The 70,964-nt window shown below is 36.6% G+C and overlaps 7 protein-coding genes and 2 long non-coding RNA genes across 12 annotated transcripts in view; all 9 read left to right on the top strand.

Annotated features, from left to right (window-relative positions):
• The window catches only part of LOC116325124 (sialic acid-binding Ig-like lectin 11), a 6,735-nt gene extending 6,482 nt beyond the window's left edge, over positions 1–253 (top strand). The window contains exon 11 of the mRNA XM_039619128.1: positions 1–253. This exon is cut by the window's left edge and continues 609 nt beyond it. The gene's annotated coding sequence lies outside the window, so the exon portion shown is untranslated.
• A 10,427-nt stretch (positions 254–10,680) lies between these two features.
• Positions 10,681–11,327, top strand: LOC120442530. Its single transcript, XR_005614755.1, has 3 exons — positions 10,681–10,754; positions 10,848–11,129; positions 11,264–11,327. It is a non-coding gene; the product is annotated as an uncharacterized LOC120442530 (long non-coding RNA).
• Positions 11,328–16,505: 5,178 nt separating this feature from the next.
• On the top strand, positions 16,506–22,002 carry LOC120442529 (sialic acid-binding Ig-like lectin 10). The gene is made up of 10 exons (XM_039619129.1): positions 16,506–16,550; positions 16,826–16,928; positions 17,347–17,757; positions 18,038–18,358; positions 18,482–18,739; positions 19,342–19,599; positions 19,687–19,971; positions 20,184–20,289; positions 20,388–20,457; positions 20,969–22,002. The coding sequence occupies exons 2-10, from the start codon at positions 16,868–16,870 to the stop codon at positions 21,275–21,277; spliced, it is 2,079 nt and encodes a 692-aa protein (XP_039475063.1). The 5' UTR covers positions 16,506–16,550; positions 16,826–16,867; the 3' UTR covers positions 21,278–22,002.
• Positions 22,003–24,069: 2,067 nt separating this feature from the next.
• Positions 24,070–27,361, top strand: LOC120442840. 2 transcript variants are annotated; one of them, XR_005614972.1, is made up of 4 exons: positions 24,070–25,181; positions 25,458–25,560; positions 25,976–26,389; positions 26,960–27,361. It is a non-coding gene; the product is annotated as an uncharacterized LOC120442840 (long non-coding RNA). The 2 variants fall into 2 exon arrangements; XR_005614971.1 differs by having other exon boundaries at positions 24,070–25,560.
• Positions 27,362–41,205: 13,844 nt separating this feature from the next.
• LOC120442594 (sialic acid-binding Ig-like lectin 14) lies at positions 41,206–43,086 on the top strand. Its single transcript, XM_039619324.1, has 4 exons — positions 41,206–41,262; positions 41,670–41,866; positions 42,265–42,684; positions 42,954–43,086. Exons 2-4 carry the CDS (start codon positions 41,806–41,808, stop codon positions 43,070–43,072), a joined length of 600 nt encoding a protein of 199 aa, XP_039475258.1. The 5' UTR covers positions 41,206–41,262; positions 41,670–41,805; the 3' UTR covers positions 43,073–43,086.
• On the top strand, positions 43,073–46,327 carry LOC120442729 (sialic acid-binding Ig-like lectin 11; the record flags this gene model as incomplete). The annotated part of the gene is made up of 6 exons (XM_039619875.1): positions 43,073–43,274; positions 43,392–43,649; positions 43,739–44,023; positions 44,424–44,454; positions 44,554–44,623; positions 45,467–46,327. Coding segments are annotated over 6 exons (1,146 nt in total), but the record flags the coding sequence as incomplete, so codon positions are not given.
• Positions 46,328–47,917: 1,590 nt separating this feature from the next.
• On the top strand, positions 47,918–51,121 carry LOC120442728 (sialic acid-binding Ig-like lectin 12). Its single transcript, XM_039619874.1, has 6 exons — positions 47,918–47,932; positions 48,287–48,409; positions 48,650–49,057; positions 49,152–49,472; positions 50,193–50,468; positions 51,009–51,121. The coding sequence occupies exons 2-6, from the start codon at positions 48,349–48,351 to the stop codon at positions 51,119–51,121; spliced, it is 1,179 nt and encodes a 392-aa protein (XP_039475808.1). The 5' UTR covers positions 47,918–47,932; positions 48,287–48,348.
• An 8,217-nt stretch (positions 51,122–59,338) lies between these two features.
• Positions 59,339–65,613, top strand: LOC120442727 (immunoglobulin superfamily member 10-like). Its single transcript, XM_039619872.1, has 9 exons — positions 59,339–59,370; positions 59,605–59,765; positions 61,157–61,438; positions 62,242–62,523; positions 63,096–63,377; positions 63,471–63,752; positions 63,886–63,991; positions 64,081–64,150; positions 65,033–65,613. Exons 1-9 carry the CDS (start codon positions 59,339–59,341, stop codon positions 65,126–65,128), a joined length of 1,593 nt encoding a protein of 530 aa, XP_039475806.1. The 3' UTR covers positions 65,129–65,613.
• A 1,493-nt stretch (positions 65,614–67,106) lies between these two features.
• Positions 67,107–70,627, top strand: LOC120442572 (sialic acid-binding Ig-like lectin 14). 3 transcript variants are annotated; one of them, XM_039619254.1, is made up of 7 exons: positions 67,107–67,203; positions 67,619–67,730; positions 67,980–68,372; positions 68,607–68,927; positions 69,061–69,318; positions 70,201–70,278; positions 70,377–70,627. In XM_039619254.1, exons 2-6 carry the CDS (start codon positions 67,670–67,672, stop codon positions 70,242–70,244), a joined length of 1,077 nt encoding a protein of 358 aa, XP_039475188.1. In that variant the 5' UTR covers positions 67,107–67,203; positions 67,619–67,669; the 3' UTR covers positions 70,245–70,278; positions 70,377–70,627. The 3 variants fall into 3 exon arrangements, with proteins under 3 accessions (XP_039475188.1, XP_039475186.1, XP_039475187.1); XM_039619252.1 differs by having other exon boundaries at positions 70,170–70,278; XM_039619253.1 differs by having other exon boundaries at positions 67,168–67,203; positions 67,624–67,730; positions 70,170–70,278.
• The last annotated feature ends 337 nt before the right edge of the window (positions 70,628–70,964 follow it).

Genomic DNA, 70,964 nt, shown 5'->3' with positions numbered 1-70,964 from the left:
ATATAGTCGCTTATCTTTTTCTTGACTTTATTCTTGATGTATTTTGGAGATTTTTAACGGTTTAAGTTTCCAGGTGGCAGATGGCCAACACTGACATTGTCTGGTCAAATATATTTGAAAGTGTGCAGCCAAAGTGTGCCAAATTACCTTTGGAGTTTCCTTTTAGTGCTTTCACAAAATGCCCTTTTACACCATGTTTTGTGCTTTGTATTCTTGCTGCAAAATGTATGTCTTTTTGCTTAGTAAATGTATTTTTTCCCTGTCTTGCAGTCTTGTCTTTTTCAGTTTTTATCCGACATGTTCATCAAGTCAGAATGTTTATTTTGACCAAATCATTTGTTCTATACCACACAATCCATTTCAAGCTAATGATATAACTACCTTCAGTGGTTCTAATGCTAATGTCAAAAGTCCCCAAACACTTCTTAAGTACACAATAACAATGCACGTGTAAGGGTTCCTAAAAACAACATAAAAAGTCAGCTTAAAATTACAAGCATGCTCACTTTCAGCAAGCACACTACAGTTCACATATTATTTGGGGCTGTTTTTGAGTTGCTTGCTCAGGCAACAGTTTTCTCATTCCAGCAGTCAAAATCAGGTTATGACAGTAACGATGAAATTTCCTTTTTTCAGTATGATAATGTATTTCCCTACAAAACAAAGCGTGCAAAGATTTTCTTCAGGAAAGGCATATCAACTCTAAGACATGGCCAACAAGTGCTTAAAGTGCAAAGAATATAAACAAATTTTGATTTTATGGCTACAAAATATCAACACTGTTTATATATTCATATACTATTTATTTTCATTTACTTGCCTCTAACAAGGTTTTGCATTCATCCTGAGCAGTATGCGCCATCTAGTGGCATCTTTGAGTAACATAAGTCAAGTACAACTGAACCCAGCATCTGCACTTAAAGACACAACAAAATTTAAAAAAGTCATCCCGCTTTTAACTTAATGATCTTGTACAAAATTATCTGTGATTTTTACATGATCATAACCATACCTTTTTTTTTTTAGCTATGTTTTTAATGTATCCGTCTTGTACACACATTTTTCAACCCTTAACACACTCTGTATGCATGTTTTTAACCCTTAGCATTGTATTCCTGGTGTGTCATGCCTCTTTTATACTTTGCAGATAAGGGGACCACCTCTGCATCCTCACAAAGGCTGGCTCTTTTATGCTTGTTTCAGTGTTCAGGTCCTGAAGTTGCTGCTTAATCTTTGCTTATAGCTCCTTCTGCAAAGGTCCTCATTCCCATCTCCTTCAGATGTATTTTAGGAACTGGGAATTCCTTTAAGGTGACACACTGAGATAAATTTCCAAATTACAGGCAGAAGGATGGAGAGCAAAGAAATGGAAGCATAAAATGTGAGAGAAATGAGAAAAGCCCACACTCTCAGTAACATCCATCTCCAGAGTTAAATGTCATGAAAATGTTATTCATGCTTTTGTTTTCTCTAAGCTACTGTAGATTACTTCAGCTCTGTTCAGCAGCACATTTTCTCATTGGTATTAGCAAATAGACCTACATACTGCAATCCTGGCTACTGACTTGGAATTGTCATTCTTTTTAAAGCATGTGGTGTCTTGGCTCCAAGTCAAAAGCAGCACACATGTTAACCCTATAGCAATCTTACATTCTCCCCTCAAGCGTTGTTTTTAGGGCTATTCCAAAATAAAGGCCTAAACAATGTTTTTGCCGTTAGGGCTCCTAACTTTGGAATAACCTGGACATAACATTGTGTCGCTACCCCAGTTTTCCCCTTATTAGTCCTTCTGTTTAGTTTTATTCTTTTTTTATTGTTTTATTTCTGTTTTACTTATCTTATTTTAATTGTACTTGTCAGTCAAAGCACTTTGACTAACAAGTAGCAATAACAATCTTCTGCATCAAACAAATATGACCCAGTTTCTGTAAAGTAGCTAACATTTATGAAAATTTACACTGCACACATCACTTTAAAAACAACAACAACATGTTGATTAATTTCCAAGTAGCAGTAGCACAACGCTGACATTTTTGTGCCCAAGCTAATAATATGCTGTTCCAGTAATTTTGTATTTTCTTCTTGTTCCTTTCTTACTTGCAGTTGTTAACATGATAACTGTGTATCATAAAGAGAATGCCTACTTTGTCAGTTTGAACTGCAGGTTATCATCGGACAAATACTGTCATTGTCTTGACCTACGACAGATGCAGGAAGACAGATACAAAAACTGTGCTATCTGTCCTGAACTGAATATAATCTTCATAATCTCCATTGTGTTTCTTTGGTGAGATATTACATCTTCATTTATTATTTTAAAGGCTCTTTTTCATGCAAGTGATATCATCCACTTTTCTACTTTCTTATACAAGAACTCAAGAAAAAAGTTAAACTCAATCAAGGAAAGGAAGGAAACGCTGGCCTTTCTGTTCCAGAAGGAGAGTTCATTTAAACCCTGAGTCAGTCACTGGGGTACTTTAGATCATCTGAAATTGTCCAATGATTCACATAAATTTCATCTGAGATTTTAGATGCTGCCTTCTGGAAAGAAGTACCAGAGCCCTCACTATGAGACTATGGACAAGTTTCTTCCCCCAAGCCGTCAGACTCCTGAACACTCAGGGACTGGAATGACATACACACACACACACACACACACACACCTTCATACAAGTCACTACCAAGCACTTATTTGCAGAATCTCACACACACACACACTCAAATTGTTACATTATTCTTACAATGTTGCACCTCAGGCTTAACAAGAGGTTTCCATAGATACAGCGAGCACATCAGTGCCTTATATGGTGTTAAAATACACAGTACAGCAGTTACAATACAAATACATTAAAAACAATCCAAAAATTGCTGAAGTATTTGCAGAGATGTTGTACGCAGCTGAAATGGGGAAATGCTGAGTGGTATTCTTTATTTTATTTTGGGCATTTTAGTCCATTTAATCTGACTCGGGGATTTTAATATGACCATTTTAATACATGCAGATGTTAGTTTTTGACAAAGCCCATCAATGACAATATAGTTGTTCTATTTGTGGGTTACTCTGTTGAAGTCATGTAAAAAAAAAAAAATTAATTAATTAAAAAAAAAAAAATCTCAATGATATGGTTTTACTGGTATTTAAATTCCTCAAAGAATATTTTTCCTACTCAACACTAATTATTCAATCAATGAAATGAAACATATGTATATCATACAGAGTGTGATATAATAATAACTTTGTGAAAGCCAGTCTGTAAAGTTCAGAGTTATGCTGATAAACATGTGGAAATCCTGTTGCAAAACGTAGGAAGAAATAGAAAAAAGTGAGGAACAGAAACTTTGAATTAAAACGCCAGCACAGATCAGTTCGGACAGAAGAGAACAAGACAAAAAGAGGTAAAGATGGGTTTCAAGTACATACTTTAAAACTGAAGATGAACCATACTTTGTTATATTATTTAACCTGTTTTTATCTTATTTATTTTATACTAAAATATTATAGATCTCACTGCTGTAATAACTATGAGTTAACTGTGTATAATACATTGATACAGATAACATAAAACTGTCCTGTTAAGTGCTTAACTATATAAAGATTAAGTCTTTGGAGCAGCTGTAGTCCTCCGTAAAGGATGTACACATCATAATTACAACATAAATAAGCATGTGACATGAGATGTGACTTTCATGAGATGTGTGACTGTAGCTGGAGTCTTTCCTTTGATGTAATTTCTGAATGTTTATTTTTAGCATTAATACAAGTTTGTCCAGTGGAGGAAGAGACTCAACGTGTCGAGCATCGAATATCAAGCATGTCTGTTTTCATCTGGGCAGCTCTGCTTTCCTCTGTGACATGTAGCAGTGCTGACATAAGTTTGTATCTTCTTCTAAGTAACCTCCTAATTCAGCTGATATTCAATAATCTTTTAACATTTGCATATAAAACTGTTTCATAACATGTATCCAGATTATAAATTATCTATTATCACCCAGAATTTATCATAATTTAGTATTACTACTGTCTCAAGTAGTAATTTATCAAGGATCAGACACGATCTTTTACTGTTTGAAACTAAAAACTGTCTATTTTTTATATTTCCCTTGCATTAATAGGTGCCTCAGCCTGGGGACGACAACACTGTGTCAGTGGATACTGTGTCACTCTCAATGAGGGAGAAGTAACAGTAGAGGCTGGACTCTGTGTTGTGATCCCATGTTCTTTTAGGACTGGTGATGGCTTTACACCTAAACATTTAGCTTGGTATAAATGTGAAGTATCTGAACCAAGATGTGGTAATCCTATCATGATATTTCACACCAACAACAGCATTAAAGTTCAGTCTGGGTTTAAAGGGCGAGTGTCCTTTTTGGAGCATGATCTGAGCCAAAACAACTGCAGCATCTTCATTAATAAGCTAAAACAGTCTGATTCTGGATCATATCACCTCAGAGTTATTGGTGAACTGAATGGAAAACCTGATGGATTTTCATTCTCTCCCAGAGTGACTGTTTATGTAAAAGGTATGAAAATGTAGACTAAAACACAAACATACTTGAAGTCTTAAACACCCAAAATGTTTAACCAAAAATGTCAAAGGAATTTGCAAAGAAAAGCATCTGGACTTCTTTGAGTTGCTTGAAGACGTTTCACCTCTCATCCGAGAAGCTTCTTCAGTTCTAAGGTCAAATGGCCGAGAGTCCCAGATTTAAACCCAGTGGGAGTATCCCCCCAAAGAGGGACAAAGGACCCCCTGGTGATCCTCTAATCACATGAGCCAAGGTGTGAAAGCGGGTGTGGTACCTAATCAGCCAGGGTTTCGGGTGAGCTCATTGTGAAACCTGGCCCCATCTTGTCATGTGAATTCCTGAGGTCAGATGGCCCAGGATGTGAGTGGGCGTTAAGGCGTCTGGGGAGGGAACTCAAAACTGGATTATAGATGGCAGACAGTTGGTGTCGTAAACCACCGCCTCTGTTCAAAGATGGTCGCTCACAGTGGACATAGATGGCCTCTTTCACTCCTCTTTCAAACCATCTGTCCTCTCTGTCCAAAATGTGAACATTGGCATCCTCGAAAGAGTGTCTCGGCCATTTGACCTTAGAACTGAAGAAGCTTCTCGGATGAGAGGTGAAACGTCTTCAAGCAACTCAAAGAAGTCCAGACGCTTTTCTTTGCAAATTCCTTTGACTACGATGACCTGGATGACTGAGAACCTTCACAGACATTTAACCAAAAATCAAAAATGTATTGTTTTCCCATTAGGTCTTAAGCTGAAGCCCACAGTAATGATTCCCACACTGACAGAGGGACAGCAGGCCACACTGACCTGCACTGCTCCTGGTCTCTGCTCTGGATCTGTTCCTCAAATCACCTGGACATGGAGAGGAGCAGGAGGGACTGAATCTTACATTACAGGAAACAGCACTGATTTCAAGACAGAGAATCTGACTGCTTTCACACAGAGACACATCTCAACTTTGACCTTTAACCCATCAGCTAAACACCACAACACGAACGTCACCTGTATGATCAGTTTTACAGGTGAAACAATTACAGAAGAGACTTCAACCTTAAATGTGAACTGTGAGTACTTTGCTATAAACACAAAATATTGTGAACCTTGTTGACTTGTACAACTTTGGGGGGAAATGTAAGGAAGTTATTTTTTGGTTTTTTTTGACTCATAGACTTGAAGGAAGTTAAAATAAGTGGTGTTACAAGGGTGAAGGAGCATGAATCACTGAATCTGACCTGCAGTGTTGAAAGTTTCCCTCCAGCTTTTATTGTTTGGAAATCATTGACTACCAATATAAATCCTGACAATGGAACTAACACTGATCTGTACAATGACACTGGATCAGCTACACTTGTTATCCAGAATGTGGCAGCAGAACATTCTGGACAATATGTCTGTGAAGCAAAACATCTGGATACATTTCTAACTGTAAATGTCAACGTAACTGTGACTTGTAAGTAGACGGTAATAATCTTCTCAAATCTGCAGTTCACTAATGCACATAAGTGTATAAACCTGACAGGTAGTCAGCTTCAGTATTGTTTCTGAGAGATGAAAGACCATTCTTCCAAAACATATTACCTCTTTTTGGTGTTTCAGTGACTATAGTGGAGAGCACTATAAGAGAAAAATAAAGCCAAAACATAACAAACAGAAAAATTCCCATAGTGTGAAAAATATTGGATACCATCACTGTATGGATCAAAGATTATTTTTTTTATGTTGTTTTAGTAATACATTCATTGTTTCATCCCACTTTACTTGTGTGTCCCACAGATAAAAGGAATCTTCAGATCACTGGCAATACAACTGTAGAAGAAGAACATGTTCTGAATCTAACCTGCAGTGTTGAAAGTTTCCCTCCAGCTCTTATTGTGTGGAAAAAATTGAGTACAAACCCAAACCTTCATAGTGGAACTTGCCTGTACACTGGATCAGCTACACTCAACATTCCAAATGTGACAGCACAGCATTCTGGACAGTACATCTGTTCAGCAGAACATCTGAATACCACCGTGACTTCTTATGTCAGTGTAACTGTGACTTGTAAGTAGACAGTACTAATCTTCTAGTAAAGTTTAGAATTGCACACAATTGTATAAATATGATAGGAAGCCTAAAACCTTGATCTGTATTGTTACAATAAACCTTTTTTAAATGTCATGACATAAAGATAAAGGTGGGTAAGAAAATAGAAATACATTTTCAAAAATAAAATAATAGTTATCAGGCCACAGTGCACTGCCAGAGCAGCTACTGTACAATTTGGCATTGTTTCTCTGGAAAACTACTGGACCAATGGAACAGGTTTTAAAAGACATTCCTCTTTTGTGTTTTGATGATGATGGTGGGAAAAAACTTAAACCATACCAACAAAATGGAGCCCAAAGTATAACAAGGACACTAGTGTCCCTCACTGCATCATCAAGGCAATAATAAACTCGAAACATCCATCCATCCATATTGTATAAAATCACTGTCTGGGTCAAAGGTTTTGTCATGCGTTAGAATATTAAAATATTTTTGTTTTAGCCATTTCATCCTTCCTTATCTTAAATAAATTACTAAAATCTGTTCCACAGATTTAAGGCAACCTCTGATCATTGGGAATACAACTGTTAAAGAGGGAGATGTTCTGAATTTGACCTGCAGTGTGGACAGTATCCTCCAGCTCTTATTGTGTGGAAAAACCTAGCTCCAACACAAACCTTCATCATATTGGAACTGACACTGATCTGCACAATGACACTGGATCAGCTACACTTGTCATCCAGAATGTGACAGCAGAACATTCTGGACGGTACATCTGTGCTGCAAAACATCTGGACACAACTCTGACTTCTTACGTCAATGTGACTGTGACTTGTAAGTAGACAGCACTAATATTTCAATATAATATATTGGAAAAGTAGCCATAATTTTGTTTAAAGGTATAATAAAGTGTTCCAAAATTTAGAGTGTGATTTCCCTTCAACTTTTGAATTGTTAAAAGAGAAATAGAGGTGAATTGGTAAATTGAAAGAGAGATAACATAGATTATCTTATTATGACCCTTCATCAATACAAAATGTCATATCATCAAAAGTCCACATTAATTAAAACACTTCCTAAAATCTTTAGACCAAATTATGACTACCTTACCAGTATATAAGTACTAAACACTACCCCAAGGAAACTTGTTATTGATTGATTTGCCACTGTATTAAAAAATGGATTTCAGTTGCATTAATGTTATTAATGCCATTACTAACTATTATTCCCAAGGATATTCCCTCTTTTAGTGTTTTGATGTGAATGATACTGAGCAGTATGAGGAACAAGGAAACTTAAACCATGCCAACAAAAACGTGTTCCCTATTATACTTGAGAATGGTCAGACATCATCTTATCAAAAGATATTCCCGCTTTCTGTGTTTAAGTTATCTTGAATAATTATTTTGTTTCCCTCCATACTGTAAATAACGGGGACACTGGTGTCCCTCACTGCATCATCAAGGCAAAACTAAACCCGAAACATGCTAGCCAAAATGCCCCCTACATGCAAAAAGTATTGTATAAAATCACTGTCTGGGTCAAAGGTTTTTGTCATCCATTAGAATATTAAAATGTTTTTGTTTCAGCTATTTCATCCTTCCTTATCTTGAATAAATTACTAAAATCTATTCCTCAGATTCAAGGCAACCTCTGATCATTGGGAATACAACTGTTAAAGAGGGAGATGTTCTGAATCTGACCTGCAGTGTTGAAAGTTTCCCACTATCTCTGATTAGGTGGTCCAGACTTAGTTCAGACACAAACCTGCACAGCAATTCGAGATCAGCAACATTTATCATCCTAAATGCAACAGCAAAACATGCTGGACAGTATGTTTGTACGGCTCAATATATGAACAATACTGTGAAGGAGAAAGTCACTGTAAGGGTGATGTGTAAGTTCACAACTTTGTGCTTTTAAAGAAAAATAGTTTTTTTTTTGAAGACTGTCTTCTGAAAGACAGACACCACTGCTTGACATCAGTGCTTGGCGTCATGGAAATGGAATTGGAAGCATTGTAAATATTGTGTGTATATTCAAGAGAAAACCTCCAGTGAGATTCAACAATGATCAAATTGTCCTTTAAATGCTGATTAGAAGAAAATAACTGTGCACAAGTAAAAGACACAGTTTAGTTTGTTGTTAACATTAGCATCTACAATTTAGAGCAAAAACTCATTGCATATTTTCATAGTAAACGGTTATATGTTATTGTCTCCTTCCTTAAATAAACCAAGTAAATGTGCTGCACAGATTACAGGAAACCTCAGATCACTGGGAGAACGGTCGTTAAAGAGGGAGATGTTCTGAATCTAACCTGCAGTGTTGAAAGTTTCCCTCCAGCTCTTATTGTGTGGAAAAAATTGAGTACAAACCCAAACCTTCATAGTGGAACTTACCTGTATAATGACACTGGATCAGCTACACTCACCATTCCAAATGTGACAGCACAGCATTCTGGACAGTACATCTGTACAGCAAAACATCTGAATACCACCGTGACTTCTTATGTCAGTGTAACTGTGACTTGTAAGTAGACAGTACTAATCTTCTAGTAAAGTTTAGAATTGCACACAATTGTATAAATATGATAGGTAGCCTAAAACCTTGATCTGTATTGTTACAATAAACCTTTTTTAAATGTCATGACATAAAGATAAAGGTGGGTAAGAAAATAGAAATACATTTTCAAAAATAAAATAATAGTTATCAGTCCACAGTGCACCGCCAGAGCAGCTACTGTACAATTTGGCATTGTTTCTCTGGAAAACTACTGGACCAATGGAACAGGTTTTTAAAAGACATTCCCTCTTTTTGTGTTTTGATGATGATGGTGGGAAAAAAACTTAAACCATACCAACAAAATGGAGCCCAAAGTATAACAAGGACACTGGTGTCCCTCACTGCATCATCAAGGCAATAATAAACCCGAAACATCCATCCATCCATATTGTATAAAATCACTGTCTGGGTCAAAGGTTTTATCATCCATTAGAATATTAAAATATTTTTGTTTTAGCTATTTCATTCTTCCTTATCTTAAATAAATTACTAAAATCTGTTCCACAGATTTAAGGCAGCCTCTGATCATTGGGAATACAACTGTTAAAGAGGGAGATGTTCTGAATTTGACCTGCAGTGTGGACAGTATCCCTCCAGCTCTTATTGTGTGGAAAAAACCTAGCTCCAACACAAACCTTCATATTGGAACTGACACTGATCTGCACAATGACACTGGATCAGCTACACTTGTCATCCAGAATGTGACAGCAGAACATTCTGGACGGTACATCTGTGCTGCAAAACATCTGGACACAACTCTGACCCTATATGTTGATGTGACTGTGACTTGTAAGTAGACAATACTAATCTTCTGCTATAATGATATATATTTAGTTCAGCTGTGTTCTCACCGGTTTCCATTCATCGTCAGTAACCAGTGTATTTAAGCCCTCAGTTTCCCTCAGTTTCTTGTCTTGTCATTGCCTTTTCATTATGTGTGTTTTCAGTTCAGTCCACTTAATCAGTTTAGTTCAACCTTTCATGTTCTGTTCATCCCGTCTTTATAATAAACACCATGCTCATAGTCAGTCAGTATGTGCATCCTGCATTTGGGTACTCTCTTTCCATTCCCAAACACCTGACCGTCAAAAAAGCCTTCCATAGCACAGAGTGTGGTTTGCCTTCAATGTTTGAATTGGGAAAAGAGAAATACAAGTGAATTGAAGGAAAATCTAATTATGGATGAGATACCAATATTTCTTCTATTCCCAAGGATATTCCCTCCTTTAGTGTTTGGATGTGAATCACAGAGAGCAGTATGAGGAATGAGGAAACTTAGTCTTTTATGATTCTTTAAAGGTTATCTTGAATAAATCTTTTTTCGCCCTCCATATTATAAATTGCTGAATTCTGTTCCACAGATAAAAGGAGACCACTGATAGCTGGGAATACAACTCTTAATGAGGGAAATGTTCTGAATTTGACCTGCAGTGTGGACAGTATCCCTCCAGCTCTTATTGTGTGGAAGAAAGTTAGTGACAACACAAATCTTCAGAGTGAAATTCACACTGATTTGCACAATGACACTGGATCAGCAACACTTTTCATCTCAAATGTGACAGCAAAAGATTCTGGACAGTACATCTGTGCTGCAAAACATCTGGACACAATTGTGACCATAAATGTCAGTGTGACTGTGACTTGTGAGTAGACAGCACTAATCTTGAATCTGAAATTCATATTCATACCAAACTCACAGTTTACTTTGTTTTATGATCTGGCATTTCTTTTTACAGGGCTATCAAATATTCAAAATGGTTCAGGATGTGTGCTTCAGTCACAGATCTTGACCTGTGTGTGTATCATTGAAGGGTTTCCTTTACCTACCATCCAGTGGTTGCCCCTCAAGAACAACACTGAGTACTCTGTCATTACTGCTGTGTCAAATGACACAGTCAACAGCACTTTCAGCCTAAATGTAGAAAACCATGGCAACATCACTTTTGAATGTGTCAGCAACAATGGAAATGAAGAAGCTAAAGAAAAATTCACAATCCACAACAACTCTAAAAAATATGGTATATGTTTTCAAATAAACACTTTTTGACCACTACAATTAGTTTTTTAGTAACACATAAGAAAACATTTAACTTGTGCAAAATATAATAAAGTAAAAATATGCTTTTTTTCCATGTTGTTCCTTTGAGTGCAGAGCAACCATTAGATTTAAGCAAGGGATACCTAAAAGTCATCATTGCCTTTTTGATTGGGACACTTCTTACAGCAGTTGTTTGCTTTTTGGCCAAAAAGTATTACAGGTACAGCATTTACTTTTCTAATTATTATTAGGTTTTCTCTGTAAATAAGGTTGAACATGAATTTGGTTCTGAAAAAATATAATTCTCAGAAAAAACAGAAGAGCTCTGGAAACCTTCATGAGACTTTGGAGATGGACAGACGTCAAGATGATCCACAGGTAGTAATGTCCATCTGGCATTTTTTTTTTTTATATAACTGGTAAAATATGATTTTTTGCTCACATGTCTAGAATGCTGAAGTGGCCATATTTACACTTTATTAATTAATATTTCGTAATGGTTTTTTGTACTACTAAAAGTCTGCAAAGTTGCAAAGATCCAAAGCTTTTGAAATTAAAAGATTAAAACCAACTATTTTTAAGCATTGAAAGAAGTTTCATTTAAACTGTAAAACAGGTTCTACAGTTTGAATGAAAATGGGTCATTTTCATTCCACAATTAACTGATTTCTTTTACATACCCACCATTTGTCTGTCCACCAAGTTTAGTTCAAATTGAGAAAGTTGTGCATAATTTCAGTAACAGATAAACTGAAAACATATGTGTTAGAAGAGAAACAACTGCTCATAATGCCAGTTATTTTGCAAGTGTTAAACCCTGCAAACATTTTTATGAATTGTGTTGGGATTCAGTTTGAAATGTGTATGGTCAAACTATAACGTTTTGTTACCCATACTCATAGAGTCATGACTACAGATACAGTACAATCAAGATTGTGTGCCAACCAAACAAATTCACTAATCATAGCAGACTGGACTTGCAGACTGAGCAGGAAAAGAGATGCTTTATAGCATTGAAACCTGCAGACTTATTCTGGTGAACCAAAATCTAATCATGAACCTATAAATATTGCAAATGGTGAAAGCCAAAGCAAACCTTAACCTGATGTTTGGAGCAAATTGCTTCTTTCAGTTTGAACCCAAATATTGCCTTTAAATCACAAATTAAGGTGAACAGTGTACTGTGTACATTACAGTGTACAATAGTGGGAATTGTTGACATACAAATATTTAAGTCTGTGACCGGTTACAACATGGTTTTGCTGTTGTGTCATTAGTAAACATGCAGGCTGGCAGTGATAGTCTGACCTTTATGTTAGAAGAGGAAGTACTTAGTAAGTACAGTGATGCCATATAAGGTTATGTTTAAGTGATCAGAGTGATAGAGGGAACAAGTATTTAAAGCAGGTTCATGTTTATAAAAGGCAACATGTTTTCTCTCTGTGGTATGTTTTCTCCTTGAATTACCATAAAAACATTTATTCATATATATGTACATTGCCGAATCACAACAACAGTTTTCTCAAGGCACTGTATATTGTAAGGTAAAACCCTACAGTATTACATAGAAAGCCCCAATGATCAGATGAGCCCCTGTGAGGAAGTACTTGGAGACAGTGGGATGGAAAAAAATCCTGTTTAACATCAAAAAATTCTCAGAATCTTTTTATTATTGTCATCATCATCATCACCATCATCACCTTTGTTTATAAAACAACCAAACAGGCCAGCACAGAGGTTATATGGTCTCTTTTACAAGTTCCCTTTAGCAGTTGTGCAGCGGTATTTTGAACCAGCTGAAATTGTGAGAGCAGCAACTGAATGACCCTCACATAAAGTTACAGTAGTCCAGATGGGAAGAAATAAAAGCATGGATCACTATTTCGAGGTACTGCCCAGAAAGAAAAGATTTCACTCTTGCCAGTCGCCTTAAATGATAAAAACTGGACTTCACCACAGCTCTAATTTGGCTGTCCAATTTAAAACCAAGGTCAGTAATAACAGGTTTAAAATAAACTTCCAAGGATCCCATATCAATAAAGGAGGACTCACAGGGACCACTGAGTCCAAACACTAACACCTCTGTTTTCGATTCATTAAAATTGAAAAGGTTTAAAGCCAACCATGCTTTAATGTCGTCTAGAGCAGCGGTCCCCAACCTTTTTTGCGCCACGGACCGGTTTATGACGGACAATATTTTCACGGACCGGCCTTTAAGGTGTCGCGGATAAATACAACAAAATAAAACTAGTACCGGTACCGAAAAAAAGACGATTTATTCATAACACACATGAAAAGACCCAGGAAAACCGAGTTAACGATAAAAACGATAACAAAATAACGCTGAAAACCGATAAAAACCCTGAAAACCATACATTTCACACCTGAGCCTCAACTCTCGCGGCCCGGTACCAAACAACTCACGGACCGGTACCGGTCCAAGGCCCGGGGGTTGGGGACCGCTGGTCTAGAGGTTTTATGGTGATGACATCCTTCAGGATGGGTGGAATCTCTTGTGATCTCCTCAGCTCTGAGGCAGTGGGATGTATAGATGTGAAAGAGGGAAGGGGGCAGTAGATCTTCTGCGCTGTGTTGACCGCTGTGGAGTCTCTTCTGCTGAGTCTGGGTACAGCGTGTGTGTGTGAACCATGCCTAAGTAAATTAATCAATGGTATTTAAATACTTTATCAGCTCCCTTTTATCTCAGGGCACACTAAAGCAGATTGATCAGTATATTTGGTGCAGCCTCCTCCATATATATGAGCTCAGAACAAGGCTGTGCATGTGATCTGGGAAACTTGCATACAAAGATGTATTAATAAGTGTTCCTGAAAAGGATTGGTATAAAATGTTTACATGAAGTATAAGCTTCTGAACAGCAGTTGATCAATGTGATAAAACTACTTGAAACTGACCACAAAGACAGAGGAAGTACATTAGAGGTACTTAAGAAAGAGGAAGTGTTAGTTGAAAGCAGAGACACTCTATAACAAGACACAAGGATGCCCACACAAACACGCATTAACACGGACACACTGAGAGGGAAGCAGAGGACAGAGACACAAGCGAACCTAATAAACAAGAAACTAAACAGGGAATAGAAGAAACTCAAAACCTACTAACTTTAAACTACTAAACCATTATACAAAATATCACTAAAACTCAAAAAGCTGGGTCAAAAGGATCCAGAACCATGACACATATATTATCACCCATGAACTAACTTCCCAGCTGGTCAGAGGTTTGCTTTTTGAGTCAGAATAAGTTGTTTGGCCTTGGTGGAGAAGATTTGGCAAGTTTTTCATAGATACAATCTATACACTCAATTCTACTGCTCAGCATACAAATGTGTGGGGAACAAAACAAAACAGGCTTTCTGACTGTATAAAATTTCCCGCCAAAAAGGATTGTTACAACAAAGAAATAACCGACCAAACACAATATATGAAAAGCTATTCCAACGACAATCATGTAGAAAAAAAGACATTCGGTCATGTACAATAACATATTTAGTATTTTCATGGTCTTAATGGAGTATTCATTCTATAAGGGGATTGTTGACTGCTAAGGTAGCTGGTAGGATCTGCAGAAGTTTCTGATAAAACTTGTGTTTGCTGTTTACCATTTTCATCATATATCTTATTATTTGACAAAAAAGAAAGAGAGAGAAACCTCTGGTCCATAAAAAAGATGGTATGTGCTTCTCATCTAAATACTTTCCACTTCAACATTTTCAGATTTTTAGGAATGTACTTTTAGCACAACTCCTGCCATTGCATGTAGTACTTATAATTCAGAAACTATGGATATTAACTTTTTTCTTTTTCCTTTCCATTTTATTTCCCTCGAGTGCAGAGCAACCATCTAGTTTTAGGCTGAAATTCCTGAAAGTCATCATTGGTCAGAAATTGCTATAGGTGCAGCATTAACTTTACTAATAATTATCAGGTGTTCTCCATAGATAAATTTTAATATATATTTTTAAACATATTCTGTAAAAATGACCTTTTCTCCAGAAAAAACAGCTCCAGAAATCCTGATGAGACTTTAGAGATGTATTCTTTTGTTTGTATTTGTATAGCGCTTTTTACTAGTTCCTGAGGACCCCAAAGTGCTTTACACATTCAGTCATCCACCCATTCACACACACATTCACACACTAATATATAAAATATAACTTAATGGCTTACTTATATGTTATTTAAATACAATTACAGTTGCAATAAATCAAATGAAATACTAAATTATTATTCAATTAATAACAAAAACTATCAGGAGCATTTATTTCATGTACAGGGTGGGTCATTTATATGGATACACCGTAATAACATGGGAATGGTTGGTGATATTAAAGTCCTGTTTGTGGCACATTAGTATATGTGAGGGGGCAAACTCCTCAAGATGGGTGGTGACCATGGTGGCCATTTAGAAGTCGGCCATCTTGGATACAACTTTTGTTTTTTCAATAGGAAGAGGGCCATGTGACACATCAAACTTATTGGTAATGTCACAAGAAAAACAATGGTGTGGTTGAAGAAAAAGACTGATTTTTTTATGACATATATAATGTTGGTTATCACAATCCTCTGGGTCCAGCTATGTAGACTCACACATACAACAAACTGCTGCACTGATCTTATTTGAAATGGTTAAAAATAATTTTCACAAATACAAGTGCAGAGCAGTGCATTGCTATAACAATGTTTAAATGAGTTACATAGCAATACTAAGAGCAGTAGAGATGGTGCAGAATATAAATGAATACATAAGAAGGCTAAATATGCAGAAGTGTTTGCAGAGAGGCAGCAAACACTTCTGCATATTTGGGCATGAAATATGACTAAATATGCAGAAATGGGGGAAATGAGAGAGGGTAAGTTTATTTTAAAGTCTTAAGTTGTTTAATGCACTCAATCTGTCTCAAGGAACTTTTTTTTAATGAGTACATAAGAAAACACTTAAATAGCAATAAAATGATGTTGTATCGGTGGTATGATGTTGAAGTAATGTAAAGATAAGCTAAATGTCATATACAAGTTATGTTTTCACTCTAATATTGTGCGGACTTCACCTCACAGTGTAAAGGGCCATGAGGTGAATGATGATGATTGATGCTATATGAACTTGTTGAGCACCATTACTGCAATCTTAAAATCTCAAGATAGCATTATGTTTAAAAAGGTAAATTATTTAATAAACAATAAACAATTTTATAATTACATATAGCATACAGAGGAACTTGAATGTCAGTCTGTAAAGTAGAGTGGTTTACTGAGAAACTTCCTGAAATCATTTTGCAAGGAGGAAGAGAAAAGAAAAGAGAGATGAGGATGAAAACTTCAGTTTAGAGAGTCAGCAGTCATCAGTGAGAAGAGAAGTTTTGAAGAACAAAGCAAAACAGGTAAAAATAAATTTTAATCAGTTTCAAAAGTCTTTTTAAAAGAAGAAATGTAAAGACTTTTTCACATCTGTAGCAGTGATGGTGAATAAGACCATTATTTATTAATAAAAGATTATGAGTGACCTAATGCTGTCCTCTTATTTGGCAGTTAATATACATTTAAATTATATTATATATATTATACATCTTTTATTGAGCTGTGTGATGTGAACTGTTGGCTTTTTCTTTATTTTATTTTTTGTTTTGATTTCTTTTTGCTTCATCTGCTGGATAAGTTATTCTGTGGAGGGAGAGACTGAACATCTCGAGCATCGAACATGTTTGTTCTCATCTGGTCGGCTCTGTTTGTCTCTGTAAAAGGCAGCATTGCTGACACAGGTTTGTATCTTCTCCTTTACTGTAATTCTGCTATATTTGTATTTGAAATTATTTTATTTATATTTGTATGTAACACTCTTTTTATGAAATTTGTCCAGATAATAAGAATGTATTATTACCCACAGTTCATCATAAATTTGTGACTTTGCTCTCATGTTTTGGCTTGTGTGACATTTTAATGTAATCTTTTGTTAAACATGTCCTGAGAGATTGTTAATCAACATCCAGGAATATATTATTGCCTGGATATAATAGGCTATGAAATGTGAAAACCATAGTAGTTGTGTAGGCTACAGCACAAACAAGCAGATTGTGAAAACATAAAAGTTACTGTGGTATCTTTAATTAGATATCATGTTTATTGTTGTAAACTAAAAATTCTTTATAACTATATTTATGTTTCCCTTTGCATTAACAGGTGCCTCAGCCTTGGTGCAAAAACACTGTGACAGAGGATACTGTCTTAATCTCACTGAGCAAGAACTAACAGCAGAGGCTGGACTCTGTGTTGTGATCCCGTGTTCTTTCACTACTGCTGATGAGTTTACACCCAAACATACAGTTTGGTACAAATGTGAAGCATCTCAAACAAGATGTGGTGATGGTGACATAATATTTCATAGCAACAAAAAAAACAAAAAAGCTAAGTCTGGGTTTAAAGGACGAGTGTCACGTTTGGAGCCCGATGTGAGTCAGAAAAACTGCAGCATCATCATCAATGATCTGAAAGAGTCTGATTCTGGATCTTATCAGCTCAGAGTTACTGGTGTACTGAATGGAAAACATGATGGATTCACATTCATTCCAAGAGTAAATATCTCAGTTAAAGGTGAAAAAAGCTATTTCAAGGACAATCATGTTGAAAAACAAGATATTTGTTCATGTACAATAACATATTTAGTATTTTTATGGCCTTAATGAAGTACTCATTATTTGGGGAATTATTGACCTCTATGGTAGCTCGTAGGAACTGCAGCAGTTCCTGTTAAAACTTGTGATTGCCATTAACCATTTTCATTAAATATCTTATTTGAAAAAACAGATTGATGTACTGGATGAACTTCAGATAGTTGATGTGTTTCTATAAATGCAATTTGTTTTCCCTTTAGGTCTTAATCTGAAGCCCACAGTAATGATTCCCACACTGACAGAGGGACAGCAGGCCACACTGACCTGCACTGCTCCTGGTCTCGGCTCGAGATCTGTTCCTAAAACCACCTGGACATGGAGAGGAGCAGGAGGGACTGAATCTTACATTATGGGAAACAGCACTGATTTCAAGACTGAGAATCTGACGGCTTTCACACAGAGACACATCTCAACTTTGACCTTTAACGCTTCATCTGAACACCACAACACCAGTATCACTTGCAAGATCAACTTCACATGTGGAAAAACTACACAGGAGACTTTGACAGTAAATGTAAACTGTGGGTACTTCGTAACCTATTGTTATTGTTTATATCTATTTATTTATTTGAAATATATTGGATGATCAGTAGAGTCTGAAAAGGAAACAACATGACTGTAAAATGTATATTTTTATCTAACAGATAAGAAAGAAATTACAATCAGTGGTATTACAACTGTTAAGGAGGGAGATGTTCTGAATCTGACCTGCAGTATTAAAAGTTTCCCTCCATCTGTGATTGTTTGGTATAAATTTGGTTCTGACACAAACCTGCACAATGACAATGGATCAGCTACACTTGTCATCCCTAATGCAACAGCAGAACATTCTGGACAGCACATCTGTGCAGTTACATATATGAACAATTCCCTGAAGAAGGATATCAATATCACAGTGATATGTAAGTACACTTTTTGTTTTTTGTTTTTTTGTTGTTGTTTTTTTTCTTTTAAGCAGACCATTTTTAGCAGTGGCCATTTTCATTCATCTGGTACCTGACATGGTGCATTTAGATTAGTTTAATTCTTTTGAATAAGTCTTACAGCCACACCTTGTTAAATATGTGATATCATCAACATCTGTGTATACTGGCTTTGAGGTGTTGAGACACTGATACCGTTGACTACTTGTATTTTTTAAAGAAAAGTCAAAAATGTCACTTAAAATAATTTTGAAAAGCTGAATAAGATGTACAAATGTGTATCTTTTATTTATTGATGTAGAGTAAAACTGTATTCAGAAAGAGAGACACTGTAGACTGCACTATACATATGAAGTAAGAGGAAATGTATTAAGAGCCTTTTGAAACCTATTATGATGTTTTACGGTGACCAAATTGTAATTAGCATTTTAATGACATTTGTGGCATTTTACACTTCGCATTAATTAAACTCGCGTTGTTATCATTCTTATCCTTCATTTTTCTGGTTGAATGATTACATGTCAGTGTAACTTGCCCTCTCCATAAATATACCACTGAAATCACTGAAATGTATTTTACAGATAACAGGGATGCTCAGATCATTGGGAATACAACTGTTAAGGAGGGAGATGTTCTGAATCTGACCTGCAGTGTTGAAAGTTTCCCTCCATCTGTGATCGTGTGGTCTAAACTCAGTTCTGACACAAAACTGCACAATGACACTGGATCAGCTACACTTGTCGTCCACAATGTGACATCAGAACATTCAGGGCAGTACATCTGTACAGTAAAACATCTGGACACAACTCTGACTTCACATGTTAATGTAACTGTGACTTGTAAGTAGATGGCATTTTAACCTGAAATTCATTAACATTATAGCTTGCAGCTTCCCCTGTTTTATGATTCTGATTACATGTTTACAGGGCATACAAAGATACAGAATGGCTCAGGATGTGTGCTTCAGTCTGAGGGTTTGACCTGTGTGTGCATCAGTGAAGGCTTTCCTTTACCTACCATCAAATGGCCTCTGTTGAATCAACACACTGAGTACTCTGTCATTACCACTGTATTAAATCACACAGTCAACAGCACTGTCAGTGTAACTGTAAAAAACCATGGCAACAGCACTGTTGAATGTGTCAGCAACAATGGAAATGGAGAAGAAAGAGAAAACCTGCTGATCAATAACAACTTGTCCAAAAAAGATGGTAAGTTTTGTTTGGTTGCTGCTGTTGTTTTGAATTAAAACCCTTTCTGTAACACTTTTAACCACTTGACATTTTTACTACCATTTCTTGACCCATGTAATCTATGACATATGTAATTAAGACAATCATTTGATAGCCATTAGGTGTACTGTATATAATTCAATGCCATATGTGAGTTAACAGGTTTTTCATGTTATTTTCTTTGATTGCAGAGCCATCATCGGGTCTTAGGTGGCAATTTCTGGAAATTATCATTGCATTTTTGATTGGTGCAGTTCTTTCATCAGGTGTTTGCTTTTTGGCCAAAAAGTGTTACAGGTACAAAATTATTTTTGTACTTATTATTAAGGTTTCTCTGTAGATGCAATTTAACATTCATTCCAACATCGTTTCTGTAAATATGCCCTTTTCTACAGGACTGAAATGACGAGTTCCGGACATTTGAATGACACTTTTGTGATGCTGACATGTCCAGATGATCCACTGGTATTTATGTTAATTTGTCTTTTTTGATATAAATCTTTAAATAGTTCAAATGAGTTTCAGCACAAATATCTCACATACATATGGTGGAAGTCTCATTGCTGCTGGTAATCCAGCAGTGACGCCATCTTTATCCTGCTAGGCGGTGTTGAACACAGCCTGGCAATTCTCAGGTGTACTCCAGTGCAATGCAGTAAGGGACAGATGGAGAGAGAAACCATGCAAATAGGATGGTTTGACTTAAAATATGACACATCTCAACTTTCTGTCACAGTAAAACTTTGATCTTTAATATTCATGATAAAACAACCATAAAATAAATAAACAAATGGAAACCAGAATTACAGTAATGCAAGGTTCATTTCTTGTGTAAAGCTAATTTTCAGGCCACCCAATGAAAACTCAAACCCTTTGAAGCATGAAAGACTTTATACAAGATACATGGATAGTATTCACAATGTTGGTCTGCCTGTAGCTGATAAATGACTCAAACTATTTACTTTGTACCCAACAGATATATGATGGTCAAGCATTACAAAACAACCAGACCGTGAACTCAAACCGTGGGACAAATGAAGTGAAATATGCCACCATTGATTTTTCCCGGTTAAAAACAAACAGCAGCAGAAAGGCAGCAAGGACGCGAGAAAGCACAAAGACCGAGTACGCTGAAATTAAGAAGGTAATAAAAAAAGAACAAGAAGATGATGATGGAGAGGAAGGTAAAATGTTGGAGGGGGAGATGAAACACTGTGAACCAGAAAAGAAGAAAGAGGAAGATGAGCCAGTGTACTCCACGGTGAATGACATAATAGATATTTGAGGAATTCTTTTGTATAGTTGCTAAGGATAAATATTGATCTCATCATATGTAATGGATGGATTGATGGATGGATGGATTTCCATTTTGTGTTTGAATAACAATTTTCTCTATACTGTAAACTTCACAAATATTAACAAATCAAATGTTACAGAATGTAAGCTCTGAATATAGTGCTCTGCAATAGTTTAATGATTACAAATATTAGAAAAATGTTATGGTTTAGCAAATTTTAGATACCTATACTGCTTTACTATAAAATCTTGCCCAATGACATTTAGCTGTAGTAGTAAATATAGTGGTTTATCTTTTTCTTGACTTTATTCTTGATGTATTTTGCAGATTTTTAACGGTTTAAGATTCCAGGTGGCATATGGCCAACACTGATATTGTCTGGTCAAACATATTTGAAAGTGTGCAGCCAAAGTGTGCCAAATGACCTTTGGAATTTTCTTTTTGTGCTTTCACAAAATGCCCTTTTACACCATGTTTTGTGTTTTGTATTCTTCCAGAAAAACTTGTCTTTTTGTTAATTAAATGCATTTTTTTCCTCTTTTGCATAAGATCAATTATTTTATTTTTCAGTTTTTATCCGGCACCATCATCAGGTTGACCAATCTATTTGTTCTATACCAATAATCCATTTAAAGCTATTGATATAACTAGCTTCAGTAGTTCTAATGCTAATGACAAAAGTCCCCAAACTCTTCTTAATTATACAATAACAATACCAGAGTATTGATCAGTAAAAATGACAATTTTTTTTCCCATTATTTACTTGGTTTAAAACCTCTTGAGAACAATAGAGTTCAACACTAAATATGTTTTATTGCCACCCCCCACAGGGCGCCTGGGACCCTGATAGGGATTAGCGTAAGAGAATGGATGGATGAATGAATATGTGTATTTTAAGTTCGGTGTTTATGAACATTTTGAAAAATAATGACTACCTGCTTTTAATAAATCCATTAAGTTGATAAAATTTTATATTTAGGAAGTATCATTCATTTCTAATATATATGACTCAGTCAAAACAGTCTGTCTCAGCTTAAATCTTAGACTGCTTGAGCTCCACAGCTGTTTCACCTTGTCAATATTCAGTTTTTCACAAATGATATAATTTAATATTCAGATTACTGCTATGTATATGTATGTGTATATGCATATAGAGTATCCCATAAAACACTGGGTTCCTGTTCACTTATTGCATGCTCTTGTTTTCATTTATGTTTGTGTAAGATATCAGCCACACGCATGTGGGAAGGAGAACTCAGTCTAGTTCAGCTGCCAACTATTTGGAGTTGACAGTATTTGACTGGTGTAGATTTTGGCCCTTCTCTGTTAAAGGGGGAGAAAGGATGAATTTGGAAGAGAAAGCAGGAAAGTGAGCGGCTGCACGACACAGTTGCAGCTGGTTGCAGCAGCATACTCCAGTGACAGAAAGGGATATTTTAAAGGAAAATGGATATAACATGGCCCGAATGGTTTTGCTTTTATAATAACTCAATTTTACCAGAAGAAGGATTCAGTTTAATTAGGATTATTGTTGATTTGTTTTAATAAAACAGGAGGAACCTGTTAGTTTGCTGGACCTGTATGTTATGGAAGTTTAAGGAGGAAAGCTTACTCTGTAATTAGGAGTTGACCAACCAGATAACATTCTTCAAGACCTAGAGAGGAAGAGCTTGAGAGTTAAATTCCCAGGATCTAGTGTGGAAACACACTCCCTACTAATGCACCTATTAAGGTGGGGGAAAAGTCTTTCTCTGGAAGATGAAAGAACTACACCTTCAGGCACTTGTCTGCTTCGAAAGAAAAATAAACCTTGTGATGGAATAAACGTGATGAATTTCTATTGGTTCTCTATTGGTCACTGTTAGAACTTCTTCCTTTCTTGTACTGTGGCCGTTTTGTTCTGAGACCCACTTCTTCACACCATATTTGCAGTTTCAGCATGCAGTTCTGATAAGTAAAACATCAATTAAACTATTGAGTTCTTCAGGATTGTTACAAACAAGAAATACTCAACTAAACAGAAATGTCCTCATTTTTTGCAGCAAATTTCCAAACTTAAGTAGCTGATGGACACAGATACACAGATCAATTGGTGTTTGAACTGATCCACACTTCAGACGTCTGCCAGCTGTTAGTTTTTGTACAGCACTGCAGGTCTGATCCAGAAAGCTTTCACTCTCTTAATAACTGTTACTGTTAACAGTAACCAGTAACAGAGTATTGATGATGATGATGATGATGATGATGATGATGCTTTTTTCTATTATATACTTAGTTTAAACTAACTTAATAACTACACACAGAGACAGACAAGCTGCTATCACCTTTTAAGGAAAGAAAACAACAAAACTCAGGTGTTGGTCGTCAAAGGAGCTTTCAAAGAAAAGCGTCTGGACTTCTTTAAGTTGCTTGAAGACGTTTCACCTCTCATCCGAGAAGCTTCTTCAGTTCAAAACTGAAGAAGCTTCTCGGATGAGAGGTGAAATTTAAAGAAGTCCAGACGCTTTTCTTTGAAAGCTCCTTTGACTATGATGACCTGGATGACTGAGAACCTTCACAGTCAGGTGTTGGTCAGTAAACTGAAAAGTAAGTACAAAAGGATTAGTCACGAAACACACACTCCTCTCCACAGAGCAGGGACAATCAATCACCATACACACAGCTCACTAGCTACAAACCAACAAGGCTCTCTGGCACTAGAGCTCACTTTTCTCTGGCCTTAAGTACTTCTTACTGCTGATGGGAGTCAGCTGTACAAAAAAGATGGGACCTAAGGCAAGAGAGCTGGCAGGACACAACCACACAAGGGCAATCTCAGGAGGATGCCCTGCTAGGGCCATAACAAGAACAATAGCGCTCAACACTAAATGTTTTATTGCCCCCTGGGTAAGAGAATAGATTGATCGATGAATGAATGTGTGGTATTGTGTGGTATTTATGAACATTTTGAAAAATAATAACTAGCTGCTTTTAACAAATAAATGAAGTTGTTGAAATTTGATATCTGGGAAGTATCATTCATTTCTAATAAATATGACTCAGTGTTTAAGGTCAAAACAGTCTGTCTCAATCCTCTGGGTCCAGCTATGTAGACTCACACATACAACAAACTGTTGCACTGATCTTATTTTAAATGGTTAAAAATAATTTTCACAAATACAAGTGCAGAGCAGTGCATTGTTATAACAATGTTAAAAGGAGTTTCATAGCAATACTAAGAGCAGCAGAGATGGTGCAGAATATAAATGGATACATAAGAAGGCTAAATATGCAGAAGTGTTTGCAGAGAGGCAGCAAACACTTCTGCATATTTGGGCATGAAATATGACTAAATATGCAGAAATGGGGGAAATGAGAGAGGGTAAGTTTATTTTAAAGTCTTAAGTTCTTTAATGCACTCAATCTGTCTCAAGGAACTTTTTTTTAATGAGTACATAAGAAAACACTTAAATAGCAATAAAATGATGTTGTATCGGTGGTATGATGTTGAAGTAATGTAAAGATAAGCTAAATGTCATATACAAGTTATGTTTTCACTCTAATATTGTGCGGACTTCACCTCACAGTGTAAAGGGCCATGAGGTGAATGATGATGATTTGATGCTATATGAACTTGTTGGAGCACCATTACTGCAATCTTAAAATCTCAAGATAGCATTATGTTTTAAAAAGGTAAATTATTTAATAAACAATAAACAATTTTATAATTACATATAGCATACAGAGGAACTTGAATGTCAGTCTGTAAAGTAGAGTGGTTTACTGAGAAACTTCCTGAAATCATTTTGCAAGGAGGAAGAAAAAGAAAAGAGAGATGTGGATGAAAAACTTCAGTTTAGAGAGTCAGCAGTCATCAGTGAGAAGAGAAGTTTTGAAGAACAAAGCAAAACAGGTAAAAATAAATTTTAATCAGTTTCAAAAAGTCTTTTTAAAAGAAGAAATGTAAAGACTTTTTCACATCTGTAGCAGTGATGGTGAATAAGACCATTATTTATTAATAAAAGATTATGAGTGACCTAATGCTGTCCTCTTATTTGGCAGTTAATATACATTTAAATTATATTATATATATTATACATCTTTTATTGAGCTGTGTGATGTGAACTGTTGGCTTTTTCTTTATTTTATTTTTTGTTTTGATTTCTTTTTGCTTCATCTGCTGGATAAGTTATTCTGTGGAGGGAGAGACTGAACGTCTCGAGCATCGAACATGTTTGTTCTCATCTGGTCGGCTCTGTTTGTCTCTGTAAAAGGCAGCATTGCTGACACAGGTTTGTATCTTCTCCTTTACTGTAATTCTGCTATATTTGTATTTGACTTTTTAAAATATTTGCATGTAACACCCTTTTTCTGAAATGTATCCAGATGATAAGAATTTATTATTACCCGCAGTTCATCATAAATTTGTGCCTTTGCTATCATCTATTGGCTTGTGTGACATTTTCATTTAATCTTTTGTTAAACGTGTTCCGAAATATTGTTGATGCACATCCAGGGAGATTCCATAGCCTGGATATAATAAGCTGTGAAATGAGAACATTATAGTAGTTGTGTAGAGTACAGCACAAACAAGCAGCCTGTGTAAAAGATAAAAATTACTTCAATATCTTTAATTAGACATCATGTTTATCGTTGTAAAGTAAATATTCTTTATCACTATATTTATCTTTCCCTTTGCATTAACAGGTGTCTCAGCCTGGGGTCAACAACACTGTGTTGGAAGATACTGTGTTACTCTGAGTGAGCGAGAACTAACAGCAGAGGCTGGACTCTGTGTTGTGATCCCGTGTTCTTTCACTACTGCTGATGAGTTTAAAACCAACCATGCAGTTTGGTACAAATGTGAAGCATCTCAAACAAGATGTGGTGATGGTGACATAATATTTCATAGCAACAAAAACACAGACAGAAAAGCTCAGTCTGGGTTTGAAGGACGAGTGTCACGTTTGGAGCCTGATGTGAGTCAGAAAAACTGCAGCATCATCATTAATGATCTCAAAGAGTCTGATTCTGGATCATATCAGCTCAGAGTTACTGGTGAACTGAATGGACAACAAGATGGATTCACGTTCATTCCGAGAGTAACTGTCTCTGTTAAAGGTATGAAAAGGTATTCCAAGAACAATTATGTTGAAAAGATATTCAGTCATGTACAATAACATATTTAGTATTTTATGGTCTTAATGAGGTATTCATTATTTTGGGGAATTATTGACCTCTATGGTAGCTGGTAGGAACTGCAGCAGTTCCTGATAAAACTTGTGCTTCCCATTAACCATTTTCATTGAATATTTTAATATTTGAGCCCAGATTAATGTGATAAATTAACCACAGGTAGTTAATCTTGTTTCATAAATTCAGTTTATTTCCATTAGGTCTTAATCAGAAGCCCACAGTAAATGTATAAGTTAATGGTTTACTTATACATTTCTCAAAAACATTCTACACACTAAGTATCAGTTAATGCGACAGAAATATGTGCAGTATGTACACAACCATATACATGTAGAGCGGAGGTTGGCAACCAGCAGCTCACTGGACACATGTGGCTGTTAAGTCTCTCAGCTGTGGCTCCTGGAAACACTCAAATAAAAAAATTAATTAAAAAAAATGTGTGTGTGTTTACATATATAAAATATGCCTGTGCATGTGCTCTCTTCTGTCTTACAGCAGCTCGTGTGAAACATTGTGGTTCTTGCAGTACAGTTCTTCCCTGGATTGTTGCTGGTGTATCTCTCACTTTGAATACCTTCTGCATATGGTTCCTTTGGTATGTTTCTCCACATGTGTTTTTATGTTTTTTTGACTCTTTGAATGCAGTCAAGACTTTTAGACCATAATGGGCTTCTGTTTCTTCTTATTAAATGAATTCAAGAAACAAGGTGAACCTACATCAGAAGGAGAGAACCTACATGTCACTGCAAAAAGCGGATGTGTCATCAGATTATGATGTTATTGCACAACATACAAACTGAAAAGTCAGGTTTCAGATAGATGTGTAATTGTAATGGCAGCCTGTTGTCAATACTTTGGTGATGTACTTAGTTTTATTGTCTTTATTAAAGACCGATACTCTGGCATTACAAATTTTAATTTAAATTATTCAATTAAAACTTAGTATTTGTTAATTATTTTTTACATTGCATTGTAAACATTGAGATTGTTTTAAATGTAATATATTACACTTTCTATTTCAATTTATACATAGAGTTTAATAAAATCCCCATTGGGGGGATAGGTTAATTGATTAAACTAAATTGCCCATAGGTGTGAATGCAGGAGTGAATGTGAGTGCGGTTGGTTTTCTGTCTCTGTGTGTTAGCCCTGCGATAGACTGGCGACCTGTCCAGGGTGTACCCCGCCTCTCGCCCTATGACAGCCGGGATAGGCTCCATCGCCCCCCGCGACCCTGAAAAAGGATAAGCAGAAGCGAATGGATGGATGGATGGATGGATGGATGGATGGATGGATGGATGGATGGATGGATGGATGGATGGATGGAGTTCAATAAAATTGTTCACCTGTCTACAGCTGCAAATAGAGCTCTGTCCATACTCATTTTTTAGTAGTTTCTTTTTAATATTTGGAAGTTTAGGAGGTTGTAGCTAACAAGGCTACAACTATTCTGCCTCTTTATCAATCAGATCAATTCACTGGCTCTCTTGGGTTGGTCAGTTACATCACAGTTTTTCTACTGTTCCTCTTTTCCATTGTTGTAAAATGTGGAATGGTGGAATAACTGACAGAATCCCCCATGAAACATTAGGTGAGGAATATTTCCCTGTTCAATTATTGCATGCATTTGTTTGTGTTTGTGTAAGATATAAGCCACACGAATGTGGGAGTGAAGATTTCAGTCTAGTCCATCTGCCAGCTATTTTGAGTTGAGTACTGGGAATAGTTGATTGGTGTAGCTTGTGGCCCTTCTCTATAAAAGGGAGAAAAAGAGGAGTTTGGAAGAGAAAGCAGGAAGGAGAGAGGTGGTACAACACAGTTGCAGCTGGTTGCATCTGGTTGCAGCAGCAGACTCCAGTGAGAGAAAGGGATATTTTAAAGGAAAATAGATTTAACATGGCCTAAATGGCTTTGCTTTCATAATTACATTTTTCCAGAAGGGGTATTCATTTTAAGTATGATTTATGTGGATTTGTTTTGATAGGACAGAATAGGAACTTGTTAGTTTGCTGGACCTGTGTATTATGGAAGTTTAAGGAGGAAACACTTACTCTGTAATTAGGAGTTAACCAACCAGATGACACAATTCAAGACCTATCGAAACGTTAACAAAACTATTGAGTTTTTCAGAAGGATTGTTACAAAGAAAAAATACTCAACTAAATACAAATTTCCTAATTTTTTGCACCAAGTATCCAAACTTAAGTAGCTGATGGACACAGATACACAGATCAATTAGAGCTTCATCGGATCCACACTTCAGACGTCTGCCAGCGGTTAGTCTCTGTACAGCACTGCAGGTCTGATCCAGACAGCAATGGATTTGAGATTTCTCACAGGTATTCACAGTATTATTGCTTTTTAATATGATTAGATTGCATTTAAGTGCCAATTTGGCACTATTCAAGTGAACCAGACTGCCTCTAACTCAATTCAGTTCAATTTTATTTATACAGCGCCAAATCACAACAAAAGTCGCCTCAAGGCGCTTTATATTGTACAGTAGATCGCACAATAATAAATACAGAGAAAAACCCAACAATCATATGACCCCCTATGAGCAAGCACTTTGGCGACAGTGGGAAGGAAAACTCCCTTTAACAGGAAGAAACCTCCGGCAGAACCAGGCTCAGGGAGGGGCGGGGCCATCTGCTGCGACCGGTTGGGGTGAAAGAAGGAAAACAGGATGAAAGACATGCTGTGGAAGAGAGACAGAGATTAATAACAGATATGATTCAATGCAGAGAGGTCTATTAACACATACTGAGTGAGAAAGGTGACTGGAAAGGAAAAACTCAATGCATCATGGGAATCCCCGGCAGCCTACGTCTATTGCAGCATAACTAAGGGAGGATTCAGGGTCACCTGGTCCAGCCCTAACTATATGCTTTAGCAAAAAGGAAAGATTTAAGCCTAATCTTGAAAATAGAGATAGTGTCTGTCTCCCGAATCCAAACTGGAAGCTGGTTCCACAGAAGAGGGGCCTGAAAGCTGAAGGCTCTCCCTCCCATTCTACTTTTAAATACTCTAGGAACAACAAGTAGGCCTGCAGAGCGAGAGCGAAGTGCTCTAATAGGGTGATATGGTACTACAAGGTCAAGAAGATAAGATGGGGCCTGATTATTTAAGACCTTGTATGTGAGGAGCAGGATTTTGAATTCAATTCTGGATTTAACAGGAAGCCAATGAAGGGAAGCCAAAACAGGAGAAATATGCTCTCTCTTTCTAGTCCCTGTCAGTACTCTTGCTGCATCATTTTGGATTAGCTGAAGACTTTTCAGCGAGTTTTTAGGACATCCTGATAATAAAGAATTACAGTAGTCCAGCCTGGAAGTTGAATGCATGAACTAGTTTTTCAGCGTCACTCTGAGACAGGATATTTCTAATTTTAGAGATGTTGCGCAAATGGAAGAAAGCAGTCTTACATATTTGTTTAATATGTGCATTGAAGGACATGTCCTGGTCAAAAATGACTCCAAGGTTCCTCACAGCATTACTGGAGGCCAAGGTAATGCCATCCAGAGTAAGAATCTGGTTAGATACCATATTTCTAAGATTTTCAGGGCCGAGTACAATAACCTCAGTTTGATCTGAATTAAGAAGCAGAAAGTTAGCGGCCATCCAGGTCTTTATGTCTTTAAGACATTCCTGCAGTTTAACTAATCGGTGTGTGTTACCTGGCTTCATGGATAGATAGAGCTGCGTGTCATCTGCATAGCAGTGAAAATTTATGCTATGTCTTCTAATGATGCTGCCTAAGGGAAGCATGTATAATGTAAATAGAATTGGTCCTAGCACTGAACCCTGTGGAACACCATAATTGACCTTAGTGTGTGAAGAGGACTCTCCATTTACTTGAACAAATTGGAGTCTATTAGATAGATATGATACAAACCACTGCAGCACAGTACCTGTAATACCTACAGCATGTTCTAATCGCTCTAATAGGATATTATGGTCGACAGTATCGAATGCAGCACTGAGGTCTAGCAGGACAAGCACAGAGATGAGTCCACTGTCAGAGGCCATAAGAAGATCATTTGTAACCTTCACTAAAGCTGTTTCTGTGCTGTGATGAGCTCTGAAACCTGACTGAAACTCTTCAAATAAGCCATTCCTCTGCAGATGATCTGTTAGCTGTTTGACAACTACTCTTTCAAGGATTTTTGATATGAAAGGAAGGTTGGAGATTGGCCTATAATTAGCTAAGACAGCTGGGTCTAGAGATGGCTTTTTGAGTAAAGGTTTAACTACAGCCAGCTTGAAGGCCTGTGGTACATAGCCGATTATTAGAGATAGGTTGATCATATTTAGGATTGAAGAATTAATTAATGGCAGGACTTCTTTGAGCAGTTTTGTAGGAATGGGGTCTAAAAGACACGTTGATGGTTTGGAGGAATTAATTATTGAAGTTAACTCAGAAAGATCAATTGGAGAAAAGAGTCTAACTTAACATCGATGGTACTAAAAGTAGCTGTAGATAATATTACATCTGTGGGATGATTATTGGTAATTTTTCTCTAATGATAAAAATTTTATTTGTGAAGAAGTTCATGAAGTCATTACTAGTTAACGTTAAAGGGATTGTTGGCTCAGTAGAGCTCTGACTTTTTGTCAGCCTGGCTACAGTGCTGAAGAGAAACCTGGGGTTGTTCTTATTTTCTTCAATCAGTGACGAATAGTAAGATGTTCTGGCTTTATGGAGGGCTTTCTTATAAAGCAGCAAACTATTTCTCCAGGCTAAATGATGATCCTCTAAATTTGTGACACGCCATTTCCTCTCCAGCTTACGAGTCATCTGCTTTAGGCTACGTGTTTGAGAATTATACCACGGACTCAGGTACTTCTGATTTGAGACCTTAGTTTTCACAGGAGCTACAGTATCCAGAGTCGTACGTAGTGAGGAGGTAAAATTATTAACAAGATAATCGACCTCTGCTGGAGTAGCGTTCAGATAGCTGCTCTGCTCTATGTTGGTACAGGGCATTGAAGATGATAACAGTGGGTGGATTATATTCTTAAACTTAGTTACAGCACTTTCAGAAAGACATCTACTGTGATAAAGTCTACTCTCCACTGCTGTGTAATCAATTATTGTAAATGTAAATGTTATCAGGAAATGATCAGACAGCAGAGGGTTTTCAGGAAATACTGTTAAATGTTCAGTTTCTATGCCATATGTTAAAACAAGATCTAGAGTGTGATTAAAGTGGTGGGTGGGTTCTTTTACATTTTGAGAGAAGCCAATTGAGTCTAATAACAGATTAAATGCAATGTTGCGGCTGTCATTGTTAGCATCTACATGGATGTTAAAATCACCCACAATAATTATTTTATCTGAGCTGAGCACTAAATCAGATAAAAAGTCTGAGAAATCAGACAGAAACTCTGTGTAAGGCCCAGGTGGACGATATATGATAACAAATAAGACTGATTTCTGAGTTTTTGTCACGGCGAGTGAGATGAGCCGTGTGGAGATGATAAAGGAGGATCCAATTGCAGGCACTTGTAAAGGTGTGAAGGTGGTTTATTGAATAAATGGCAAAGGGAAAATGGCAAACGAAGACAAACTAAACTATACTGGAAAACAACTAAACTACAGCGCAGAAACCAGAACACAAACATGAAAGAGGGCGAGCAGAGGCAGACGATGGTAGACAGCAGGGAAACACACAGATGAAGCAGGGTGGATACACAGACGGACCAGCAACTACAATGACAGAAGACGCGACTTAAATACACACAGAGAAACACAAGGAGATTACACACAGGTGGTGGACACAGCTGGGAGTAATTAATGAGACGAGACAAGGGAGGTAAACTGACCACACTTACATGAGACGAAGACCTTCACAATAAAACAGGAAACAAGAATCACTACACAAAGACGCAGACTCGACACTGAGAGACAGACAGAATAAAACACATGGAACCTGAACTAAACATGAGGGCGAGATAACAAAACCTAAACCAGAAGTAATCATCATCATCATTATCATTATTAACAGCACTACAAGAGAATACGAGAACAAACCATCATTCAAAAAATAAACCAAAACACAATAAACTCAAAATACTGGGTCCAACGGACCCAGAACCGTGACAGTTTGACAGCTGGGTTGGACAAGGCTAAGCATCAGGCTTTCAAATGAATTAAAAGTCTGTCTTGGTCTTTTGTTAATTAATAGACTGGTGTGAAAAATTGCTGCCACACCGCCCCCTCGGCCTGTGCTTCGAGATTTCTGGTAGTTAGAATGACTCGGGGGTGTTGATTCATTAAAACTAACATAATCATCCGGCTGCAACCAGGTTTCTTTAACCTTAAACATCAAAATATCCAACACCAAGCTAAAGCTTACAGTAAGTCTTTTACTTACAAAGTGAGAACAGGAAGTTTTCTGATGCCACATGTGGTCATGTTTGAGTTATGTAATTTCATGTGATATGTTTTTGATATTAGCTGACAGAGTATTGAGCAATAAAAATGATGCTTTTTTTCTATTATATACTTAGTTTAAATCCTCTTGAGAACTGTTACCTTACCCTAAAAAGTTCCAGGGGAGGAAGGAAAGTAACAAAAGATGTCAAGGTTGAAAAAAGGAGAAAGGGAAGCAAAATGGTTAAGTTAACACATATGTATTAATATTTCTATTAATAACTAAACACAGAGATGGGCAAGCTGCTATCACCTTTTAAGGAAAAAAAACTCAGGTGTTGGTCATTAAACTGAAAAGTAAGTTAAAAAAGGATTAGTCACCAAACACACACTCCTCTTCACAGAGCAGGAGCAATCAATCACCATACACAGCTCACTAGCTTCAAGCCAACAAGCCTCTCTGTCACAAGAGCTCACCTTTCTCTAGCCTTAAGTACTTCTAGCTGCTGATGGGAGTCAGCTTTACAAAAAAGATGGAACCTTAGGCAGGAGAGATGGCAGGACACACTACACAAGGGCAATCTCAGGAAGAGGCCCTGCTAGGGCCCTAACAGGAACAATAGAGGTCAACACTAAATGCTTTATCTTAGACTTAGATCTTAGAATTCTGTAAAAGCACAACACTGTTATCTTGAGATCACCTTTCTTTAAAAGGTGATAGCAGTTTGTCCATCTCTGTGTTTATTACAAGTGATTATTATTGTAATGTATTATTGTATTCTTGCTATTGCTCCACTGTAATGATTTTCTTTTTATTCATTAAATAACATTTTAGAAACAGATATCACAAAGGTCTTTACCATGACAACAGTTAGAGTATTGGTGTAGTGGTGTCACATTTGGTAAAGTATACATCACTATGATTCAAAGCTTAGTATGCAATATCTTTTATTGAGCTGTGATTTGAATTGTTGACTTTTTCTTTTTCTTTGTTTTAATTTTTGTAAAATGCTGCACCATTGTAAAATTTTTGTTTTACAATGGTGCATCGAACCACCCAAGGGGCTCTTCAACTGGTGGGGAAGGCTGTTACATCTTCCAGGAGGTCTCCTCTCTTCAGGAACTCACTCTGCAGAAGGGGGAGATATAGGAGAGGTGGAAGTGGTGGAAGATCTCAGCGTGGGGGTCCATTGTCTTGTGTAGTCTGGAAGATGAGTGGATGGCGGGGTGGGTGCAGTTTTCTCTGTGGTGGGGCCGGGCGGCGCTGCTGTACTGAGCCCCGGTCCGGATGGGCCTGGGCCCCCTTTCCCTGGTGGGTTGCAGAGTATGGGGGTGCCTACTGGGGTCAGCGGGGGCTGGCCCCAGGGAGGGGTCACTTGCCCCTCCCTTCCTTCCCTCCCCATCTCCAGCTGCCTCCCTTTTCCCGCTCCACCACAATCACCCACACATGCAGGGCCTTGGGGTAAAGGTGTGTCACCAGGGTGCAGGGGAGGCATACTTCTGTCTCTTTCTTTCTTGCTTTCTCCCTTTCTTATCCCCCAGTCATGTCTGTCCTATCTGTAACAACGGAAAAAAACCCAAATGTCAATCAAATGCACCAACACAGCAAAGCCGTGATGAGCTAAAAAAACAAAACCTAATCTACAACATTACTCAGTATGACCTGGTCAGATAAATCATTGCAGTGCATTTAAGGAGTAGATTTGCCAGTTCATTAAAAGAATGACACCAGGGGGCGTCGGTTAGCATGCAGTTCCTTTACTGAAAGTAAGTGCAGATTGGCCTTCTGGTTTTGTTTTATTAGAGTGGTGTAGTTCTGTAACAACGAATAAGTTACGTAATAAAAGACTGTTATGTGCTGTGTTGGGATTGAAAATGTTTGATTTCTCTTACTAAAATAAGCGGTTATAATCATTTCATACATTTACTATAGATGAGCGCACACTGAAAAAAATGCAATAGGGTGGTTGTTGAATTTGCATAGAATTACTTCATATATCCAGCATGACTAATTTAAATTTCACATCTAAACATATTTTTGTCTTTTAATTTTCACATATTCTTTAAGAATATTCATTCTTTTAGAATAAATCATGTTGAAAAGAAACAAGTTAGTCGTGTTTTATGCTCAAGCTCCGCCCCCTGGAAAGGAAAAATCGGCTGCACTGTCCGCCATTTTTGTCTCTCGCTTTGGAAAATCTACTACCATCTGGAGTTTTACACTTGAAGGTAAATAAGATTTTAAAGCTAACACACCAGTGAGAAAGAGTGTAGATCCTTTATATATGTGGACTTTTACTGGAGTGTTGTTATTTTACAGGTATGTGGGCTGTTTATCGAAAACCAGGAAAGGCCAATGTTAGGCTCCAGTTAGCTAATGGTAACCGAAATTATGCGATAAGCAAATTAGTAATTAACATATATAATGTGAGTTAATATTGTTTATATATTCTTTCAGTCTAAATTAACAGACTATTACAAACTTGCATTGGTGTCTGTAGTAAGTGGTGGTACCTGCAGTGTCTTAACCATTAAACAAGGTAATGTAGGGCCGGGATATGACTAGTTTGTTGAAACATGTCTGCTGCCAATGTGACTGCGCACACATGGTAACATTACCAGCACATAGCCACAGCCGCTATAAACATGCTAAAAGGTCAATCTAGCTTCTGTAGTCAGCAGCTGGAAGACTCAACACAGACCCAAGATTCAGTGTAACGGTTATCTAAATGTTGTGTGTCCTGTTTGTAAGCCCAGAAAAAGAAATTAAATAAAATGACGACCTTGAGCTTCAAGCTAATGTAAGCGTAATGCTGTAGCATAAAGCTAATGCAATGATGAGGTTGTTAAATTAGTAAAAATACAGTAAATATATCCAACATGAATAATTTATATTTTTGGTCTAAACATAATTAAGTCTCACGCCTTTCACTTGTTTTAGAAGGATGTTCAGTCTTTTAAAACCAGTCATATCAAAATAACAGAAAATAGTTATGCTTTCTGTTAAAACTCCACCCCCAGGGTGTGTTCTGCGAGGAAAATTCACTGTGGCGGTCCGCCATTTTTGTCTTCGCCGTTTACCTTTGGTGCTGAGCTTTACTTTGTCGAGGTAAACTGAAAACTACATGTTTGAGAGGAAACGAAGAGAACATCCATTAGATGGGGAAGTTTTTCTCATGAATTGCCGTTGAGCAACATAATAGAAAAACAAGTCATTCCTTAAGTTAACTAACGATAATGCTAGCTTAAGCTGCGGGACAATATTATGTGCATTAGCTTTTTTTCAGTGTGTGCCCAGTCACATTCGCTTGTTTTTTTCTCAGTGAATACAGACTAACAAACTTGTGTCCATTTAGTTAACTGGTTGTACCTAAAATGTTTTAGTTAAACAAGCTAGTTTGCCATGGGTGGGCTCTGTGTGTGTGTGTGTGTGTGTGTTCGGGGGGGGGGTGGGGGTCTTCACTAAAGTCGGTTTATTTAGGGCATGACACCTATGCAGTACTCATTAGGAGAGGAAGTGCATGACTTGGGGCTTTATTTCATGTTCTGGGGCAGTGAATGTAATGTACTGATAACATGTTAAAGACAAACAAAACCCAACAAATTATTTTAACTGATTTATAGAGAGACTGAGAGGAGGGCTTAAAGAGATAAGAAAAATGACAATATAAATATGTTTAATTTATTTTTTCTGTATCGATATATGGTGCTTATCCCTGCTGAAGGGCAGATTGGTGTTGCTTCAGAACAATTCTCTAGCGTTGTTACGTAGAGGTGTTACAGTTAAGGTTTTAATAACATTATTTTATTTACTAGTGAAGCTTTGCATATGTTATCTCACATTCTGTAAGGTAAATTTTCTGGAAAGGTCAAATTAATTAATTTAACTAAGTATTAATGAAAGACCTTGATGTGTATATGACAATAATAGATGTAGTTTCTGGGTCATTTGGCAGAACTGCAAAATGGCCAGAAGGAGGCAACTGCTGTGGTTGCAAACAGGCTTTGGGTGGTATGGAAGTAAGGGCAACTATGGAACTGCTCAGCAACATGGGACCCATAGCTAATAAATAGTAATATGACAAAAATAACAACTTTGTGTGGATGTAACCTTGTGAGATCTGAGATTTTGACAGCATTTTATGTGACAACTTCTCTTTTTAGATAAATGCAGAGTTTAAGCGATTACCACCATGCCACTGCAGTCCAGATTACTCTCGCAGATAGATGTGCTATCTGACAAACTAATAAAGGTCTTCAAAAGGCGAGGAGGACAAAGAGGAAGAAGACTTCAGAACATTCTGGAGCCCACGGCCCAGGTAAGAAAAAAAAATAATTTGTGTATACACTTTAGGGAAAATAATAATTTTAACCAAATGCTGCTTGTCACTCTATGCCAGGAGTATGTTGAAAATCACCTGGGATTTTCACAATTTACCATGGGTGCGGTTTTTTTTTTCTTTTACCTGCATTAGAACTATGTGTGGAGTTCATAGTTGAACACCTCTCTATGCTCTGACAGTATTCTGCTTCTTTGCATAGAGATTTCACTTCAGAAATGCATTACCTTTTTAAGCATTCTGAGGACTCAAATCACATGCTGTAATGAATCCATTTTTGTTCACCTAATGTGTTAATGTTAACATTTTTTGGAATAGTGACACAGATTAAAATAAGATTTGGTATAATGTTCTTTGACCTGTGTTCTGTTTAATTAAATTTTGGATTTCTGCATTTTCTAGGCCGCAGATGAAGCCATTATCCAACGATCTAATAAGGAAACAACCATGGAATTTACATCATAAAGTCAAGAGATACCAATGGCAGCCCTGAGGACATCGGGATAGTCCTTGAAGGCCAGAGAGTCTGGCAGGATTTGGATAACTATACCCTAGCAGCTGCAGTGCTGTTTGGACTAATGTACACTTTGAACCTCACCTACCCACTGGAAAAGTATACCTTGGAGGTATTATAGAAACTGTTTATGGAGCTCAAAAGGAACAGCCTTTCAAAGAAGGCCCAGGTTTTCAGGACCAGACTGTACGATTGAATAGTTTTCCAGTTATGATGTGGGAACAACATGTTTACCTCTTGAATATGTACCATCCTTTCTTTTAAGCCAGCACTGGTAAAGTTGCAGTACATAGTGAAACTTATTTTTCTGGCACTTTTCAATTTGGGGCCTTTATTACTGCAGTGTTCAGTGTTCACTTTTCAAGCCATGGCTCTTTTGAAAAAAAATTCAAACTTTGAATGTCCATTTTTTCTCAATGGAAATGGTGCCTTGCACCAATTTCACCAGTTAGCAATTTTTTTCCCAAGGTGCACCACTACAAACAGATTGCATGGTCTAGTATTAGTGATTGTGATGTTTAGTGATAGAAGCAAGCCAATACTAATCAGTTTAGGTCTCTTGGTTTTGTGCCTGTGGATTATAATGTTATTTTAAGTCTCCTTTTTGTGTCATTTTAATAATTACACCCCTTTTGCCATATTACCTTATGGCTCTTACATTTAAAAACTATTTTTACATAAGCGTGATGTCATAAGGCCCCACAATGTTGAATCCAGGTTACAGCAGATAACTTTGAGGAATGTTGTGGAATGTTTTTAAAGAGATGCATTGTGCAAATGTGACTCATGTATATTTTGGAAGCCTGAATTGAAAGTCCATTGTTACAACTGTGTAGTATTTTCAAAAATACAGGTCATTGTTCAAAAATGTTTTGCTTATTTCTTTGATTGAAGAGAAAGTGTACAGTACATACAGTAAGATCAGCCTTAATTTAGTTTTATTTATTGAACACTCAATTATATATTAGATTATATATTATATATTAGAAATTTGTTATAAAATAAAATAAGCTTACCATAAAATAATCTTGTCAATATAACACATAGTAGTCCAATACAATTAACACAAAAAGTTCATGTCTGATAAACAAGTGGTTTCTATAAATATTTGACCAGAATGAAAAACGTAACAACAACATAAAAAAGTCATGTTCATGTTACCAGATAAATGTGTGCAGGTATAACATGAAAAACTCAGGTTAACCAAACATAACTTAATTTCGTGCAACCGCTTACAATAATTTTTTTATGTTTATCCCACTGATTATTTTTTTCAGTGCATAATGAGTTGGCACTCAGTCTTCTGAAGGTCATATGCTTCGTTCGATGTGACTATCCAGACGGATATATTGTAGGAAATGACTTAGAGTCCAGAGGGGTAACTGCAAACACGCTTACACACATAGATTATGATTACAATAAATCTCGGGGTCAGAGAGTTCCAAATATGATATTCTAAACAAACACTGAATCACTAGAAGAATGATGGATAATAGCATTAGATTATCAAGGTTAGGCAGGAAAGCGTTTTCCTTTTCTGTCTCTTACAGAGGAGGGAGCGGATACCAGACAAGGTCACGAAGATATGAGGATGCTTCGGAGCAAACACCAAGACTGCCACGTCTGTGCGGGAGGAAGATAGCTGCTATAATTTATGTTTCTGTCTCACTATATAATGTTGTACAGCCCGCTTGCTGGTCATCCTTTTTGTGAAACATGCTGCTGGTTCACATAGAGGTCCACAGCGCTGTGTAAACTTAATTTCAATGCCAAAAGCAAAGTAAATCCTTTTTAAAAAGACAAACCTTTCTCCTGAGAGTCCTTCCAAAAATTCTGAACACAACAGCTGTTAAACATGCAGTGTAACATGTGACAGCAAGCCTTGACTGTACTTACTGGTTGCCTGCACTCACACATTCTTCAAAACAGATATGAAAACAAAGCACCCAATCTAAGAAACAAATCAACATCACAGTCGTTCCACAATGATCCCTTTCCACTTTCCTTTCATTTACCACCAGCAGTGTCCCTCATGCATTCTGATGTGTTATCATTTAACAGCTAATTTAGCCTATTGCAGGAGGTTGTCCTTTGTCACATACAGTGTTTCACATTTGAAGTCAAATCATAAAAATCAGTCCATCATCAACACAAGTGCAGTCATACAGCTCTGTCACACCACATATGAGTTACATGTAGTTTGGGACTGGAAGTCCCTTAGATCAGTGTTTCCCAACCTTTTGGAGCCACGGCACATATTTCACATTAGAAAAATCACATGGCACACCACCAAACAATTGATAATTTTTCCCCGTGCACCAGGCACAGCGGAATTGGTTTGTCCCGAGTTCACCTTTTATGCTTTCTTCTGACCCCTACTCATGCTAGGGCCTTCATCTGGGTTAAAAGAGGATGTCAAAACCCCCTTTGTCTTGACCATTAAATTTACTGTACATGTTACTAATTTTAGTTAATTTTGGCTTACTGAATATTGATATTAAAAGAAAATGGTAACACAGACATTCTGAGATTTCCTTTTAAATACTACTTATTTTGATGCACCTAAAAATATTACTTATGTGAACTCTGCAATATGACTGCATGTATGAAACTTTGAAATCTGCTAAATCCCCAAGAATGTCAAAGTATGTGATGTGCCAGGCAGGATGAATAACACCAAAGCAGGACTCATACACAAAGGAATAAAATCAAGACGGCAGCGTTATTGCTGTCGAAAAACTTGAAAATGAAATACAAGAAAACTAAACTAGAAACTCAAAATGTGAAGCTCAAACTAGAAAACCAGGAAACAGAGAACCAGAACATTACCAGGAGCATGGAAGAAAAACACAGCACTGTGAGGGGACGACGCAACATAGAGCAAAGGAAGACACATTAAATACACAAAGGATTAACAAGGGAAAGAGAAACAGGAGGGAAACATGTTTCTTATGTTTCTTGAATTTACACACCACTGCTGCTTGTGAAGCTTTCACTCACATGTGCTGTACCAGTGTGCCAGTAATGTGATTTCAGATAATTTGTGGCCTACAGTCGGGTAGTTGGCTTTGGATTTGTTGCTACTTATGTTTTTAATGTATACATACAGTGAGACATTAAATGCAAGTGACAGCAAAAGATCAGCAAGTATACGAAAAAGAAACTTTATGCCACAGCCAAAACTTGCGGCCACGACTATGCATGTATCACACACTGTCAGTTACATGAGGTTTCTTCACCAGTTCCAATTCCTTAATCTTTACCAGCTTCAAGTTATCGAGAGAGAAAAAATACTCTTCCTGCAGAGATTCAGCAGTAGAGGGTCTTTTTTAAGCAAATAAAACAGCTGTATTTCTCATTGCTTATGTAGTGAGAAATACATTTACACAGTTTGATATAAGATGGTGCTTTTACAGAAGCCAGTCTTGCTCAGTAACATTTAAATGTGTGCTGAGAAACTTCCTGAAATCTTGGTGCAAAACAAGGAAGAAACAGAAAATAGAGACGACGAGGGCAGTCAGCTGAGATCACTGTGGAGAGAAGAGTGAACGAGAAAGACAGGAAAAAGGTAAAAAAAATAAATACAATTCCACCTTTTCTTCTATATGGCACTGCTGATAAAAGTTACTTGTGCTGGACAAAAAAACTGGGCTGACTGGTGGACTGTTGTTTTGTGTCTGTTGTTACATTAGTGAAATGATACAGCTATGTTTTAAGACAGATTTTATACATACAACTGCTAAAAATTTTGTGACATCCTTTAAAATATATGATGCAAAATGTGGACAATCCCTTGTTTTAATTCTGCATGTTTACATTAGCTGCATTAAAGTTTCTCTGTGGAGGGAGAGACTGACCAATGTCAAGCATCAAACATCAAACATGTTTGTTCTCAGTTGGGGAATTCTGCTTTTCTCTATGAGCAGCAATGCTAAAAAAAGGTTTGACTCTTTTCTTCTGCAATCTTGTAATTAGGTTACAAATCTGGTGGAAGAAAGCAGTCTCAAGAATACTGTGTTATTCTTAGTGAACAAAACTAACAGCAGAGGCTGCTCATCTGCTGGATAAGTTATTCTGTGGAGGGAGAGACTGAACGTCTCGAGCATTGAACATGTTTGTTCTCATCTGGTCGGCTCTGTTTGTCTCTGTAAAAGGCAGCATTGCTGACACAGGTTTGTATCTTCTCCTTTACTGTAATTCTGCTATATTTGTAGTTTAAAGAAAAAAAAATATTTGCATGTAAAAAAAAGATGATAAGAATTTATTATTATCTACAGTTCATAAATTTGTGACTTTACTATTTACATCTCTACTATCATTCTGTGTGCCATTTTAATTTATTTTTTTGTTAAATATGTCCCGAGATATTGTTAATCAATATCCAGGCAGAGTTCATAACCTGGATATAATAGGCTGTAAAATCTGAAAATTATAGTTGTTGTGTATAGCACAAACAAGCAACTTGTGTAAAACATAAAAGTTACTGTAATATGTTTAATTAGATATAATTGTTATTGCTACAAATTAAATGTTCCTTTCACTATGTTTATCTTTCCCTTTGCATTAACAGGTGCCTCAGCCTGGGGACGACAACAACTCTGTAGAGACAAAGGATACTGTGTTACTCTGAGTAAGAGAAAACTAACAGCAGAGGCTGGACTCTGTGTTGTGATCCCGTGTTCTTTCACTACTGCTGATGAGTTTACTCCCAAACATATAATTTGGTACAAATGTGATGCATCTCCAACAAAATGTAGTGATGATGAAATAATATTTCACAGCAACAAAACCACAGACAAAAAAGTTCAGTCTGGGTTTGAAGGACGAGTGTCACGTTTGGAGCCTGATGTGAGTCAGAAAAACTGCAGCATCATCATTAATGATCTCAAAGAGTCTGATTCTGGATTTTATCAGCTCAGAGTTACTGGTGTACGGAATGGACAACAAGATGGATTCACATTCATTCCAAGAGTAACTGTCTCTGTTAAAGGTATGAAAAGCTATTCCAAGAACAATCATGTGGAAAAAAAAATTCAGTCATGTACAATAACATATTTAGTATTTTTATGGCCTTAATGAAGTATTCATTCTTTTGGGAAATTATTGACCTCTATGATAGCTGGTAGGAACTGCAACAGTTCCTGTTAAAACTGTTTGCCTTTTTTTATTAAATATCTTACTATTTGAAAAACAGAATGATGTACTGGATGAACTTCAGGTAGTTAATCTGTTTTTACAAATGCAATGTATTTCCATTAGGTCTTAATCAGAAGCCCACAGTAATGATTCCCACACTGACAGAGGGACAACAGGCCACACTGACCTGCACTGCTCCTGGTCTCTGCTCTGGATCTGTTCCTGAAATCACCTGGACATAGAGAGGAGCAGGAGGGACTGAATCTTACATTACAGGAAACAGCACTGATTTCAAGACTGAGAATCTGACTGATGTAACACAGAGACACATCTCAACTTTGACCTTTAATCCTTCAGCTGAACAGCACAACACTCGTGTCACTTGCAATATCAACTTCACAGGTGGAAAAAGTAAACAGAAGACTTTCACTGTAAATGTGAACCGTGAGTACTTTGCAACCTCTGATTTTTTTTATATTAATTTTTTAAAATCTATTGAATGATCAGCAGAGTCTTAAAAGGAAATCACATTATTGTAAAATGTATATTTTTATCTCACAGATAAGAAAGAAATTACAATCAGTGGTGTTACAACTGTGAAGAAGGGAGATGTTCTGAATCTGACCTGCAGTGTTGAAAGTTTCCCTCCATCTCTGATTGTGTGGTCTAAACTTAGTTCTAACACAAAGCTGCACAATGACACTGGATCAGCTACACTTGTCGTCCATAATGTGACATCAGAACATTCTGGGCAGTACATCTGTACAGTAAAACATCTGGACACAACTCTGACTTCATATGTTGATGTAACTGTGACTTGTGAGTCAATGGTATTTTAACCTGAAATTCATATTAACGTTATAGCTTGCAGCTTCCCCTGTTTTATGATTCTGGTTACATGTTTACAGGGCATACAAAGATACAGAATGGCTCAGGATGTGTGCTTCAGTCTGAGGGTTTGACCTGTGTGTGCATCAGTGAAGGGTTTCCTTTACCTACCATCAAATGGCCTCTGTTGAATCACCACACTGACTACTCTGTCATTACCACTGTATTAAATCACACAGTCAAGAGTACTATCAGTGTAACTGTAAAAAACCATGGCAACAGCACTGTTGAATGTGTCAGCAACAATGGAAATGGAGAAGAAAGAGAAAACCTGCTGATCAATAACAAGTTGTCTAAAAAAGATGGTAAGTTTTGTTTGGTTGTTGTTGTTTTAAATTAAAACCCTTTCTGTAACACTTCTAACCACTTGATCTGCAGTCAGCTGAGACTGAAGAAGTCACTTGGATGAGTGACGAAACGTTTCTCCCACAAAACGCTACGTCCAGATGAACAGATTCAACTTTTGGAGACTTCTAACCACTTGACATTTTTACTACCATTTTTTTAACCCATGTAATCTACGACCTATGTAATTAATACAATCATTAGACTAGCCATTAGGTGTACTGTATATAATTCAATGCCTTGTGTGAGTTAACAGGTTTTTCATGTTGTTTACTTTGAGTGCAGAGCCATCATCAGGTTTTAGGTGGCGATTTCTGGAAATTATCATTGCATTTTTGATTGGTGCAGTTCTTTCATCAGGTGTTTGCTTTTTGGCAAAAAAGTGCTTCAGGTACAGAATTTATTTTTGTAGTTATTATTAAGGTTTCTCTGTAGATGCAATTTAAGATTCATTTCAACATTGTTTCTGTAAATATGCCCTTTTCTACAGGAAAGAAATGAAGAGTTCCGGACATTTGAATGATACTTTTGTGATGCTGACACGTCCAGATGATCCGCTGGTATTTATGTTAATTCGTCTTTTTTGATATAGCTTAAAGTAGTTCAAATGGGTTTCTGCACAAATATCTCCCATACATATGGAGGAAGTCTCACTGCTGCTGGTAATCCACACCCAGTCCTATAGAGCTAAAGAGAGGGGAGAAACAAAATTAAAAATCATTGAAATAATAATTAGCTGGATTCAGTGGATTAACAGCAGCTGGTAATTGCACATAACCTGATAAAACTCATCTTTTCAAGGCATCAAAATAAAAATCTTTCACATCTCTGTGCTACATAAAGGCAGATGTATATGCATAGTATGTAGATAGGAATCTCTCTCACACACACACTGAACCATCTCTTATATTAAAACAAATCACCCCACCAAAGGAGCCACTCACTGCACAGCGCTATCAGGTGAAACAATAATAAGTCAGCTCAGTCTGCCAGGACAACACTAAACAACAACACACAAGACAGTGTCAAGCAAGACAGTGTCAGGAAAGATGATTGTTTTCCAGAAATGAAAAGCCAATCCTTTAATGGACACTACACATTATACAACTTTAGACAGGTGCATCATTGAAAACCTGGGCTGACAACTCAGGCATAGCTGTGATGGTAGGCAGAGGCTTCAGAATAAAGTGACGCAATTTACAGGTGCACCCCTACACCAGCACAATGCAGGAAGGGACAGATGGAGAGAGAAACCAAACAAATAGTATAGCTTGACTTAGAATATGGTGCAGAACTCACACGCTTTGAAGCATGAAAGAATATACACGAGATACATAGATAGTACTCACAATGTTGGGGTGCCTGTAGCTGATAAATGACTCAAACTATTTACTTTGTAACAGATATATGATGGTCAAGCATTACAAAACAACCAGACCCTGAACTCAAACAGTGGGACAAACGAAGTGGAATATGCCACCATTGATTTTTCCCTGTTAAAAACGAAGGCAGCAAGGACGCGAGAAAGCACAAAGACGGAGTACGCTGAAATCAAGAGGATAATAAAAAAAGAACAAGTAGATGATGGTGGAGACGACGGTAAAATGTTGGAGGGGGAGATGAAACACTGTGAACCAAAAAAGAAGGAAGAGGAAGATGGCACAGTGTACTCCACTGTGAATGACATAATAGATGATAATTGAGGAATTCGTTTGTATAGTTGCTAAGGATAAATATTGATCTCATCAGATGTAATGGATGGATTGATGGATAGATGGATTTTCATTTTGTGTTTGAATGAAAACCTTTTGAAAAATCTTCTCTATGTTGTAAACTTCACAAATATTAACAAATCAAATCTTACAGGGATGAAAATGTTACCTCTGAATATAGTGCTCTGCAATAGTTTAATGACTACAAATATTAGAAAAATGTTATGGTTAAGCAATTTTTAGATATCTATACTTCTTTACTATAAAATCTTGTCCAATGACATTTAGCTGTAGTAGTAAATATAGTGGCTTATCTTTTACTTGACTTTATTCTTGATGTATTTTGCAGATTTTTAACGGTTTAAGTTTCCAGGTGGCAGATGGCCAACACTGACCTTGTCTGGTCAAATATATTTGACAGTGTGCAGCCAAAGTGTGCCAAATTACCTTTGGAGTTTCCTTTTAGTGCTTTCACAAAATGCCCTTTTACACCATGTTTTGTGCTTTGTATTCTCGCTGCAAAATGTATGTCTTTTTGCTTAGTAAATGCATTTTTTTCCCTGTCTTGCATAAGATCATTTATTTTCTTTTTCAGTTTTTATCCGATACGTTCATCAAGTCAGAATGTTTATTTTGACCAAATCATTTGTTCTATACCACACAATCCATTTCAAGCTAATGATATAACTACCTTCAGTGGTTCTAATGCTAATGTCAAAAGTCCCCAAACACTTCTTAAGTACACAATGACAATGCACGTGTAAAGGTTCCTAAAAACAACATACAAAAGTCTTTACAGCTTAAAATTGCAAGCAGTGTGCTTGCTCACTTTCAGCAAGAACACTACAGTTCACATATTATTTGGGGCTGTTTTTAAGTTGCTTGCTCAGGCAACAGTTTTCTCATTCCAGCAGTCAAAATCAGGTTATGACAGAAATGATGAAATTTCCTTTTTTCAGTATGATAATGTATTTCCCTACAAAACAAAGTGTGCAAAGGTTTTCTTCAGGAAAGGCATATCAACTCTAAGACATGGCCAACAAGTGCTTAAAGTGCAAAGAATATAAACACTTTATGATTTTATGGCTACAAAATATCAACACTCTTTATACATTCATATACAATTTATTTTCATTTACTTGCCTCTAACAAGGTTTTGCATTCATCCTGAGCAGTATGCGCCATCTAGTGGCATCTTTGAGTAACATAAGTCAAGTACAACTGAACCCAGCATCTGCACTTAAAGACACAACAAAATTTTTAAAAAGTCATCCCGCTTTTAACTTAATGATCTTGTACAAAATTAACTATGATTTTTACATGATCATAACCATACCTTTTTTTTAGCTATGTTTTTAATGTATCCATCTTGTACACACATTTTTCAACCCTTAACACACTCTGTATGCATGTTTTTAACCCTTAGCGTTATATTCCTGGTGTGTCATGCCTCTTTTATACTTTACAGATAAGGGGAACAGCTCTGCATCCTCACCAAGGCTGGCTCTTTTATGTTTGTTTCAATTTTCAGCCCCTGAAGTTGCTGCTTAATCTTTGCTTATAGCTCCTTCTGCAAAGGTCCTTATTCCCATCTCCTTCAGATGTATTTTAGGAACTGAACTGAAAAATTGCTGAAGTATTTGCAGAGATGTTGTACGCAGCTGAAATGGGGAAATGCTGAGTGGCATTCTTTGTTTTATTTTGGGCATTTTAGTCCATTTAATCTGACTCGGGGATTTTAATATGACCATTTTAATACATGCAGATGTTAGTTTTTGACAAAGCCCATCAATGGCAATATAGTTGTTCTATTTGTGGGTTACTCTGTTGAAGTAAAAAGAAAAAAATAAATGAAAAAAAAAACACACAAAAATCTCAATGATATGGTTTTACTGGTATTTAAATTCCTCAAAGAACATTTTTCCTACTCAACACTAATTATTCAATCAATGAAATGAAACATATGTATATCATACAGAGTGTGATATAATAATAACTTTGTGAAAGCCAGTCTGTAAAGTTCAGAGTTATGCTGGTAAACATGTGGAAATCCTGTTGCAAAACGTAGGAAGAAATAGAAAAAAGTGAGGAACAGAAACTTTGAATTAAAACGCCAGCACAGATCAGTTTGGACAGAAGAGAACAAGACAAAAAGAGGTAAAGATGGGTTTCAAGTATATACTTTAAAACTAAAGATGAACCATACTTTGTTATATTATTTAACCTGTTTTTATCTTATTTATTTTATACTAAAATGTTATAGATCTCACTGCTGTAATAACTATGAGTTAACTGTGTATAATACATTGATACAGATAACATAAAACTGTCCTGTTAAGTGCTTAACTATATAAAGATTAAGTCTTTGGAGCAGCTGTAGTCCTCCGTAAAGGATGTACACATCATAATTACAACATAAATAAGCATGTGACATGAGATGTGACTTTCATGAGATGTGTGACTGTAGCTGGAGTCTTTTCTTTGATGTAATTTCTGAATGTTTATTTTTAGCATTAATACAAATTTGTCCAGTGGAGGAAGAGACTCAACGTGTCGAGCATCGAATATCAAGCATGTCTGTTCTCATCTGGGCAGCTCTGCTTTCCTCTGTGACATGTAGCAGTGCTGACATAAGTTTGTATCTTCTTCTAAGTAACCTCCTAATTCAGCTGATATTCAATAATCTTTTAACATTTGCATATAAAACTGTTTCATAACATGTATCCAGATTATAAATTATCTATTATCACCCAGAATTTATCATAATTTAGTATTACTACTGTCTCAAGTAGTAATTTATCAAGGATCAGACACGATCTTTTACTGTTTGAAACTAAAAACTGTCTATTTTTTATATTTCCCTTGCATTAATAGGTGCCTCAGCCTGGGGACGACAACACTGTGTCAGTGGATACTGTGTCACTCTCAATGAGGGAGAAGTAACAGTAGAGGCTGGACTCTGTGTTGTGATCCCATGTTCTTTTAGGACTGGTGATGGCTTTACACCTAAACATTTAGCTTGGTATAAATGTGAAGTATCTGAACCAAGATGTGGTAATCCTATCATGATATTTCACACCAACAACAGCATTAAAGTTCAGTCTGGGTTTAAAGGGCGAGTGTCCTTTTTGGAGCCTGATCTGAGCCAGAACAACTGCAGCATCTTCATTAATAAGCTAAAACAGTCTGATTCTGGATCATATCACCTCAGAGTTATTGGTGAACTGAATGGAAAACCTGATGGATTTTCATTCTCTCCCAGAGTGACTGTTTATGTAAAAGGTATGAAAATGTAGACTAAAACACAAACATACTTGAAGTCTTAAACACTCAAAATGTTTAACCAAAAATCAAAAATGTATTGTTTTCCCATTAGGTCTTAAGCTGAAGCCCACAGTAATGATTCCCACACTGACAGAGGGACAGCAGGCCACACTGACCTGCACTGCTCCTGGTCTCTGCTCTGGATCTGTTCCTGAAATCACCTGGACATGGAGAGGAGCAGGAGGGACTGAATCTTACATTACAGGAAACAGCACTGATTTCAAGACTGAGAATCTGACTGCTTTCACACAGAGTCCTGTCTCAACTTTGATCTTTAACCCATCAGCTAAACACCACAACACGAACGTCACCTGTATGATCAGTTTTACAGGTGAAACAATTACAGAAGAGACTTCAACCTTAAATGTGAACTGTGAGTACTTTGCTATAAACACAAAATATTGTGAACCTTGTTGAATTGTACAACTTTTTGGGGGAAATGTAAGGAAGTTATTTTTTGTTTTTTTGACTCATAGACTTGAAGGAAGTTAAAATAAGTGGTGTTACAAGGGTGAAGGAGCATGAATCACTGAATCTGACCTGCAGTGTTGAAAGTTTCCCTCTATCTCTGATTAGGTGGTCCAGACTTAGTTCAGACACAAACCTGCACAGCGATTCGAGATCAGCAACATTTATCATCCTAAATGCAACAGCAAAACATGCTGGACAGTATGTTTGTACGGCTCAATATATTAACAATACTCTGAAGGAGAAAGTCACTGTAAGGGTGATGTGTAAGTTCACAACTTTGTGCTTTTAAAGAAAAATACTTTTTTTTTTGAAGACTGTCTTCTGAAAGACAGACAGCACTGCTTGACATCAGTGCTTGGTGTCATGGAAATGGAATTGGAAGCATTGTAAATATTGTGTGTATATTCAAGAGAAAACCTCCAGTGAGATTCTACAATGATCAAATTGTCCTTTAAATGCTGATTAGAAGAAAATAACTGTGCACAAGTTAAAGACACAGTTTACTTTGTTGTTAACATTAGCATCTACAATTTAGAGCAAAAACTCATTGCATATTTTCATAGTAAACGGTTATATGTTATTGTCTCCTTCCTTAAATAAACCAAGTAAATGTGCTGCACAGATTACAGGAAACCTCAGATCACTGGGAGAACGGTCATTAAAGAGGGAGATGTTCTGAATCTAACCTGCAGTGTTGAAAGTTTCCCTCCAGCTCTTATTGTGTGGAAAAAATTGAGTACAAACCCAAACCTTCATAGTGGAACTTACCTGTATAATGACACTGGATCAGCTACACTCACTATTCCAAATGTGACAGCACAGCATTCTGGACAGTACATCTGTACAGCAAAACATCTGAATACCACCGTGACTTCTTATGTCAGTGTAACTGTGACTTGTAAGTAGACAGTACTAATCTTCTAGTAAAGTTTAGAATTGCACACAATTGTATAAATATGATAGGTAGCCAAAAACATTGATCTGTATTGTTACAATAAACCTTTTTTAAATGTCATGACATAAAGATAAAGGTGGGTAAGAAAATAGAAATACATTTTCAAAAATAAAATAATAGTTATCAGTCCACAGTGCACCGCCAGAGCAGCTACTGTACAATTTGGCATTGTTTCTCTGGAAAACTACTGGACCAATGGAACAGGTTTTTGAAAGATATTCCCTCTTTTGTGTTTTGATGATGATGGTGGGAAATAAACTTAAACCATACCAACAAAATGGAGCCCAAAGTATAACAAGGACACTGGTGTCCCTCACTGCATCATCAAGGCAATAATAAACCCGAAACATACATCCATCCATATTATACAAAATCACTGTCTGGGTCAAAGGTTTTTGTCATGCGTTAGAATATTAAAATATTTTTGTTTTAGCCATTTCATCCTTCCTTATCTTAAATAAATTACTAAAATCTGTTCCACAGATTTAAGGCAACCTCTGATCATTGGGAATACAACTGTTAAAGAGGGAGATGTTCTGAATTTGACCTGCAGTGTGGACAGTATCCTCCAGCTCTTATTGTGTGGAAAAACCTAGCTCCAACACAAACCTTCATATTGGAACTGACACTGATCTGCACAATGACACTGGATCAGCTGCACTTGTCATCCAGAATGTGACAGCAGAACATTCTGGACGGTACATCTGTGCTGCAAAACATCTGGACGCAACTCTGACCCTATATGTTGATGTGACTGTGACTTGTAAGTAGACAATACTAATCTTCTGCTATAATGATATATATTTAGTTCAGCTGTGTTCTCACCGGTTTCCATTCATCGTCAGTATCCAGTATATTTAAGCCCTCAGTTTCCCTCAGTTTCTTGTCTCGTCATTGCCTTTTCATTATGTGTGTTTTCAGTTCAGTCCACTTAATCAGTTTAGTTCAACCTTTCATGTTCTGTTCATCCCGTCTTTATAATAAACACCATGCTCATAGTCAGTCAGTATGTGCGTCCTGCATTTGGGTACTCTCTTTCCATTCCCAAACACCTGACCGTCAAAAAAGCCTTCCATAGCACAGAGTGTGGTTTGCCTTCAATGTTTGAATTGGGAAAAGAGAAATACAAGTGAATTGAAGGAAAATCTAATTATGGATGAGATACCAATATTACTTCTATTCCCAAGGATATTCCCTCTTTTAGTGTTTGGATGTGAATCACAGAGAGGAGTATGTAGAACGAGGAAACTTAGTCTTTCATGATTCTTTAAAGGTTATCTTGAATAATTCTTTTTTCGCCCTCCATATTATAAATTGCTGAATTCTGTTCCACAGATAAAAGGAGACCACTGATAGCTGGGAATACAACTCTTAATGAGGGAAATGTTCTGAATTTGACCTGCAGTGTGGACAGTATCCTCCAGCTCTTATTGTGTGGAAAAACCTAGCTCCAACACAAACCTTCATATTGGAACTGACACTGATCTGCACAATGACACTGGATCAGCTACACTTGTCATCCAGAATGTGACAGCAGAACATTCTGGACGGTACATCTGTGCAGCAAAACATCTGGACACAACTCTGACTTCTTACGTCAATGTGACTGTGACTTGTAAGTAGACAGCACTAATATTTCACTATAATATATTGGAAAAGTAGCCATAATTTTGTTTAAAGGTATAATAAAGTGTTCCAAAATTTAGAGTGTGATTTCCCTTCAACTTTTGAATTGTTAAAAGAGAAATAGAGGTGAATTGGTAAATTGAAAGACAGATAACATAGATTATCTTATTATGACCCTTCATCAATACAAAATGTCATATTATCAAAAGTCCACATTAATTAAAACACTTCCTAAAATCTTTAGACCAAATTATGACTACCTTACCAGTATATAAGTACTAAACACTACCCCAAGGAAACTTGTTATTGATTGATTTGCCACTGTATTAAAAAATGGATTTCAGTTGCATTAATGTTATTAATGCCAATACTAACTACTATTCCCAAGGATATTCCCTCTTTTAGTGTTTTGATGTGAATGATACTGAGCAGTATGAGGAACAAGGAAACTTAAACCATGCCAACAAAAACGTGCTCCATATTATACTTGAGAATGGTCAGACATCATCTTATCAAAAGATATTCCCACTTTCTGTGTTTAAGTTATCTTGAATAATTATTTTGTTTCCCTCCATACTGTAAATAACGGGGACACTGGTGTCCCTCACTGCATCATCAAGGCAAAAATAAACCTGAAACATGCTAGCCAAAATGCCCCCTACATGCAAAAAGTATTGTACAAAATCACTGTCTGGGTCAAAGGTTTTGTCATCCGTTACAATATCAAAATATTTTTTTTCAGCTATTTCATCCTTCCTTATCTTGAATAAATTACTAAAATCTGTTCCACAGATTCAAGGAAACCTCTGATCATTGGGAATACAACTGTTAAAGAGGGAGATGTTCTGAATTTGACCTGCAGTGTTGAAAGTTTCCCTCCAGCTCTTATTGTGTGGAAAAAATTGAGTACAAACCCAAACCTTCATAGTGGAACTTACCTGTATAATGACACTGGATCAGCTACACTCACCATTCCAAATGTGACAGCACAGCATTCTGGACAGTACATCTGTACAGCAAAACATCTGAATACCACCGTGACTTCTTATGTCAGTGTAACTGTGACTTGTAAGTAGACACTACTAATCTTCTAGTAAAGTTTAGAATTGCACACAATTGTATAAATATGATAGGAAGCCTAAAACCTTGATCTGTATTGTTACAGTAAACCTTTTTTAAATGTCATGACATAAAGATAAAGGTGGGTAAGAAAATAGAAATACATTTTCGAAAATAAAATAATAGTTATCAGTCCACAGTGCACTGCCAGAGCAGCTACTGTACAATTTGGCACTGTTTCTCTGGAAAACTACTGGACCAATGGAACAGATTTTTGAAAGATATTCCCTCTTTTGTGTTTTGATGATGATGGTGGGAAAAAAACTTAAACCATACCAACAAAATGGAGCCCAAAAGTATAACAAGGACACTGGTGTCCCTCACTGCATCATCAAGGCAATAATAAACCCGAAACATACATCCATCCATATTGTACAAAATCACTGTCTGGGTCAAAGGTTTTGTCATGAGTTAGAATATTAAAAAATATTTTTGTTTTAGCCATTTCATCCTTCCTTATCTTGAATAAATTAGTAAAATCTGTTCCACAGATTTAAGGCAACCTCTGATCATTGGGAATACAACTGTTAAAGAGGGAGATGTTCTGAATTTGACCTGCAGTGTGGACAGTATCCCTCCAGCTCTTATTGTGTGGAAAAAACCTAGCTCCAACACAAACCTTCATATTGGAACTGACACTGATCTGCACAATGACACTGGATCAGCTGCACTTGTCATCCAGAATGTGACAGCAGAACATTCTGGACGGTACATCTGTGCTGCAAAACATCTGGACGCAACTCTGACTTCTTACGTCAGTGTGACTGTGACTTGTAAGTAGACAGCACTAATATTTCACTATAATATATTGGAAAAGTAGCCATAATTTTGTTTAAAGGTATAATAAAGTGTTCCAAAATTTAGAGTGTGATTTCCCTTCAACTTTTGAATTGTTAAAAGAGAAATAGAGGTGAATTGGTAAATTGAAAGACAGATAACATAGATTATCTTATTATGACCCTTCATCAATACAAAATGTCATATTATCAAAAGTCCACATTAATTAAAACACTTCCTAAAATCTTTAGACCAAATTATGACTACCTTACCAGTATATAAGTACTAAACACTACCCCAAGGAAACTTGTTATTGATTGATTTGCCACTGTATTAAAAAATGGATTTCAGTTGCATTAATGTTATTAATGCCAATACAAACTATTATTCCCAAGGATATTCCCTCTTTTAGTGTTTTGATGTGAATGATACTGAGCAGTATGAGGAACAAGGAAACTTAAACCATACCAACAAAAACGTGCTCCATATTATACTTGAGAATGGTCAGACATCATCTTATCAAAAGATATTCCCACTTTCTGTGTTTAAGTTATCTTGAATAATTATTTTGTTTCCCTCCATACTGTAAATAACGGGGACACTGGTGTCCCTCACTGCATCATCAAGGCAAAAATAAACCCGAAACATGCTAGCCAAAATGCCCCCTACATGGAAAAGTATTGTACAAAATCACTGTCTGGGTCAAAGGATTTGTCATCCGTTACAATATCAAAATATTTTTTTCAGCTATTTCATCCTTCCTTATCTTGAATAAATTACTAAAATCTGTTCCACAGATTCAAGGAAACCTCTGATCATTGGGAATACAACTGTTAAAGAGGAGATGTTCTGAATCTAACCTGCAGTGTTGAAAGTTTCCTCCAGCTCTTATTGTGTGGAAAAAATTGAGTACAAACCCAAACCTTCATAGTGGAACTTACCTGTATAATGACACTGGATCAGCTACACTCACTATTCCAAATGTGACAGCACAGCATTCTGGACAGTACATCTGTACAGCAAAACATCTGAATACCACCGTGACTTCTTATGTCCGTGTAACTGTGACTTGTAAGTAGACACTACTAATCTTCTAGTAAAGTTTAGAATTGCACACAATTGTATAAATATGATAGGTAGCCAAAAACATTGATCTGTATTGTTACAATAAACCTTTTTTAAATGTCATGACATAAAGATAAAGGTGGGTAAGAAAATAGAAATACATTTTCAAAAATAAAATAATAGTTATCAGTCCACAGTGCACCGCCAGAGCAGCTACTGTACAATTTGGCATTGTTTCTCTGGAAAACTACTGGACCAATGGAACAGGTTTTTGAAAGATATTCCCTCTTTTTGTGTTTTGATGATGATGGTGGGAAATAAACTTAAACCATACCAACAAAATGGAGCCCAAAGTATAACAAGGACACTGGTGTCCCTCACTGCATCATCAAGGCAATAATAAACCCGAAACATACATCCATCCATATTATACAAAATCACTGTCTGGGTCAAAGGTTTTGTCATGCGTTAGAATATTAAAATATTTTTGTTTTAGCCATTTCATCCTTCCTTATCTTAAATAAATTACTAAAATCTGTTCCACAGATTTAAGGCAACCTCTGATCATTGGGAATACAACTGTTAAAGAGGGAGATGTTCTGAATTTGACCTGCAGTGTGGACAGTATCCCTCCAGCTCTTATTGTGTGGAAAAAACCTAGCTCCAACACAAACCTTCATATTGTAACTGACACTGATCTGCACAATGACACTGGATCAGCTGCACTTGTCATCCAGAATGTGACAGCAGAACATTCTGGACGGTACATCTGTGCTGCAAAACATCTGGACGCAACTCTGACCCTATATGTTGATGTGACTGTGACTTGTAAGTAGACAATACTAATCTTCTGCTATAATGATATATATTTAGTTCAGCTGTGTTCTCACCGGTTTCCATTCATCGTCAGTATCCAGTATATTTAAGCCCTCAGTTTCCCTCAGTTTCTTGTCTCGTCATTGCCTTTTCATTATGTGTGTTTTCAGTTCAGTCCACTTAATCAGTTTAGTTCAACCTTTCATGTTCTGTTCATCCCGTCTTTATAATAAACACCATGCTCATAGTCAGTCAGTATGTGCGTCCTGCATTTGGGTACTCTCTTTCCATTCCCAAACACCTGACCGTCAAAAAGCCTTCCATAGCACAGAATGTGATTTGCCTTCAATGTTTGAATTGGGAAAAGAGAAATACAAGTGAATTGAAGGAAAATCTAATTATGGATGAGATACCAATATTACTTCTATTCCCAAGGATATTCCCTCTTTTAGTGTTTGGATGTGAATCACAGAGAGGAGTATGTAGAACGAGGAAACTTAGTCTTTCATGATTCTTTAAAGGTTATCTTGAATAATTCTTTTTTCGCCCTCCATATTATAAATTGCTGAATTCTGTTCCACAGATAAAAGGAGACCACTGATAGCTGGGAATACAACTCTTAATGAGGGAAATGTTCTGAATTTGACCTGCAGTGTGGACAGTATCCCTCCAGCTCTTATTGTGTGGAAAAAACCTAGCTCCAACACAAACCTTCATATTGTAACTGACACTGATCTGCACAATGACACTGGATCAGCTGCACTTGTCATCCAGAATGTGACAGCAGAACATTCTGGACGGTACATCTGTGCTGCAAAACATCTGGACGCAACTCTGACTTCTTACGTCAGTGTGACTGTGACTTGTAAGTAGACAGCACTAATATTTCACTATAATATATTGGAAAAGTAGCCATAATTTTGTTTAAAGGTATAATAAAGTGTTCCAAAATTTAGAGTGTGATTTCCTTCAACTTTTGAATTGTTAAAAGAGAAATAGAGGTGAATTGGTAAATTGAAGAGAGATAACATAGATTATCTTATTATGACCCTTCATCAATACAAAATGTCATATTATCAAAAGTCCACATTAATTAAAACACTTCCTAAAATCTTTAGACCAAATTATGACTACCTTACCAGTATATAAGTACTAAACACTACCCCAAGGAAACTTGTTATTGATTGATTTGCCACTGTATTAAAAATGGATTTCAGTTGCATTAATGTTATTAATGCCAATACTAACTACTATTCCCAAGGATATTCCCTCTTTTAGTGTTTTGATGTGAATGATACTGAGCAGTATGAGGAACAAGGAAACTTAAACCATGGCAACAAAAACGTGCTCCATATTATACTTGAGAATGGTCAGACATCATCTTATCAAAAGATATTCCCACTTTCTGTGTTTAAGTTATCTTGAATAATTATTTTGTTTCCTCCATACTGTAAATAACGGGGACACTGGTGTCCCTCACTGCATCATCAAGGCAAAATAAACCTGAAACATGCTAGCCAAAATGCCCCCTACATGCAAAAAGTATTGTACAAAATCACTGTCTGGGTCAAAGGTTTTGTCATCCGTTACAATATCAAAATATTTTTTTCAGCTATTTCATCCTTCCTTATCTTGAATAAATTACTAAAATCTGTTCCACAGATTCAAGGAAACCTCTGATCATTGGGAATACAACTGTTAAAGAGGGAGATGTTCTGAATCTAACCTGCAGTGTTGAAAGTTTCCCTCCAGCTCTTATTGTGTGGAAAAAATTGAGTACAAACCCAAACCTTCATAGTGGAACTTACCTGTATAATGACACTGGATCAGCTACACTCACCATTCCAAATGTGACAGCACAGCATTCTGGACAGTACATCTGTACAGCAAAACATCTGAATACCACCGTGACTTCTTATGTCAGTGTAACTGTGACTTGTAAGTAGACAGTACTAATCTTCTAGTAAAGTTTAGAATTGCACACAATTGTATAAATATGATAGGAAGCCTAAAACCTTGATCTGTATTGTTACAGTAAACCTTTTTTAAATGTCATGACATAAAGATAAAGGTGGGTAAGAAAATAGAAATACATTTTCGAAAATAAAATAATAGTTATCAGTCCACAGTGCACTGCCAGAGCAGCTACTGTACAATTTGGCACTGTTTCTCTGGAAAACTACTGGACCAATGGAACAGATTTTTGAAAGATATTCCCTCTTTTTGTGTTTTGATGATGATGGTGGGAAAAAAAACTTAAACCATACCAACAAAATGGAGCCCAAAGTATAACAAGGACACTGGTGTCCCTCACTGCATCATCAAGGCAATAATAAACCCGAAACATCCATCCATCCATATTGTACAAAATCACTGTCTGGGTCAAAGGTTTTGTCATGAGTTAGAATATTAAAATATTTTTGTTTTAGCCATTTCATCCTTCCTTATCTTGAATAAATTAGTAAAATCTGTTCCACAGATTTAAGGCAACCTCTGATCATTGGGAATACAACTGTTAAAGAGGGAGATGTTCTGAATTTGACCTGCAGTGTGGACAGTATCCCTCCAGCTCTTATTGTGTGGAAAAAACCTAGCTCCAACACAAACCTTCATATTGTAACTGACACTGATCTGCACAATGACACTGGATCAGCTGCACTTGTCATCCAGAATGTGACAGCAGAACATTCTGGACGGTACATCTGTGCTGCAAAACATCTGGACGCAACTCTGACTTCTTACGTCAGTGTGACTGTGACTTGTAAGTAGACAGCACTAATATTTCACTATAATATATTGGAAAAGTAGCCATAATTTTGTTTAAAGGTATAATAAAGTGTTCCAAAATTTAGAGTGTGATTTCCCTTCAACTTTTGAATTGTTAAAAGAGAAATAGAGGTGAATTGGTAAATTGAAAGACAGATAACATAGATTATCTTATTATGACCCTTCATCAATACAAAATGTCATATTATCAAAAGTCCACATTAATTAAAACACTTCCTAAAATCTTTAGACCAAATTATGACTACCTTACCAGTATATAAGTACTAAACACTACCCCAAGGAAACTTGTTATTGATTGATTTGCCACTGTATTAAAAATGGATTTCAGTTGCATTAATGTTATTAATGCCAATACAAACTATTATTCCCAAGGATATTCCCTCTTTTAGTGTTTTGATGTGAATGATACTGAGCAGTATGAGGAACAAGGAAACTTAAACCATGGCAACAAAAACGTGCTCCATATTATACTTGAGAATGGTCAGACATCATCTTATCAAAAGATATTCCCACTTTCTGTGTTTAAGTTATCTTGAATAATTATTTTGTTTCCCTCCATACTGTAAATAACGGGGACACTGGTGTCCCTCACTGCATCATCAAGGCAAAAATAAACCCGAAACATGCTAGCCAAAATGCCCCCTACATGGAAAAAGTATTGTACAAAATCACTGTCTGGGTCAAAGGATTTGTCATCCGTTACAATATCAAAATATTTTTTTTCAGCTATTTCATCCTTCCTTATCTTGAATAAATTACTAAAATCTGTTCCACAGATTCAAGGAAACCTCTGATCATTGGGAATACAACTGTTAAAGAGGGAGATGTTCTGAATCTAACCTGCAGTGTTGAAAGTTTCCTCCAGCTCTTATTGTGTGGAAAAATTGAGTACAAACCCAAACCTTCATAGTGGAACTTACCTGTATAATGACACTGGATCAGCTACACTCACCATTCCAAATGTGACAGCACAGCATTCTGGACAGTACATCTGTACAGCAAAACATCTGAATACCACCGTGACTTCTTATGTCAGTGTAACTGTGACTTGTAAGTAGACACTACTAATCTTCTAGTAAAGTTTAGAATTGCACACAATTGTATAAATATGATAGGAAGCCTAAAACCTTGATCTGTATTGTTACAGTAAACCTTTTTTAAATGTCATGACATAAAGATAAAGGTGGGTAAGAAAATAGAAATACATTTTCAAAAATAAAATAATAGTTATCAGTCCACAGTGCACCGCCAGAGCAGCTACTGTACAATTTGGCATTGTTTCTCTGGAAAACTACTGGACCAATGGAACAGGTTTTTGAAAGATATTCCCTCTTTTTGTGTTTTGATGATGATGGTGGTGTGGAGAAGGAAGTAGTATGTTTTGTCATTTTGATTTATTATTTTGTTATTATTGGTATTACTGTCATTACTGTTGCATCATAAACATATAGCAACCATATGTATACGAGAAGTATTGATACAAGAGGTATTGATATTGCATTCAAATGTTCAAATATATTGGTATCATATTAGTCTTTATTACAGGTTCAGAAAGAACCACTTTAAACTGTGGAGTTGAATCTATAATGTTAATGTTTATGCAGACTGCAGGGTGAAAGAGTAACTCTGTGCTAAAAGAAGACAGGAAGTTATATGTCTTTGAAGTTGCAGGCTTTTGCAGAAGTGAAACTGAAAGCAAAGAGAGCATTTAAGGGCGAGACACACATACAGACACAAATAGTGAGAGGTCATGACACGTACGCAGTACACAGCATGCACGCGCCCTCGCACGTGTACGCACACACAGATAGACTCATTTAGTAGGTAAGAGTTTATGACTGCAAAGTTGTGCATGAGTGACATTTTGTACAGGAAGTGCACCTGATGTTCCAGGAAGATAAGCCTGGGAAGGATGGAGACAGGAAGCGCTTGGCGTCGACCCGAAGAAGATGTTCTGTTTTAGACTATGTTAAGAGTCATTGTGGTTTTGGAGTGGCGTATGCTTTGTTCAAATCTGCCTAGCAACAGAAAAGGGGGCTGTACTATTGTAACCCTATAAAACCGTTGTCTGAATATGGTAAAGACAGTTCAATACTGATTGGGTTGTTGGACTCACACATGTGTTCATTAAAATGTCGTCTAATTGCACACTGGACCTGATCTGTGGTTATTTATGGATTCCTCTCTCAACATTGAACCCTAACAGTGGGAAAAAAACTTAAACCATACCAACAAAATGGAGCCCAAAGTATAACAAGGACACTGGTGTCCCTCACTGCATCATCAAGGCAATAATAAACCCGAAACATCCATCCATCCATATTGTACAAAATCACTGTCTGGGTCAAAGGTTTTGTCATGCGTTAGAATATTAAAATATTTTTGTTTTAGCCATTTCATCCTTCCTTATCTTGAATAAATTAGTAAAATCTGTTCCACAGATTTAAGGCAGCCTCTGATCATTGGGAATACAACTGTTAAAGAGGGAGATGTTCTGAATTTGACCTGCAGTGTGGACAGTATCCCTCCAGCTCTTATTGTGTGGAAAAAACCTAGCTCCAACACAAACCTTCATATTGGAACTGACACTGATCTGCACAATGACACTGGATCAGCTACACTTGTCATCCAGAATGTGACAGCAGAACATTCTGGAGGGTACATCTGTGCAGCAAAACATCTGGACACAACTCTGACTTCTTACGTCAATGTGACTGTGACTTGTAAGTAGACAGCACTAATATTCCACTATAATATATTGGAAAAGTAGCCATAATTTTGTTTAAAGGTATAATAAAGTGTTCCAAAATTTAGAGTGTGATTTCCCTTCAACTTTTGAATTGTTAAAAGAGAAATAGAGGTGAATTGGTAAATTGAAAGAGAGATAACATAGATTATCTTATTATGACCCTTCATCAATACAAAATGTCATATCATCAAAAGTCCACATTAATTAAAACACTTCCTAAAATCTTCAGACCAAATTATGACTACCTTACCAGCATATGTAAGTACTAAACACTACCCCAAGGAAACTTGTTATTGATTGATTTGCCACTGTATTAAAAATGGATTTCAGTTGCATTAATGTTATTAATGCCATTACTAACTATTATTCCCAAAGATATTCCCTCTTTTAGTGTTTTGATGTGAATGATACTGAGCAGTATGAAGAACAAGGAAACTTAAACCATGGCAACAAAAACGTGCTCCATATTATACTTGAGAATGGTCAGACATCATCTTATCAAAAGATATTCCCCTTTCTGTGTTTAAGTTATCTTGAATAATTATTTTGTTTCCCTCCATACTGTAAATAACGGGGACACTGGTGTCCCTCACTGCATCATCAAGGCAAAACTAAACCCGAAACATGCTAGCCAAAATGCCCCCTACATGGAAAAGTATTGTACAAAATCACTGTCTGGGTCAAAGGTTTTGTCATGCGTTAGAATATTAAAATATTTTTGTTTTAGCTATTTCATTCTTCCTTATCTTAAATAAATTACTAAAATGTGTTCCACAGATTTAAGGCAACCTCTGATCATTGGGAATACAACTGTTAAAGAGGGAGATGTTCTGAATTTGACCTGCAGTGTGGACAGTATCCCTCCAGCTCATATTGTGTGGAAAAAACCTAGCTCCAACACAAACCTTCATATTGGAACTGACACTGATCTGCACAATGACACTGGATCAGCTGCACTTGTCATCCAGAATGTGACAGCAGAACATTCTGGACGGTACATCTGTGCTGCAAAACATCTGGACACAACTCTGACCCCATATGTTGATGTGACTGTGACTTGTAAGTAGACAATACTAATCTTCTGCTATAATGATATATATTTAGTTCAACTGTGTTCTCCCCGGTTTCCATTCATCGTCAGTATCCAGTATATTTAAGCCCTCAGTTTCCCTCAGTTTCTTGTCTCGTCATTGCCTTTTCCTTATGTGTGTTTTCAGTTCAGTCCACTTAATCAGTTTAGTTCAACCTTTCATGTTCTGTTCATCCCGTCTCTATAATAAACACCATGCTCATAGTCAGTCTGTATGTGCGTCCTGCATTTGGGTACTCTCTTTCCATTCCCAAACACCTGACCGTCAAAAAAGTGTTCCATAGCACAGAGTGTGGTTTGCCTTCAATGTTTGAATTGGGAAAAGAGAAATACAGGTGAATTGAAGAAAAATCTAATTATGGATGAGATACCAATATTTCTTCTATTCCCAAGGATATTCCCTCTTTTAGTGTTTGGATGTGAATCACAGAGAGCAGTATGAGGAATGAGGAAACTTAGTCTTTCATGATTCTTTAAAGGTTATCTTGAATAATTCTTTTTTCGCCCTCCATATTATAAATTGCTGAATTCTGTCCCACAGATAAAAGGAGACCACTGATAGCTGGGAATACAACTCTTAATGAGGGAAATGTTCTGAATTTGACCTGCAGTGTTGAAAGTATCCCTCCAGCTCTTATTGTGTGGAAGAAAGTTAGTGACAACACAAATCTTCAGAGTGGAATTCACACTGATCTGCACAATGACACTGGATCAGCAACACTTTTCATCTCAAATGTGACAGCAAAAGATTCTGGACAGTACATCTGTGCTGCAAAACATCTGGACACAATTGTGACCATAAATGTCAGTGTGACTGTGACTTGTGAGTAGACAGCACTAATCTTGAATCTGAAATTCATATTCATACCAAACTCACAGTTTACTTTGTTTTATGATCTGGCATTTCTTTTTACAGGGCTATCAAATATTCAAAATGGTTCAGGATGTGTGCTTCAGTCACAGATCTTGACCTGTGTGTGTATCATTGAAGGGTTTCCTTTACCTACCATCCAGTGGTTGCCCCTCAAGAACAACACTGAGTACTCTGTCATTACTGCTGTGTCAAATGACACAGTCAACAGCACTGTCAGCCTAAATGTAGAAAACCATGGCAACATCACTTTTGAATGTGTCAGCAACAATGGAAATGAAGAAGCTAAAGAAAAATTCACAATCCACAACAACTCTAAAAAATATGGTATATGTTTTCAAATAAACACTTTTTGACCACTACAATTAGTTTTTTAGTAACACATAAGAAAACATTTAACTTGTGCAAAATATAATAAAGTAAAAATATCCTTTTTTCCATGTTGTTCCTTTGAGTGCAGAGCAACCATTAGATTTAAGCAAGGGATACCTAAAAGTCATCATTGCCTTTTTGATTGGGACACTTCTTACAGCAGTTGTTTGCTTTTTGGCCAAAAAGTATTACAGGTACAGCATTTACTTTTCTAATTATTATTAGGTTTTCTCTGTAAATAAGGTTGAACATGAATTTGGTTCTGAAAAAATATAATTCTCAGAAAAAAACAGAAGAGCTCTGGAAACCTTCATGAGACTTTGGAGATGGACAGACGTCAAGATGATCCACAGGTAGTAATGTCCATCTGGCATTTTTTTTTATATATATAACTGGTAAAATATGAGTTTTTGCTCACATGTCTAGAATGCTGAAGTGGCCATATTTACACTTTATTAATTAATATTTCGTAATGGTTTTTTGTACTACTAAAAGTCTGCAAAGTTGCAAAGATCCAAAGCTTTTGAAATTAAAAAGATTAAAACCAACTATTTTTAAGCATTGAAAGAAGTTTCATTTAAACTGTAAAACAGGTTCTACAGTTTGAATGAAAATGGGTCATTTTCATTCCACAATTAACTGATTTCTTTTACATACCCACCATTTGTCTGTCCGCCAAGTTTAGTTCAAATTGAGAAAGTTGTGCATAATTTCACTAACAGATAAACTGAAAACATATGTGTTAGAAGAGAAACAACTGCTCATAATGCCAGTTATTTTGCAAGTGTTAAACCCTGCAAACATTTTTATGAATTGTGTTGGGATTCAGTTTGAAATGTGTATGGTCAAACTATAACGTTTTGTTACCCATACTCATAGAGTCATGACTACAGATACAGTACAATCAAGATTGTGTGCCAACCAAACAAATTCACTAATCATAGCAGACTGGACTTGCAGACTGAGCAGGAAAAGAGATGCTTTATAGCACTGAAACCTGCAGACTTATTCTGGTGAACCAAAATCTAATCATGAACCTATAAATGAGCAAACATGCATCTTTAACAGCCATGATCAAAAACAACAAATACAAAAACTGCAAAGCATGACAGTAATTCAAGGTTCAACGTTGCGATTGTCAGGCCAAAAAAAAGTCACAACAATTTAATAACAAAAGAATGTAAAGATTCCAGATAGAAATGAACAACTAATATTATTTACTTTCTATCTAACAGGTATATGATTGTTCCCTATTAGAAGAAAATCAGACTCTCAACCTAAACCGTGGACCAAAAGAAGTGGAGTATGCTGACACTAATTTATCCTTTTGAAAAGAAATAGTGCCAGGGAAGCATCAAGGAGGAAAGCAATAAATGATGCTCAAATTAAGAAAGTAGTACAAGAAGAAGGGGGAGATGATGGTGGAGAAGAAGGTGAAAGAGGAGGAGGTGGTGGTACTGGAGATAAAAGACTGTTTTCCAGAAAAGGAGGACGGACATAAGGATAAGTATTTGTTTTAAATGTCCATCTGATCAGAAAAAAGTGCTTGTGGCCAATATGGTTCTCAGTTTCAGAAAATATTAAATAATCAAATGTTCCAGTGTCAGCTTGTCTCTCAAATTATCTGAAAAAGCATGATATTTTAGAAAAATGTCACGGTTGATACAAATTTTAGATATATCTTTATTATATTAAAATCTCCAGTTTAATCTTAGTCTTAAGTCTATGTGTTGTGGAATGATTTTTTCCTGTTTTATTGTTGAGATGGCAAATGCCCACCCTGAGATTGTCTTGTTAGAAACATTGAAAAGATGTAATTAAAAGTGTGTCAATTTATTTACCAATAAAAGTTGGTCTTTTTTACCATACATCTCAGTATTTTGTTCTCAGTAATGTTTTTTTCCCAGTTACCAAAATTCACATCTATGTTAATGTATTTTCTTTTCTCTGAAAACCTCCAGCTTGTAAGAAATTTCCTTATGTTATGTTGGCATGGGTATCCACCATATTGTTCCAGTGGCATTTAAAATTGAATGGCATAAATGTAATGTAATTTATATAGAGCCAAATCACAGTTGCATCAAGGCACTTAATATTGTAGGGTAAAAAACCTAACATATAAAACTGAAGAAAAAAAAACAACCAACATTCAGATGCCCACTGTCAGATTTTACTGAAATTGACACTTTTGTTTAGTGAGTTTTTTTCTCCTCTACCCTTCACACAATTCACCAATAGGGGGCAGTGTAAACCAGCAGCGGCACATGACAACTCGGATACTGTGGAGTTGTGATCCTGCTGCTGCTGCACCATGTCTGATGATTTAATCAAAGTCAGAACACCTATTAATGCTGTAGCAGTCTGAATTGTGTAACACAAGCAAATACAGAGAATCACATGTCATAGGTATGTAGTGGAGAGGAGGACCCAAATGTTGTCTCACAGATAGACTGAGTGAAACAAACAAGCCGTTTATTTAGGCTAATGACCAAAATACAAAAAAGGTGAAACACAAAATACAAAAGGGAACTGAAAACCTGTACTTACAGAAATCTGAGAATAAACACTATGGAAAGAGAGCACTAGAGCTGGAGAAAGCGAACTGACAAAGGACAAAGTGAAAGATAGCAGACTTACCAAAATAAAACAGGAAGTGAGATAACTGAAGGGGGAAAACAGTCACATGAAAAGACGAAGTACACGGGGCTTGAGACAAAGGGAGGAATGAAACTATGGCAGCTGCTAAGAGGATGACTACATTGAGTAAGAGGGACAAATACAAGAGTCAACATAAACACTAGGCAAGCCAGGAATCTATAATACTTAAATAAACTAAACTGGAAAACAAACCCAGGACCATGTCATTGCAGTCAGTTTCTGATTTTATGCTTGTTTGCACTGCAGACTGTTTCAACATGCAGGTCTAAAAATCGGGGGGAAAATAAAATAATTTAGCAGAAAGCAGGGACATGCAAACTGACTCTGACTGAAACCTAAAACTATATATAAAAAAAAAAAAGACAAATAATTTCCAGAGAAATAATGAAACTCTGAACCGCTTGCTAAGGATTCAAAACCACACACCCATAGAGACATAACCAAACACAGAATATTTAATAATAAACATGAATTCAAAGTTGAAAAACTGTTTCAGTCATGGATGATATTTCTGTTGTTTTTAAAAAGAAAATAAAAGTTTGGGGGGGTTTTGTAATTATGAGTTGATGATGACTATTTTATTATATAATATAGAGCATATAAGATAACTTCATAAAAGTGAATGTGTCATACACTTCCTGAAATCTTGCTGTAAAAATACGGAAGAAAGGAAAAAGAGAAGCTTGAAGATTAAAAGTCAGCAGAGATCACTGTGGATAGAAGAGTGAAGAAGAAATAGGCAAAAGAGGTAAAAAAAAAAAAAAAAACCCATTCATTTAATGTTTTTTTCACAATATCTTTAAAACACTAAATGAAAAACAATATTGTATAAAAGTGTTGACTGTGCTGGTCAAAAATGTGTTAGTTTGAGAATCCACTGTTCACAGTTCTCCAATTCATTAAATCATACAGATGATCTAAAGTTAGATAAAATACAGTAGTAACAGTTTTTTATTGTATTAGTGCTCTTGTTGAGCTGTAAAAAATATTTTTGCTTTAGTCATTTATCTTTTGAGAGCAGATCTTTGTTTACGAGAAAAACTTTAGGGTAATGATGTAGGCATACATAACTACGGAATAACCAAGCATGCGACATCCTGTATTGCCATGTGTGATGTAAAATGTTGAATTCCCTTAATCTATCTTTACTTCATTTGCTCCAGTAAAGCTTCTCTCTGGAGGGAGAGACTGAACGTGCCGAGAATTAAATCAGGATGTTTGTTCTGATCTGGGCAACTTTCCTTTTGTGTGTGAGAGTCAGCAATGCTGAAACAGGTTTGATTCTTCTTCTTTATAATCTTGAAATTCTGCTTTATTGCTTTATCATTGCTTTGTTTTATACGGTTATGTGTGCAGTGTGTGTGTGTGTGTGTGTGTGTGTGTGTGTGTGTGTGTGTGTGTGTGTGTGTGTGTGTGTGTGTGTGTGCATGCATACTGAAAGTGTTTTTTGAAATGCATTCAGATTATAAGTATTAATGAACCAAATATTCTTTTCCTCTTTTTTTACCTCCTTTGTATTAACAGGCACATCACAACAATGTAATGGAGAATACTGCATCACACTTAGTGAGAGACTAACAGCAGAGGCTGGACTCTGTGTTGTGATCCCATGTTCTTTCACTACTGGTTCTGGATTTACACCCAAACATATAGTTTGGTACAAATGTGGACCATATTCAAGATGTGAATATGATGATGAAATAATATTTCACAGCAAAAACAATATCCACATTCAGAATGGCTTTGAAGGACGTGTGTCACTCTTAGAGCCTGATATAAGACAGAAGAACTGCAGCATCATCATTAATGATCTCAAAGAGTCTGATTCTGGATCGTATCGGATCAGAGTTAATGGTGAACGGAATTGGAGAGAAGATGGATTTGCATCTATTCAAAGGATAACTGTCTCAGTTGAAGGTGTTTTTTTTTTTTTTTTTTTTTTTTGCTACTTCATTTAATTAATTTTTGTCTCAAGTATGAAATGATTTTGCACATTTATTTACCCCTGTGTGCTGTTAGAACGAAATACAAAGCCTTATGTTCCACATCTACCTGTTTAACATAATTTCCTATTATTTAAGCCAAAATGTAAGTAATTGATGAACTTCAGGTAGTTAACCAGATTATGCTAATGTTGTGTGTTTCCACTAGGTCTTAGTCAGAAACCCAGAGTTAAGATTCCCACACTGACAGAGGGACAGCAGGCCACACTGACCTGTGTTGCTCCTGGTCTCTGCTCTGGATCTGTTCCTGAAATCACCTGGACATGGAGAGGAGCAGGAGGGACTGAATCTTACATTACAGGAAACAGCACTTCTTTCAGGACTAAAAATCTAACTCCTTTCACACAAAAACACATTTCAACTCTGACTTTCAACTCCTCTGCTGAACACCACAACACCAATGTCACCTGTAAAATCCGCTTCACTGGGGGAAAAACTACAGAGGGGGATTCAACTTTAAAAGTAAACTGTGAGTATTTTCACTATTTAATTGTGTATGATGAAATCTTTTGAAAGCAGTGTGCTCTCTTAGTCAGATGGTCTTGCAGGAAAGAGAAAAAGAGAAGCTTCATTATTGTGTAATTTGTATTTTTGTGTAACAGATGTGAAGGAAGTTAACGTCAGTGGGGGCACAAATGTGAAGGAGGGTGAAACTCTGAATCTGACCTGCAGTGTTGAAAGTTTCCCTCCATCTCCTATTATGTGGTCTAAACTTGCTTCTTATATAACCCTGCACAATGACACTGGATCAGCCACACTCTCCATAATTAATGCTACAACTGGAGATTCTGGACAGTACGTCTGTACAGCAAAACATATGAACAATACCCTGCAGGAAAACATCAATATAACAGTAATATGTGAGTAAACAACTTTGTGCTTTTTTCAGTCAGGTAAGCAGCAACGCTGACATCCGCTAATGGTGGATGGCATTTTCTGTCCTAATACCTAACTGATCTTACAGATTAATAAAGTACAAATAATTAGTAAAACTGGGTAATATTTCTGGAGCCAACTAGCAAGGGCAACATTCATTTATAGAGTTGACAAATAGACATTTGTAACATAGCCAAGAGTCTGTGTACCTACCTCTCAGATGTTTGGTTAACATGGAGCCAAACATCCTGATCAACTTACTGTATGTGTCAGGCTTTCAGGTTTTATTTTAATTTCACACCAGGCTGTTTTCTTTTTTTTCTTTTCTTTTCTTTGTATATATATACACTAAGTATTTAAAATATTTTTCCTCCTTAATAAACCGAATGTGTGTCACAGATAAAAGGAAACTTTAGATCACTGGGAATATAAGTGTTAATGAGGGCAAAACACTATCTCAACTACACTTGTCATCCAGAATGTGACAGTAGATAGTACCAATGTTGAATGTGAAGTTAATGCTTTCACTAAAATTATATCTTACTTTGTTTATGACGTTGTTTATATTTCTGATCATGTGTTTTCAGAGTTTTCAAAGATCCAAACTGTGCAAATCAAAGGAAACATTTGCATTAAACAAAATATCTCAACAACATTCTGCACACTACGCATCAGTCAGCGTGACAGAGATATCTACAGTAGCTACACAACAGTATAAATTTAGAGCAGAGGTTGGCAACCTGCAGGGAGATGTTTAGCCTCTCAGCTGTGGCTCCAGGAAACATATTTTTATTATATATATCTGTGTGTGCATGTACTCTCTTCTGTCTTACAGCAGCTCGTGTGAAACATTGTGGTTCTTACAGTACAGTTCTTCCCTGGATTGTTGCTGGTGTATCTCTCACTTTGAATGCCTTCTGCATAATCTACATATGGTTCCTTTGGTATGTTTCTCCACATGTATTTTTATGGGTTTTTTTGACTCTTTGAATGCAGTCAAGACTTTTAGACAATAATGAGCTTCTGTTTCTTCTCATCAAAGGAATTCAAGAAAAAAGGTGAATCTACATAAGGAGGAGAGAACCTACATGTCACTGCAAAAAGCGGATGCATCTCCAGATTATGATGTTATTGCACAACATATAAACTGAAAAGTCAGGCATCAGATTTCCAGTCACAAGTTTCAGAAAGCTGTGCTGTTGTAATGGCAGTCTGTTATTATTTTGTTAATTATTTTTTACGTTGCATTGTAGGGAATGTTTTATATGTAATAAACTACACTTTTTATTTCAATTTATACATAGAGTCCATTCAAATTGTTCACAAAGGAGTCTGAAAGGCAGAACAACAGAAGACCACTAAGATTCATAGCACACAAAATGGATGCTGATTGGCTCAGAGAAGGCCGGCATGATAATGCAATGATTTCAGCACTGAGTTTGACAACATGGCAAGGTAGCAATTATGAAGAGAAAAGACTAGCAGCCAAACATCCAGGATGTCAGGCAGAGGAATAATTACAGAGATGAATATATCACCTAGAAAATGACACAAAAAAGTTTATTACTCTACCTTAAACTTTTCCTAAGAAATCATCCACAGGTACAAATTAGAGGCAACAATCTTTTTA

The sequence above is a fragment of the Oreochromis aureus genome, linkage group 11 (assembly GCF_013358895.1).
Source record: "Oreochromis aureus strain Israel breed Guangdong linkage group 11, ZZ_aureus, whole genome shotgun sequence".
Taxonomy (NCBI): domain Eukaryota; kingdom Metazoa; phylum Chordata; class Actinopteri; order Cichliformes; family Cichlidae; genus Oreochromis; species Oreochromis aureus.
This window is presented reverse-complemented; position numbering and strand designations above follow the sequence as displayed.

Bases quoted from the DNA above. Each gene is read 5' to 3' on its own strand.
- LOC120442529 (XM_039619129.1), top strand. From the start codon at position 16,868: ATGTTTGTTCTCATCTGGTCGGCTCTGTTTGTCTCTGTAAAAGGCAGC. The intron at 18,359-18,481 runs GTGGGTACTTCG...TTTATCTAACAG, and splicing joins TTTGACAGTAAATGTAAACT to ATAAGAAAGAAATTACAATC. The intron at 19,600-19,686 runs GTAAGTAGATGG...ACATGTTTACAG, and splicing joins TGTTAATGTAACTGTGACTT to GGCATACAAAGATACAGAAT.
- LOC120442594 (XM_039619324.1), top strand. From the start codon at position 41,806: ATGTTTGTTCTCATCTGGTCGGCTCTGTTTGTCTCTGTAAAAGGCAGC. The intron at 41,867-42,264 runs GTTTGTATCTTC...TTGCATTAACAG, and splicing joins AGGCAGCATTGCTGACACAG to GTGCCTCAGCCTGGGGACGA. The intron at 42,685-42,953 runs GTATGAAAAGCT...TATTTCCATTAG, and splicing joins AGTAACTGTCTCTGTTAAAG to GTCTTAATCAGAAGCCCACA.
- LOC120442728 (XM_039619874.1), top strand. From the start codon at position 48,349: ATGTCTGTTCTCATCTGGGCAGCTCTGCTTTCCTCTGTGACATGTAGC. The intron at 48,410-48,649 runs GTTTGTATCTTC...TTGCATTAATAG, and splicing joins ATGTAGCAGTGCTGACATAA to GTGCCTCAGCCTGGGGACGA. The intron at 50,469-51,008 runs GTAAGTAGACAG...TCTGTTCCACAG, and splicing joins TGTCAGTGTAACTGTGACTT to ATTTAAGGCAACCTCTGATC.
- LOC120442727 (XM_039619872.1), top strand. From the start codon at position 59,339: ATGCTAGCCAAAATGCCCCCTACATGGAAAAA. The intron at 59,371-59,604 runs GTATTGTACAAA...GGAAAAATTGAG, and splicing joins ATGCCCCCTACATGGAAAAA to TACAAACCCAAACCTTCATA. The intron at 59,766-61,156 runs GTAAGTAGACAC...TCTGTTCCACAG, and splicing joins TGTCAGTGTAACTGTGACTT to ATTTAAGGCAGCCTCTGATC.
- LOC120442572 (XM_039619252.1), top strand. From the start codon at position 67,670: ATGTTTGTTCTGATCTGGGCAACTTTCCTTTTGTGTGTGAGAGTCAGC. The intron at 67,731-67,979 runs GTTTGATTCTTC...TTGTATTAACAG, and splicing joins AGTCAGCAATGCTGAAACAG to GCACATCACAACAATGTAAT. The intron at 68,373-68,606 runs GTGTTTTTTTTT...TGTTTCCACTAG, and splicing joins GATAACTGTCTCAGTTGAAG to GTCTTAGTCAGAAACCCAGA.